Here is a 71,090-nt window from a genome sequence, read left to right as displayed (position 1 = left end):
CAAAATAGCAATCCCAATTTTAGATTTGATAAATGAAAATAGCACATAGCAGAGGATGGTTTCGATCCAACGACCTCTGGGTTATGGGCCCAGCACACTTCCGCTGCGCCACTCTGCTGCTCATGGAAGTGCATAGAACTCAAGAAGGGTTGATTCATCACAAGAACATGGCAATGTGTTCCTTTTAATTAGCGAAAAATCCTAAAATAACTGTCCAGATTAGAGACTTTATAAACTTTGGTAAGGAAACTTTCCAGATCAATGTTTCTTAGCTGTTGTTTGTTTATGTCTCATATAGGGTCTCTGTGGCACAATTGGTTTGCACGTTCGGCTGTTAATTGGAATATTGGTTGTTCAATCCCACCCAGGGATGAAAATCTTCTATTAGTCAAATTTTGGGGATTTTTAGGTAGAGAAGTCAACATGTCAAACTACCTATTTTATGGTAGGGTTCAAGACTTTCTCTGAAACAATTATCTCTAAAGTGAGTTTAATTTGATTTAAGCCAATTTATTCAACAATTAGAAAATTCCTGAAGGTTATTGCTGTTCCTGGTGATATCTAATCAGCAGAATGGAACCTAGCAGCATTTTTAAGTGAAAGCCTGTGTTATGTTATAACCAGGTGTTATCTTATCAGTACAAAGGTAAGGAATTAAGAAAAACTTTTTGAAGTGTGAAGATTTTTCTTACAAAATCATTGTCTTATTGCATCACCAAAGTGTAAGCTGGAAAGATGATTTTGATAAATTACTTGTTAGATCACCTGATTTGCTCTTCTGGAGTCAATGTAGTTTGTTTTTCTCAATAACCATAGAAGTAATAGGGTAAAGTAAAGACATTATGTGGATTTTTTGCTACAGCACTTCTGTCAAAATACGAATTAAATGAGTTAAGATGATAATGGATTTTCTACTATAAGCAAAGACCAAAAAAGTCAAAATAGCAATCCCAATTTTAGATTTGCTAAATGAAAATAGCACATAGCAGAGGATGGTTTCGATCCAACGACCTCTGGGTTATGGGCCCAGCACACTTCCGCTGCGCCACTCTGCTGCTCATGGAAGTGCTTAGAACTCAAGAAGGGTTGATTCATCACAAGAACATGGCAATGTGTTCCTTTTAATTAATGAAAAATACTAAAATAACTGTCCAGATTAGAGACTTTATTAACTTTGGTAAGGAAACTTTCCAGATCAATGTTTCTTAGCTGTTGTTTGTTTATGTCTCATATAGGGTCTCTGTGGCACAATTGGTTTGCACGGTCGGCTGTTAATTGGAATATTGGTGGTTCAATCCCAACCAGGGATGAAAATCTTCTATTAGTCAAATTTTGGGGATTTTTAGGTAGAGAAGTCAACATGTCAAACTACCTATTTTATGGTAGGGTTCAAGACTTTCTCTGAAACAATTATCTCTAAAGTGAGTTTAATTTGATTTAAGCCAATTTATTCAACATTTAGAAAATACCTGAAGGTAAATGTTGTTCCTGGTTATATCTAATCAGCAGAATGCAACCTAGCAGCATTTTTAAGTGGAAGCCTGTGTTATGTTATAACCAGGTGTTATCTTATCAGTACAAAGGTAAGGAATTAAGAAAAACTTTTTGAAGTGTGAAGATTTTTCTTACAAAATCATTGTCTTATTGCATCACCAAAGTGTAAGCTGGAAAGATGATTTTGATAAATTACTTGATAGAACACCTGATTTGCTCTTCTGGTGTCAATGTAGTTTGTTTTTCTCAATAACCATAGAAGTAATAGGGTAAAGTAAAGACATTATGTGGATTTTTTGCTACAGCACTTCTGTCAAAATACGATTTAAATGAGTTAAGATGATAATGGATTTTCTACTATAAGCAAAGACCAAAAAAGTCAAAATAGCAATCCCAATTTTAGATTTGATAAATGAAAATAGCACATAGCAGAGGATGGTTTCGATCCAACGACCTCTGGGTTATGGGCCCAGCACACTTCCGCTGCGCCACTCTGCTGCTCATGGAAGTGCATAGAACTCAAGAAGGGTTGATTCATCACAAGAACATGGCAATGTGTTCCTTTTAATTAGCGAAAAATCCTAAAATAACTGTCCAGATTAGAGACTTTATAAACTTTGGTAAGGAAACTTTCCAGATCAATGTTTCTTAGCTGTTGTTTGTTTATGTCTCATATAGGGTCTCTGTGGCACAATTGGTTTGCACGTTCGGCTGTTAATTGGAATATTGGTTGTTCAATCCCACCCAGGGATGAAAATCTTCTATTAGTCAAATTTTGGGGATTTTTAGGTAGAGAAGTCAACATGTCAAACTACCTATTTTATGGTAGGGTTCAAGACTTTCTCTGAAACAATTATCTCTAAAGTGAGTTTAATTTGATTTAAGCCAATTTATTCAACAATTAGAAAATTCCTGAAGGTTATTGCTGTTCCTGGTGATATCTAATCAGCAGAATGGAACCTAGCAGCATTTTTAAGTGAAAGCCTGTGTTATGTTATAACCAGGTGTTATCTTATCAGTACAAAGGTAAGGAATTAAGAAAAACTTTTTGAAGTGTGAAGATTTTTCTTACAAAATCATTGTCTTATTGCATCACCAAAGTGTAAGCTGGAAAGATGATTTTGATAAATTACTTGTTAGATCACCTGATTTGCTCTTCTGGAGTCAATGTAGTTTGTTTTTCTCAATAACCATAGAAGTAATAGGGTAAAGTAAAGACATTATGTGGATTTTTTGCTACAGCACTTCTGTCAAAATACGAATTAAATGAGTTAAGATGATAATGGATTTTCTACTATAAGCAAAGACCAAAAAAGTCAAAATAGCAATCCCAATTTTAGATTTGCTAAATGAAAATAGCACATAGCAGAGGATGGTTTCGATCCAACGACCTCTGGGTTATGGGCCCAGCACACTTCCGCTGCGCCACTCTGCTGCTCATGGAAGTGCTTAGAACTCAAGAAGGGTTGATTCATCACAAGAACATGGCAATGTGTTCCTTTTAATTAATGAAAAATACTAAAATAACTGTCCAGATTAGAGACTTTATTAACTTTGGTAAGGAAACTTTCCAGATCAATGTTTCTTAGCTGTTGTTTGTTTATGTCGCATATAGGGTCTCTGTGGCACAATTGGTTAGCACGTTCGGCTGTTAATTGGAATATTGGTGGTTCAATCCCACCCAGGGACGAAAATCTTCTATTAGTCAAATTTTGGAGATTTTTAGGTAGAGAAGTCAACATGTCAAACTACCTATTTAATGGTAGGGTTCAAGACTTTCTCTGAAACAATTATCTCTAAAGTGAGTTTAATTTGATTTAAGCCAATTTATTCAACAATTAGAAAATACCTGAAGGTTAATGTTGTTCCTGGTGATATCTAATCAGCAGAATGCAACCTAGCAGCATTTTTAAGTGAAAGCCTGTGTTATGTTATAACCAGGTGTTATCTTATCAGTACAAAGGTAAGGAATTAAGAAAAACTTTTTGAAGTGTGAAGATTTTTCTTACAAAATCATTGTCTTATTGCATCACCAAAGTGTAAGCTGGAAAGATGATTTTGATAAATTACTTGTTAGATCACCTGATTTGCTCTTCTGGAGTCAATGTAGTTTGTTTTTCTCAATAACTATAGAAGTAATAGGGTAAAGTAAAGACATTATGTGGATTTTTTGCTACAGCACTTCTGTCAAAATACGAATTAAATGAGTTAAGATGATAATGGATTTTCTACTATAAGCAAAGACCAAAAAAGTCAAAATAGCAATCCCAATTTTAGATTTGATAAATGAAAATAGCACATAGCAGAGGATGGTTTCGATCCAACGACCTCTGGATTATGGGCCCAGCACACTTCCGCTGCGCCACTCTGCTGCTCATGGAAGTGCTTAGAACTCAAGAAGGGTTGATTCATCACAAGAACATGGCAATGTGTTCCTTTTAATTAGCGAAAAATCCTAAAATAACTGTCCAGATTAGAGACTTTATAAACTTTGGTAAGGAAACTTTCCAGATCAATGTTTCTTAGCTGTTGTTTGTGTATGTCTCATATAGGGTCTCTGTGGCACAATTGGTTTGCACGTTCGGCTGTTAATTGGAATATTGGTGGTTCAATCCCACCCAGGGACGAAAATCTTCTATTAGTCAAATTTTGGGGATTTTTAGGTAGAGAAGTCAACATGTCAAACTACCTATATAATGGTAGGGTTCAAGACTTTCTCTGAAACAATTATCTCTAAAGTGAGTTTAATTTGATTTAAGCCAATTTATTCAACAATTAGAAAATACCTGAAGGTTAATGTTGTTCCTGGTGATATCTAATCAGCAGAATGCAACCTAGCAGCATTTTTAAGTGAAAGCCTGTGTTATGTTATAACCAGGTGTTATCTTATCAGTACAAAGGTAAGGAATTAAGAAAAACTTTTTGAAGTGTGAAGATTTTTCTTACAAAATCATTGTCTTATTGCATCACCAAAGTGTAAGCTGGAAAGATGATTTTGATAAATTACTTGTTAGATCACCTGATTTGCTCTTCTGGAGTCAATGTAGTTTGTTTTTCTCAATAACCATAGAAGTAATAGGGTAAAGTAAAGACATTATGTGGATTTTTTGCTACAGCACTTCTGTCAAAATACGAATTAAATGAGTTAAGATGATAATGGATTTTCTACTATAAGCAAAGACCAAAAAAGTCAAAATAGCAATCCCAATTTTAGATTTGATAAATGAAAATAGCACATAGCAGAGGATGGTTTCGATCCATTGACCTCTGGGTTATGGGCCCAGCACGCTTCCGCTGCGCCACTCTGCTGCTCATGGAAATGCTTAGAACTCAAGAAGGGTTGATTCATCACAAGAACATGGCAATGTGTTCCTTTTAATTAGCGAAAAATCCTAAAATAACTGTCCAGATTAGAGACTTTATAAACTTTGGCAAGGAAACTTTCCAGATCAATGTTTCTTAGCTGTTGTTAATTTATGTCTCACATAGAGTCTCTGTGGCGCAATTGGTTAGCGCGTTCGGCTGTTAACCGGAAGGTTGGTGGTTCAATCCCACCCAGGGACGAGAATCTTCTATTAGTCAAATTTTGGGGAATTTTAGGTAGAGAAGTCAACATGTCAAACTACCTATTTTATGGTAGGGTTCAAGACTTTCTCTGAAACAATTATCTCTAAAGTGAGTTTAATTTGATTTAAGCCAATTTATTCAACATTTAGAAAATACCTGAAGGTTAATGTTGTTCCTGGTGATATCTAATCAGCAGAATGCAACCTAGCAGCATTTTTAAGTGGAAGCCTGTGTTATGTTAAAACCAGGTGTTATCTTATCAGTACAAAGGTAAGGAATTAAGAAAAACATTTTGAAGTTTGAAGATTTTTCTTACAAAATCATTGTCTTTATGCATCACCAAAGTGTAAGCTGGAAAGATGATTTTGATAAATTACTTGTTTGAACACCTGATTTGCTCTTCTGGAGTCAATATAGTTTGTTTTTCTCAAAAACCATAGAAGTAATAGGGTAAAGTAAAGACATTATGTGGATTTTTTGCTACAGCACTTCTGTCAAAATACGATTTAAATGAGTTAAGATGATAATGGATTTTCTACTATAAGCAAAGACCAAAAAAGTCAAAATAGCAATCCCAATTTTAGATTTGATAAATGAAAATAGCACATAGAAGAGGATGGTTTCGATCCAACGACCTCTGGGTTATGGGCCCAGCACACTTCCGCTGCGCCACTCTGCTGCTCATGGAAGTGCTTAGAACTCAAGAAGGGTTGATTCATCACAAGAACATGGCAATGTGTTCCTTTTAATTAGCGAAAAATCCTAAAATAACTGTCCAGATTAGAGACTTTATAAACTTTGGTAAGGAAACTTTCCAGATCAATGTTTCTTAGCTGTTGTTTGTTTATGTCTCATATAGGGTCTCTGTGGCACAATTGGTTTGCACGTTCGGCTGTTAATTGCAATATTGGTGGTTCAATCCCACCCAGGGATGAAAATCTTCTATTAGTCAAATTTTGGGGATTTTTAGGTAGAGAAGTCAACATGTCAAACTACCTATTTTATGGTAGGGTTCAAGACTTTCTCTGAAACAATTATCTCTAAAGTGAGTTTAATTTGATTTAAGCCAATTTATTCAACAATTAGAAAATACCTGAAGGTTATTGTTGTTCCTGGTGATATCTAATCAGCAGAATGGAACCTAGCAGCATTTTTAAGTGAAAGCCTGTGTTATGTTATAACCAGGTGTTATCTTATCAGTACAAAGGTAAGGAATTAAGAAAAACTTTTTGAAGTGTGAAGATTTTTCTTACAAAATCATTGTCTTATTGCATCACCAAAGTGTAAGCTGGAAAGATGATTTTGATAAATTACTTGTTAGATCACCTGATTTGCTCTTCTGGAGTCAATGTAGTTTGTTTTTCTCAATAACCATAGAAGTAATAGGGTAAAGTAAAGACATTATGTGGATTTTTTGCTACAGCACTTCTGTCAAAATACGAATTAAATGAGTTAAGATGATAATGGATTTTCTACTATAAGCAAAGACCAAAAAAGTCAAAATAGCAATCCCAATTTTAGATTTTGATAAATGAAAATAGCACATAGCAGAGGATGGTTTCGATCCAACGACCTCTGGGTTATGGGCCCAGCACACTTCCGCTGCGCCACTCTGCTGCTCATGGAAGTGCTTAGAACTCAAGAAGGGTTGATTCATCACAAGAACATGGCAATGTGTTCCTTTTAATTAATGAAAAATCCTAAAATAACTGTCCAGATTAGAGACTTTATTAACTTTGGTAAGGAAACTTTCCAGATCAATGTTTCTTAGCTGTTGTTTGTTTATGTCTCATATAGGGTCTCTGTGGCACAATTGGTTTGCACGGTCGGCTGTTAATTGGAATATTGGTGGTTCAATCCCAACCAGGGATGAAAATCTTCTATTAGTCAAATTTTGGGGATTTTTAGGTAGAGAAGTCAACATGTCAAACTACCTATTTTATGGTAGGGTTCAAGACTTTCTCTGAAACAATTATCTCTAAAGTGAGTTTAATTTGATTTAAGCCAATTTATTCAACATTTAGAAAATACCTGAAGGTAAATGTTGTTCCTGGTTATATCTAATCAGCAGAATGCAACCTAGCAGCATTTTTAAGTGGAAGCCTGTGTTATGTTATAACCAGGTGTTATCTTATCAGTACAAAGGTAAGGAATTAAGAAAAACTTTTTGAAGTGTGAAGATTTTTCTTACAAAATCATTGTCTTATTGCATCACCAAAGTGTAAGCTGGAAAGATGATTTTGATAAATTACTTGATAGAACACCTGATTTGCTCTTCTGGTGTCAATGTAGTTTGTTTTTCTCAATAACCATAGAAGTAATAGGGTAAAGTAAAGACATTATGTGGATTTTTTGCTACAGCACTTCTGTCAAAATACGATTTAAATGAGTTAAGATGATAATGGATTTTCTACTATAAGCAAAGACCAAAAAAGTCAAAATAGCAATCCCAATTTTAGATTTGATAAATGAAAATAGCACATAGCAGAGGATGGTTTCGATCCAACGACCTCTGGGTTATGGGCCCAGCACACTTCCGCTGCGCCACTCTGCTGCTCATGGAAGTGCATAGAACTCAAGAAGGGTTGATTCATCACAAGAACATGGCAATGTGTTCCTTTTAATTAGCGAAAAATCCTAAAATAACTGTCCAGATTAGAGACTTTATAAACTTTGGTAAGGAAACTTTCCAGATCAATGTTTCTTAGCTGTTGTTTGTTTATGTCTCATATAGGGTCTCTGTGGCACAATTGGTTTGCACGTTCGGCTGTTAATTGGAATATTGGTTGTTCAATCCCACCCAGGGATGAAAATCTTCTATTAGTCAAATTTTGGGGATTTTTAGGTAGAGAAGTCAACATGTCAAACTACCTATTTTATGGTAGGGTTCAAGACTTTCTCTGAAACAATTATCTCTAAAGTGAGTTTAATTTGATTTAAGCCAATTTATTCAACAATTAGAAAATTCCTGAAGGTTATTGCTGTTCCTGGTGATATCTAATCAGCAGAATGGAACCTAGCAGCATTTTTAAGTGAAAGCCTGTGTTATGTTATAACCAGGTGTTATCTTATCAGTACAAAGGTAAGGAATTAAGAAAAACTTTTTGAAGTGTGAAGATTTTTCTTACAAAATCATTGTCTTATTGCATCACCAAAGTGTAAGCTGGAAAGATGATTTTGATAAATTACTTGTTAGATCACCTGATTTGCTCTTCTGGAGTCAATGTAGTTTGTTTTTCTCAATAACCATAGAAGTAATAGGGTAAAGTAAAGACATTATGTGGATTTTTTGCTACAGCACTTCTGTCAAAATACGAATTAAATGAGTTAAGATGATAATGGATTTTCTACTATAAGCAAAGACCAAAAAAGTCAAAATAGCAATCCCAATTTTAGATTTGCTAAATGAAAATAGCACATAGCAGAGGATGGTTTCGATCCAACGACCTCTGGGTTATGGGCCCAGCACACTTCCGCTGCGCCACTCTGCTGCTCATGGAAGTGCTTAGAACTCAAGAAGGGTTGATTCATCACAAGAACATGGCAATGTGTTCCTTTTAATTAATGAAAAATACTAAAATAACTGTCCAGATTAGAGACTTTATTAACTTTGGTAAGGAAACTTTCCAGATCAATGTTTCTTAGCTGTTGTTTGTTTATGTCGCATATAGGGTCTCTGTGGCACAATTGGTTAGCACGTTCGGCTGTTAATTGGAATATTGGTGGTTCAATCCCACCCAGGGACGAAAATCTTCTATTAGTCAAATTTTGGAGATTTTTAGGTAGAGAAGTCAACATGTCAAACTACCTATTTAATGGTAGGGTTCAAGACTTTCTCTGAAACAATTATCTCTAAAGTGAGTTTAATTTGATTTAAGCCAATTTATTCAACAATTAGAAAATACCTGAAGGTTAATGTTGTTCCTGGTGATATCTAATCAGCAGAATGCAACCTAGCAGCATTTTTAAGTGAAAGCCTGTGTTATGTTATAACCAGGTGTTATCTTATCAGTACAAAGGTAAGGAATTAAGAAAAACTTTTTGAAGTGTGAAGATTTTTCTTACAAAATCATTGTCTTATTGCATCACCAAAGTGTAAGCTGGAAAGATGATTTTGATAAATTACTTGTTAGATCACCTGATTTGCTCTTCTGGAGTCAATGTAGTTTGTTTTTCTCAATAACTATAGAAGTAATAGGGTAAAGTAAAGACATTATGTGGATTTTTTGCTACAGCACTTCTGTCAAAATACGAATTAAATGAGTTAAGATGATAATGGATTTTCTACTATAAGCAAAGACCAAAAAAGTCAAAATAGCAATCCCAATTTTAGATTTGATAAATGAAAATAGCACATAGCAGAGGATGGTTTCGATCCAACGACCTCTGGATTATGGGCCCAGCACACTTCCGCTGCGCCACTCTGCTGCTCATGGAAGTGCTTAGAACTCAAGAAGGGTTGATTCATCACAAGAACATGGCAATGTGTTCCTTTTAATTAGCGAAAAATCCTAAAATAACTGTCCAGATTAGAGACTTTATAAACTTTGGTAAGGAAACTTTCCAGATCAATGTTTCTTAGCTGTTGTTTGTGTATGTCTCATATAGGGTCTATGTGGCACAATTGGTTTGCACGTTCGGCTGTTAATTGGAATATTGGTGGTTCAATCCCACCCAGGGACGAAAATCTTCTATTAGTCAAATTTTGGGGATTTTTAGGTAGAGAAGTCAACATGTCAAACTACCTATATAATGGTAGGGTTCAAGACTTTCTCTGAAACAATTATCTCTAAAGTGAGTTTAATTTGATTTAAGCCAATTTATTCAACAATTAGAAAATACCTGAAGGTTAATGTTGTTCCTGGTGATATCTAATCAGCAGAATGCAACCTAGCAGCATTTTTAAGTGAAAGCCTGTGTTATGTTATAACCAGGTGTTATCTTATCAGTACAAAGGTAAGGAATTAAGAAAAACTTTTTGAAGTGTGAAGATTTTTCTTACAAAATCATTGTCTTATTGCATCACCAAAGTGTAAGCTGGAAAGATGATTTTGATAAATTACTTGTTAGATCACCTGATTTGCTCTTCTGGAGTCAATGTAGTTTGTTTTTCTCAATAACCATAGAAGTAATAGGGTAAAGTAAAGACATTATGTGGATTTTTTGCTACAGCACTTCTGTCAAAATACGAATTAAATGAGTTAAGATGATAATGGATTTTCTACTATAAGCAAAGACCAAAAAAGTCAAAATAGCAATCCCAATTTTAGATTTGATAAATGAAAATAGCACATAGCAGAGGATGGTTTCGATCCATTGACCTCTGGGTTATGGGCCCAGCACGCTTCCGCTGCGCCACTCTGCTGCTCATGGAAATGCTTAGAACTCAAGAAGGGTTGATTCATCACAAGAACATGGCAATGTGTTCCTTTTAATTAGCGAAAAATCCTAAAATAACTGTCCAGATTAGAGACTTTATAAACTTTGGCAAGGAAACTTTCCAGATCAATGTTTCTTAGCTGTTGTTAATTTATGTCTCACATAGAGTCTCTGTGGCGCAATTGGTTAGCGCGTTCGGCTGTTAACCGGAAGGTTGGTGGTTCAATCCCACCCAGGGACGAGAATCTTCTATTAGTCAAATTTTGGGGAATTTTAGGTAGAGAAGTCAACATGTCAAACTACCTATTTTATGGTAGGGTTCAAGACTTTCTCTGAAACAATTATCTCTAAAGTGAGTTTAATTTGATTTAAGCCAATTTATTCAACATTTAGAAAATACCTGAAGGTTAATGTTGTTCCTGGTGATATCTAATCAGCAGAATGCAACCTAGCAGCATTTTTAAGTGGAAGCCTGTGTTATGTTAAAACCAGGTGTTATCTTATCAGTACAAAGGTAAGGAATTAAGAAAAACATTTTGAAGTTTGAAGATTTTTCTTACAAAATCATTGTCTTTATGCATCACCAAAGTGTAAGCTGGAAAGATGATTTTGATAAATTACTTGTTTGAACACCTGATTTGCTCTTCTGGAGTCAATATAGTTTGTTTTTCTCAAAAACCATAGAAGTAATAGGGTAAAGTAAAGACATTATGTGGATTTTTTGCTACAGCACTTCTGTCAAAATACGATTTAAATGAGTTAAGATGATAATGGATTTTCTACTATAAGCAAAGACCAAAAAAGTCAAAATAGCAATCCCAATTTTAGATTTGATAAATGAAAATAGCACATAGAAGAGGATGGTTTCGATCCAACGACCTCTGGGTTATGGGCCCAGCACACTTCCGCTGCGCCACTCTGCTGCTCATGGAAGTGCTTAGAACTCAAGAAGGGTTGATTCATCACAAGAACATGGCAATGTGTTCCTTTTAATTAGCGAAAAATCCTAAAATAACTGTCCAGATTAGAGACTTTATAAACTTTGGTAAGGAAACTTTCCAGATCAATGTTTCTTAGCTGTTGTTTGTTTATGTCTCATATAGGGTCTCTGTGGCACAATTGGTTTGCACGTTCGGCTGTTAATTGCAATATTGGTGGTTCAATCCCACCCAGGGATGAAAATCTTCTATTAGTCAAATTTTGGGGATTTTTAGGTAGAGAAGTCAACATGTCAAACTACCTATTTTATGGTAGGGTTCAAGACTTTCTCTGAAACAATTATCTCTAAAGTGAGTTTAATTTGATTTAAGCCAATTTATTCAACAATTAGAAAATACCTGAAGGTTATTGTTGTTCCTGGTGATATCTAATCAGCAGAATGGAACCTAGCAGCATTTTTAAGTGAAAGCCTGTGTTATGTTATAACCAGGTGTTATCTTATCAGTACAAAGGTAAGGAATTAAGAAAAACTTTTTGAAGTGTGAAGATTTTTCTTACAAAATCATTGTCTTATTGCATCACCAAAGTGTAAGCTGGAAAGATGATTTTGATAAATTACTTGTTAGATCACCTGATTTGCTCTTCTGGAGTCAATGTAGTTTGTTTTTCTCAATAACCATAGAAGTAATAGGGTAAAATAAAGACATTATGTGGATTTTTTGCTACAGCACTTCTGTCAAAATACGAATTAAATGAGTTAAGATGATAATGGATTTTCTACTATAAGCAAAGACCAAAAAAGTCAAAATAGCAATCCCAATTTTAGATTTGCTAAATGAAAATAGCACATAGCAGAGGATGGTTTCGATCCAACGACCTCTGGGTTATGGGCCCAGCACGCTTCCGCTGCGCCACTCTGCTGCTCATGGAAGTGCTTAGAACTCAAGAAGGGTTGATTCATCACAAGAACATGGCAATGTGTTCCTTTTAATTAATGAAAAATACTAAAATAACTGTCCAGATTAGAGACTTTATAAACTTTGGTAAGGAAACTTTCCAGATCAATGTTTCTTAGCTGTTGTTTGTTTATGTCGCATATAGGGTCTCTGTGGCACAATTGGTTAGCACGTTCGGCTGTTAATTGGAATATTGGTGGTTCAATCCCACCCAGGGACGAAAATCTTCTATTAGTCAAATTTTGGGGATTTTTAGGTAGAGAAGTCAACATGTCAAACTACCTATATAATGGTAGGGTTCAAGACTTTCTCTGAAACAATTATCTCTAAAGTGAGTTTAATTTGATTTAAGCCAATTTATTCAACATTTAGAAAATACCTGAAGGTTAATGTTGTTCCTGGTGATATCTAATCAGCAGAATGCAACCTAGCAGCATTTTTAAGTGGAAGCCTGTGTTATGTTAAAACCAGGTGTTATCTTATCAGTACAAAGGTAAGGAATTAAGAAAAACATTTTGAAGTTTGAAGATTTTTCGTACAAAATCATTGTCTTTATGAATCACCAAAGTGTAAGCTGGAAAGATGATTTTGATAAATTACTTGTTTGAACACCTGATTTGCTCTTCTGGAGTCAATGTAGTTTGTTTTTCTCAATAACCATAGAAGTAATAGGGTAAAGTAAAGACATTATGTGGATTTTTTGCTACAGCACTTCTGTCAAAATACGATTTAAATGAGTTAAGATGATAATGGATTTTCTACTATAAGCAAAGACCAAAAAAGTCAAAATAGCAATCCCAATTTTAGATTTGATAAATGAAAATAGCACATAGCAGAGGATGGTTTCGATCCAACGACCTCTGGGTTATGGGCCCAGCACGCTTCCGCTGCGCCAGTCTGCTGCTCACGGAAGTGCTTAGAACTCAAGAAGGGTTGATTCATCACAAGAACATGGCAATGTGTTCCTTTTAATTAATGAAAAATCCTAAAATAACTGTACAGATTAGAGACTTTATAAACTTTGGTAAGGAAACTTTCCAGATCAATGTTTCTTAGCTGTTGTTTGTTTATGTCTCATATAGGGTCTCTGTGGCACAATTGGTTAGCACGTTTGGCTGTTAATTGGAATATTGGTGGTTCAATCCCACCCAGGGACGAAAATCTTCTATTAGTCAAATTTTGGGTATTTTTAGGTAGAGAAGTCAACATGTCAAACTACCTATTTTATGGTAGGGTTCAAGACTTTCTCTGAAACAATTATCTCTAAAGTGAGTTTAATTTGATTTAAGCCAATTTATTCAATATTTAGAAAATACCTGAAGGTTAATGTTGTTCCTGGTGATATCTAATCAGCAGAATGCAACCTAGCAGCATTTTTAAGTGGAAGCCTGTGTTATGTTAAAACCAGGTGTTATCTTATCAGTACAAAGGTAAGGAATTAAGAAAAACTTTTTGAAGTGTGAAGATTTTTCTTACAAAATCATTGTCTTATTGCATCACCAAAGTGTAAGCTGGAAAGATAATTTTGATAAATTACTTGTTAGATCACCTGATTTGCTCTTCTGGAGTCAATGTAGTTTGTTTTTCTCAATAACCATAGAAGTAATAGGGTAAAGTAAAGACATTATGTGGATTTTTTGCTACAGCACTTCTGTCAAAATACGATTTAAATGAGTTAAGATGATAATGGATTTTCTACTATAAGCAAAGACCAAAAAAGTCAAAATAGCAATCCCAATTTTAGATTTGATAAATGAAAATAGCACATAGCAGAGGATGGTTTCGATCCAACGACCTCTGGGTTATGGGCCCAGCACACTTCCGCTGCGCCACTCTGCTGCTCATGGAAGTGCTTAGAACTCAAGAAGGGTTGATTCATCACAAGAACATGGCAATGTGTTCCTTTTAATTAGCGAAAAATCCTAAAATAACTGTCCAGATTAGAGACTTTATAAACTTTGGTAAGGAAACTTTCCAGATCAATGTTTCTTAGCTGTTGTTTGTTTATGTCTCATATAGGGTCTCTGTGGCACAATTGGTTTGCACGTTCGGCTGTTAATTGCAATATTGGTGGTTCAATCCCACCCAGGGATGAAAATCTTCTATTAGTCAAATTTTGGGGATTTTTAGGTAGAGAAGTCAACATGTCAAACTACCTATTTTATGGTAGGGTTCAAGACTTTCTCTGAAACAATTATCTCTAAAGTGAGTTTAATTTGATTTAAGCCAATTTATTCAACAATTAGAAAATACCTGAAGGTTATTGTTGTTCCTGGTGATATCTAATCAGCAGAATGGAACCTAGCAGCATTTTTAAGTGAAAGCCTGTGTTATGTTATAACCAGGTGTTATCTTATCAGTACAAAGGTAAGGAATTAAGAAAAACTTTTTGAAGTGTGAAGATTTTTCTTACAAAATCATTGTCTTATTGCATCACCAAAGTGTAAGCTGGAAAGATGATTTTGATAAATTACTTGTTAGATCACCTGATTTGCTCTTCTGGAGTCAATGTAGTTTGTTTTTCTCAATAACCATAGAAGTAATAGGGTAAAGTAAAGACATTATGTGGATTTTTTGCTACAGCACTTCTGTCAAAATACGAATTAAATGAGTTAAGATGATAATGGATTTTCTACTATAAGCAAAGACCAAAAAAGTCAAAATAGCAATCCCAATTTTAGATTTGCTAAATGAAAATAGCACATAGCAGAGGATGGTTTCGATCCAACGACCTCTGGGTTATGGGCCCAGCACGCTTCCGCTGCGCCACTCTGCTGCTCATGGAAGTGCTTAGAACTCAAGAAGGGTTGATTCATCACAAGAACATGGCAATGTGTTCCTTTTAATTAATGAAAAATACTAAAATAACTGTCCAGATTAGAGACTTTATAAACTTTGGTAAGGAAACTTTCCAGATCAATGTTTCTTAGCTGTTGTTTGTTTATGTCGCATATAGGGTCTCTGTGGCACAATTGGTTAGCACGTTCGGCTGTTAATTGGAATATTGGTGGTTCAATCCCACCCAGGGACGAAAATCTTCTATTAGTCAAATTTTGGGGATTTTTAGGTAGAGAAGTCAACATGTCAAACTACCTATATAATGGTAGGGTTCAAGACTTTCTCTGAAACAATTATCTCTAAAGTGAGTTTAATTTGATTTAAGCCAATTTATTCAACATTTAGAAAATACCTGAAGGTTAATGTTGTTCCTGGTGATATCTAATCAGCAGAATGCAACCTAGCAGCATTTTTAAGTGGAAGCCTGTGTTATGTTAAAACCAGGTGTTATCTTATCAGTACAAAGGTAAGGAATTAAGAAAAACATTTTGAAGTTTGAAGATTTTTCGTACAAAATCATTGTCTTTATGCATCACCAAAGTGTAAGCTGGAAAGATGATTTTGATAAATTACTTGTTTGAACACCTGATTTGCTCTTCTGGAGTCAATGTATTTTGTTTTTCTCAATAACCATAGAAGTAATAGGGTAAAGTAAAGACATTATGTGGATTTTTTGCTACAGCACTTCTGTCAAAATACGATTTAAATGAGTTAAGATGATAATGGATTTTCTACTATAAGCAAAGACCAAAAAAGTCAAAATAGCAATCCCAATTTTAGATTTGATAAATGAAAATAGCACATAGCAGAGGATGGTTTCGATCCAACGACCTCTGGGTTATGGGCCCAGCACGCTTCCGCTGCGCCAGTCTGCTGCTCACGGAAGTGCTTAGAACTCAAGAAGGGTTGATTCATCACAAGAACATGGCAATGTGTTCCTTTTAATTAATGAAAAATCCTAAAATAACTGTACAGATTAGAGACTTTATAAACTTTGGTAAGGAAACTTTCCAGATCAATGTTTCTTAGCTGTTGTTTGTTTATGTCTCATATAGGGTCTCTGTGGCACAATTGGTTAGCACGTTTGGCTGTTAATTGGAATATTGGTGGTTCAATCCCACCCAGGGACGAAAATCTTCTATTAGTCAAATTTTGGGTATTTTTAGGTAGAGAAGTCAACATGTCAAACTACCTATTTTATGGTAGGGTTCAAGACTTTCTCTGAAACAATTATCTCTAAAGTGAGTTTAATTTGATTTAAGCCAATTTATTCAATATTTAGAAAATACCTGAAGGTTAATGTTGTTCCTGGTGATATCTAATCAGCAGAATGCAACCTAGCAGCATTTTTAAGTGGAAGCCTGTGTTATGTTAAAACCAGGTGTTATCTTATCAGTACAAAGGTAAGGAATTAAGAAAAACTTTTTGAAGTGTGAAGATTTTTCTTACAAAATCATTGTCTTATTGCATCACCAAAGTGTAAGCTGGAAAGATGATTTTGATAAATTACTTGTTAGATCACCTGATTTGCTCTTCTGGAGTCAATGTAGTTTGTTTTTCTCAATAACCATAGAAGTAATAGGGTAAAGTAAAGACATTATGTGGATTTTTTGCTACAGCACTTCTGTCAAAATACGATTTAAATGAGTTAAGATGATAATGGATTTTCTACTATAAGCAAAGACCAAAAAAGTCAAAATAGCAATCCCAATTTTAGATTTGATAAATGAAAATAGCACATAGCAGAGGATGGTTTCGATCCAACGACCTCTGGGTTATGGGCCCAGCACACTTCCGCTGCGCCACTCTGCTGCTCATGGAAGTGCTTAGAACTCAAGAAGGGTTGATTCATCACAAGAACATGGCAATGTGTTCCTTTTAATTAGCGAAAAATCCTAAAATAACTGTCCAGATTAGAGACTTTATAAACTTTGGTAAGGAAACTTTCCAGATCAATGTTTCTTAGCTGTTGTTTGTTTATGTCTCATATAGGGTCTCTGTGGCACAATTGGTTAGCACGTTCGGCTGTTAATTGGAATATTGGTGGTTCAATCCCACCCAGGGATGAAAATCTTCTATTAGTCAAATTTTGGGGATTTTTAGGTAGAGAAGTCAACATGTCAAACTACCTATTTTATGGTAGGGTTCAAGACTTTCTCTGAAACAATTATCTCTAAAGTGAGTTTAATTTGATTTAAGCCAATTTATTCAACAATTAGAAAATACCTGAAGGTTAATGTTGTTCCTGGTGATATCTAATCAGCAGAATGGAACCTAGCAGCATTTTTAAGTGAAAGCCTGTGTTATGTTATAACCAGGTGTTATCTTATCAGTACAAAGGTAAGGAATTAAGAAAAACTTTTTGAAGTGTGAAGATTTTTCTTACAAAATCATTGTCTTATTGCATCACCAAAGTGTAAGCTGGAAAGATGATTTAAATAAATTACTTGTTAGATCACCTGATTTGCTCTTCTGGAGTCAATGTAGTTTGTTTTTCTCAATAACCATAGAAGTAATAGGGTAAAGTAAAGACATTATGTGGATTTTTTGCTACAGCACTTCTGTCAAAATACCAATTAAATGAGTTAAGATGATAATGGATTTTCTACTATAAGCAAAGACCAAAAAAGTCAAAATAGCAATCCCAATTTTAGATTTGATAAATGAAAATAGCACATAGCAGAGGATGGTTTAGATCCATCAACCTCTGGGTTATGGGCCCAGCACGCTTCCGCTGCGCCACTCTGCTGCTCATGGAAATGCTTAGAACTCAAGAAGGGTTGATTCATCACAAGAACATGGCAATGTGTTCCTTTTAATTAGCGAAAAATCCTAAAATAACTGTCCAGATTAGAGACTTTATAAACTTTGGCAAGGAAACTTTCCAGATCAATGTTTCTTAGCTGTTGTTAGTTTATGTCTCACATAGGGTCTCTGTGGCGCAATTGGTTAGTGCGTTCGGCTGTTAACCGGAAGGTTGGTGGTTCAATCCCACCCAGGGACGAGAATCTTCTATTAGTCAAATTTTGGGGAATTTTAGGTAGAGAAGTCAACATGTCAAACTACCTATTTTATGGTAGGGTTCAAGACTTTCTCTGAAACAATTATCTCTAAAGTGAGTTTAATTTGATTTAAGCCAATTTATTCAACATTTAGAAAATACCTGAAGGTTAATGTTGTTCCTGGTGATATCTAATCAGCAGAATGCAACCTAGCAGCATTTTTAAGTGGAAGCCTGTGTTATGTTAAAACCAGGTGTTATCTTATCAGTACAAAGGTAAGGAATTAAGAAAAACTTTTTGAAGTTTGAAGATTTTTCTTACAAAATCATTGTCTTTTTGCATCACCAAAGTGTAAGCTGGAAAGATGATTTTGATAAATTACTTGTTAGATCACCTGATTTGCTCTTCTTGAGTCAATGTAGTTTGTTTTTCTCAATAACCATAGAAGTAATAGGGTAAAGTAAAGACATTATGTGGATTTTTTGCTACAGCACTTCTGTCAAAATATGAATTAAATGAGTTAAGATGATAATGGATTTTCTACTATAAGCAAAGACCAAAAAAGTCAAAAAAGCAATCCCAATTTTAGATTTGATAAATGAAAATAGCACATAGCAGAGGATGGTTTCGATCCATCGACCTCTGGGTTATGGGCCCAGCATGCTTCCGCTGCGCCACTCTGCTGCTCATGGAAGTGCTTAGAACTCAAGAAGGGTTGATTCATCACAAGAACATGGCAATGTGTTCCTTTTAATTAATGAAAAATCCTAAAATAACTGTCCAGATTAGAGACTTTATAAACTTTGGTAAGGAAACTTTCCAGATCAATGTTTCTTAGCTGTTGTTTGTTTATGTCTCATATAGGGTCTCTGTGGCACAATTGGTTAGCACGTTCGGCTGTTAATTGGAATATTGGTGGTTCAATCCCACCCAGGGATGAAAATCTTCTATTAGTCAAATTTTGGGGATTTTTAGGTAGAGAAGTCAACATGTCAAACTACCTATTTTATGGTAGGGTTCAAGACTTTCTCTGAAACAATTATCTCTAAAGTGAGTTTAATTTGATTTAAGCCAATTTATTCAACAATTAGAAAATACCTGAAGGTTAATGTTGTTCCTGGTGATATCTAATCAGCAGAATAGAACCTAGCAGCATTTTTAAGTGAAAGCCTGTGTTATGTTATAACCAGGTGTTATCTTATCAGTACAAAGGTAAGGAATTAAGAAAAACTTTTTGAAGTGTGAAGATTTTTCTTACAAAATCATTGTCTTATTGCATCACCAAAGTGTAAGCTGGAAAGATGATTTTGATAAATTACTTGTTAGATCACCTGATTTGCTCTTCTGGAGTCAATGTAGTTTGTTTTTCTCAATAACCATAGAAGTAATAGGGTAAAGTAAAGACATTATGTGGATTTTTTGCTACAGCACTTCTGTCAAAATACGAATTAAATGAGTTAAGATGATAATGGATTTTCTACTATAAGCAAAGACCAAAAAAGTCAAAATAGCAATCCCAATTTTAGATTTGATAAATGAAAATAGCACATAGCAGAGGATGGTTTCGATCCATCGACCTCTGGGTTATGGGCCCAGCACGCTTCCGCTGCGCCACTCTGCTGCTCATGGAAATGCTTAGAACTCAAGAAGGGTTGATTCATCACAAGAACATGGCAATGTGTTCCTTTTAATTAGCCAAAAATCCTAAAATAACTGTCCTGATTAGAGACTTTATAAACTTTGGCAAGGAAACTTTCCAGATCAATGTTTCTTAGCTGTTGTTAGTTTATGTCTCACATAGGGTCTCTGTGGCGCAATTGGTTAGTGCGTTCGGCTGTTAACCGGAAGGTTGGTGGTTCAATCCCACCCAGGGACGAGAATCTTCTATTAGTCAAATTTTGGGGAATTTTAGGTAGAGAAGTCAACATGTCAAACTACCTATTTTATGGTAGGGTTCAAGAATTTCTCTGAAACAATTATCTCTAAAGTGAGTTTAATTTGATTTAAGCCAATTTATTCAACATTTAGAAAATACCTGAAGGTTAATGTTGTTCCTGGTGATATCTAATCAGCAGAATGCAACCTAGCATCATTTTTAAGTGGAAGCCTGTGTTATGTTAAAACCAGGTGTTATCTTATCAGTACAAAGGTAAGGAATTAAGAAAAACTTTTTGAAGTTTGAAGATTTTTCTTACAAAATCATTGTCTTTTTGCATCACCAAAGTGTAAGCTGGAAAGATGATTTTGATAAATTACTTGTTAGATCACCTGATTTGCTCTTCTTGAGTCAATGTAGTTTGTTTTTCTCAATAACCATAGAAGTAATAGGGTAAAGTAAAGACATTATGTGGATTTTTTGCTACAGCACTTCTGTCAAAATACGAATTAAATGAGTTAAGATGATAATGGATTTTCTACTATAAGCAAAGACCAAAAAAGTCAAAAAAGCAATCCCAATTTTAGATTTGATAAATGAAAATAGCACATAGCAGAGGATGGTTTTGATCCATCAATCTCTGGGTTATGGGCCCAGCACGCTTCCGCTGCGCCACTCTGCTGCTCATGGAAGTGCTTAGAACTCAAGAAGGGTTGATTCATCACAAGAACATGGCAATGTGTTCCTTTTAATTAGCGAAAAATCCTAAAATAACTGTCCAGATTAGAGACTTTATAAACTTTGGTAAGGAAACTTTCCAGATCAATGTTTCTTAGCTGTTGTTTGTTTATGTCTCATATAGGGTCTCTGTGGCACAATTGGTTAGCACGTTCGGCTGTTAATTGGAATATTGGTGGTTCAATCCCACCCAGGGATGAAAATCTTCTATTAGTCAAATTTTGGGGATTTTTAGGTAGAGAAGTCAACATGTCAAACTACCTATTTTATGGTAGGGTTCAAGACTTTCTCTGAAACAATTATCTCTAAAGTGAGTTTAATTTGATTTAAGCCAATTTATTCAACAATTAGAAAATACCTGAAGGTTAATGTTGTTCCTGGTGATATCTAATCAGCAGAATGGAACCTAGCAGCATTTTTAAGTGAAAGCCTGTGTTATGTTATAACCAGGTGTTATCTTATCAGTACAAAGGTAAGGAATTAAGAAAAACTTTTTGAAGTGTGAAGATTTTTCTTACAAAATCATTGTCTTATTGCATCACCAAAGTGTAAGCTGGAAAGATGATTTAAATAAATTACTTGTTAGATCACCTGATTTGCTCTTCTGGAGTCAATGTAGTTTGTTTTTCTCAATAACCATAGAAGTAATAGGGTAAAGTAAAGACATTATGTGGATTTTTTGCTACAGCACTTCTGTCAAAATACCAATTAAATGAGTTAAGATGATAATGGATTTTCTACTATAAGCAAAGACCAAAAAAGTCAAAATAGCAATCCCAATTTTAGATTTGATAAATGAAAATAGCACATAGCAGAGGATGGTTTAGATCCATCAACCTCTGGGTTATGGGCCCAGCACGCTTCCGCTGCGCCACTCTGCTGCTCATGGAAATGCTTAGAACTCAAGAAGGGTTGATTCATCACAAGAACATGGCAATGTGTTCCTTTTAATTAGCGAAAAATCCTAAAATAACTGTCCAGATTAGAGACTTTATAAACTTTGGCAAGGAAACTTTCCAGATCAATGTTTCTTAGCTGTTGTTAGTTTATGTCTCACATAGGGTCTCTGTGGCGCAATTGGTTAGTGCGTTCGGCTGTTAACCGGAAGGTTGGTGGTTCAATCCCACCCAGGGACGAGAATCTTCTATTAGTCAAATTTTGGGGAATTTTAGGTAGAGAAGTCAACATGTCAAACTACCTATTTTATGGTAGGGTTCAAGACTTTCTCTGAAACAATTATCTCTAAAGTGAGTTTAATTTGATTTAAGCCAATTTATTCAACATTTAGAAAATACCTGAAGGTTAATGTTGTTCCTGGTGATATCTAATCTGCAGAATGCAACCTAGCAGCATTTTTAAGTGGAAGCCTGTGTTATGTTAAAACCAGGTGTTATCTTATCAGTACAAAGGTAAGGAATTAAGAAAAACTTTTTGAAGTTTGAAGATTTTTCTTACAAAATCATTGTCTTTTTGCATCACCAAAGTGTAAGCTGGAAAGATGATTTTGATAAATTACTTGTTAGATCACCTGATTTGCTCTTCTTGAGTCAATGTAGTTTGTTTTTCTCAATAACCATAGAAGTAATAGGGTAAAGTAAAGACATTATGTGGATTTTTTGCTACAGCACTTCTGTCAAAATACGAATTAAATGAGTTAAGATGATAATGGATTTTCTACTATAAGCAAAGACCAAAAAAGTCAAAAAAGCAATCCCAATTTTAGATTTGATAAATGAAAATAGCACATAGCAGAGGATGGTTTTGATCCATCAATCTCTGGGTTATGGGCCCAGCACGCTTCCGCTGCGCCACTCTGCTGCTCATGGAAGTGCTTAGAACTCAAGAAGGGTTGATTCATCACAAGAACATGGCAATGTGTTCCTTTTAATTAATGAAAAATCCTAAAATAACTGTCCAGATTAGAGACTTTATAAACTTTGGTAAGGAAACTTTCCAGATCAATGTTTCTTAGCTGTTGTTTGTTTATGTCTCATATAGGGTCTCTGTGGCACAATTGGTTAGCACGTTCGGCTGTTAATTGGAATATTGGTGGTTCAATCCCACCCAGGGATGAAAATCTTCTATTAGTCAAATTTTGGGGATTTTTAGGTAGAGAAGTCAACATGTCAAACTACCTATTTTATGGTAGGGTTCAAGACTTTCTCTGAAACAATTATCTCTAAAGTGAGTTTAATTTGATTTAAGCCAATTTATTCAACAATTAGAAAATACCTGAAGGTTAATGTTGTTCCTGGTGATATCTAATCAGCAGAATAGAACCTAGCAGCATTTTTAAGTGAAAGCCTGTGTTATGTTATAACCAGGTGTTATCTTATCAGTACAAAGGTAAGGAATTAAGAAAAACTTTTTGAAGTGTGAAGATTTTTCTTACAAAATCATTGTCTTATTGCATCACCAAAGTGTAAGATGGAAAGATGATTTTGATAAATTACTTGTTAGATCACCTGATTTGCTCTTCTGGAGTCAATGTAGTTTGTTTTTCTCAATAACCATAGAAGTAATAGGGTAAAGTAAAGACATTATGTGGATTTTTTGCTACAGCACTTCTGTCAAAATACGAATTAAATGAGTTAAGATGATAATGGATTTTCTACTATAAGCAAAGACCAAAAAAGTCAAAATAGCAATCCCAATTTTAGATTTGATAAATGAAAATAGCACATAGCAGAGGATGGTTTCGATCCATCGACCTCTGGGTTATGGGCCCAGCACGCTTCCGCTGCGCCACTCTGCTGCTCATGGAAATGCTTAGAACTCAAGAAGGGTTGATTCATCACAAGAACATGGCAATGTGTTCCTTTTAATTAGCGAAAAATCCTAAAATAACTGTCCAGATTAGAGACTTTATAAACTTTGGCAAGGAAACTTTCCAGATCAATGTTTCTTAGCTGTTGTTAGTTTATGTCTCACATAGGGTCTCTGTTACGCAATTGGTTAGTGCGTTCAGCTGTTAACTGGAAGGTTGGTGGTTCAATCCCACCCAGGGACGAGAATCTTCTATTAGTCAAATTTTGGGGAATTTTAGGTAGAGAAGTCAACATGTCAAACTACCTATTTTATGGTAGGGTTCAAGACTTTCTCTGAAACAATTATCTCTAAAGTGAGTTTAATTTGATTTAAGCCAATTTATTCAACATTTAGAAAATACCTGAAGGTTAATGTTGTTCCTGGTGATATCTAATCAGCAGAATGCAACCTAGTAGCATTTTTAAGTGGAAGCCTGTGTTATGTTAAAACCAGGTGTTATCTTATCAGTACAAAGGTAAGGAATTAAGAAAAACTTTTTGAAGTTTGAAGATTTTTCTTACAAAATCATTGTCTTTTTGCATCACCAAAGTGTAAGCTGGAAAGATGATTTTGATAAATTACTTGTTAGAACACCTGATTTGCTCTTCTGGAGTCAATGTAGTTTGTTTTTCTCAATAACCATAGAAGTAATAGGGTAAAGTAAAGACATTATGTGGATTTTTTGCTACAGCACTTCTGTCAAAATACGAATTAAATGAGTTAAGATGATAATGGATTTTCTACTATAAGCAAAGACCAAAAAAGTCAAAATAGCAATCCCAATTTTAGATTTGATAAATGAAAATAGCACATAGCAGAGGATGGTTTCGATCCATCGACCTCTGGGTTATGGGCCCAGCACGCTTCCGCTGCGCCACTCTGCTGCTCATGGAAATGCTTAGAACTCAAGAAGGGTTGATTCATCACAAGAACATGGCAATGTGTTCCTTTTAATTAGCCAAAAATCCTAAAATAACTGTCCTGATTAGAGACTTTATAAACTTTGGCAAGGAAACTTTCCAGATCAATGTTTCTTAGCTGTTGTTAGTTTATGTCTCACATAGGGTCTCTGTGGCGCAATTGGTTAGTGCGTTCGGCTGTTAACCGGAAGGTTGGTGGTTCAATCCCACCCAGGGATGAGAATCTTCTATTAGTCAAATTTTGGGGAATTTTAGGTAGAGAAGTCAACATGTCAAACTACCTATTTTATGGTAGGGTTCAAGAATTTCTCTGAAACAATTATCTCTAAAGTGAGTTTAATTTGATTTAAGCCAATTTATTCAACATTTAGAAAATACCTGAAGGTTAATGTTGTTCCTGGTGATATCTAATCAGCAGAATGCAACCTAGCATCATTTTTAAGTGGAAGCCTGTGTTATGTTAAAACCAGGTGTTATCTTATCAGTACAAAGGTAAGGAATTAAGAAAAACTTTTTGAAGTTTGAAGATTTTTCTTACAAAATCATTGTCTTTTTGCATCACCAAAGTGTAAGCTGGAAAGATGATTTTGATAAATTACTTGTTAGATCACCTGATTTGCTCTTCTTGAGTCAATGTAGTTTGTTTTTCTCAATAACCATAGAAGTAATAGGGTAAAGTAAAGACATTATGTGGATTTTTTGCTACAGCACTTCTGTCAAAATACGAATTAAATGAGTTAAGATGATAATGGATTTTCTACTATAAGCAAAGACCAAAAAAGTCAAAAAAGCAATCCCAATTTTAGATTTGATAAATGAAAATAGCACATAGCAGAGGATGGTTTCGATCCAACGACCTCTGGGTTATGGGCCCAGCACACTTCCGCTGCGCCACTCTGCTGCTCATGGAAGTGCTTAGAACTCAAGAAGGGTTGATTCATCACAAGAACATGGCAATGTGTTCCTTTTAATTAATGAAAAATCCTAAAATAACTGTCCAGATTAGAGACTTTATAAACTTTGGTAAGGAAACTTTCCAGATCAATGTTTCTTAGCTGTTGTTTGTTTATGTCTCATATAGGGTCTCTGTGGCACAATTGGTTAGCACGTTCGGCTGTTAATTGGAATATTGGTGGTTCAATCCCACCCAGGGATGAAAATCTTCTATTAGTCAAATTTTGGGGATTTTTAGGTAGAGAAGTCAACATGTCAAACTACCTATTTTATGGTAGGGTTCAAGACTTTCTCTGAAACAATTATCTCTAAAGTGAGTTTAATTTGATTTAAGCCAATTTATTCAACAATTAGAAAATACCTGAAGGTTAATGTTGTTCCTGGTGATATCTAATCAGCAGAATGGAACCTAGCAGCATTTTTAAGTGAAAGCCTGTGTTATGTTATAACCAGGTGTTATCTTATCAGTACAAAGGTAAGGAATTAAGAAAAACTTTTTGAAGTGTGAAGATTTTTCTTACAAAATCATTGTCTTATTGCATCACCAAAGTGTAAGCTGGAAAGATGATTTAAATAAATTACTTGTTAGATCACCTGATTTGCTCTTCTGGAGTCAATGTAGTTTGTTTTTCTCAATAACCATAGAAGTAATAGGGTAAAGTAAAGACATTATGTGGATTTTTTGCTACAGCACTTCTGTCAAAATACGAATTAAATGAGTTAAGATGATAATGGATTTTCTACTATAAGCAAAGACCAAAAAAGTCAAAATAGCAATCCCAATTTTAGATTTGATAAATGAAAATAGCACATAGCAGAGGATGGTTTAGATCCATCAACCTCTGGGTTATGGGCCCAGCACGCTTCCGCTGCGCCACTCTGCTGCTCATGGAAATGCTTAGAACTCAAGAAGGGTTGATTCATCACAAGAACATGGCAATGTGTTCCTTTTAATTAGCGAAAAATCCTAAAATAACTGTCCAGATTAGAGACTTTATAAACTTTGGCAAGGAAACTTTCCAGATCAATGTTTCTTAGCTGTTGTTAGTTTATGTCTCACATAGGGTCTCTGTGGCGCAATTGGTTAGTGCGTTCGGCTGTTAACCGGAAGGTTGGTGGTTCAATCCCACCCAGGGACGAGAATCTTCTATTAGTCAAATTTTGGGGAATTTTAGGTAGAGAAGTCAACATGTCAAACTACCTATTTTATGGTAGGGTTCAAGACTTTCTCTGAAACAATTATCTCTAAAGTGAGTTTAATTTGATTTAAGCCAATTTATTCAACATTTAGAAAATACCTGAAGGTTAATGTTGTTCCTGGTGATATCTAATCAGCAGAATGCAACCTAGCAGCATTTTTAAGTGGAAGCCTGTGTTATGTTAAAACCAGGTGTTATCTTATCAGTACAAAGGTAAGGAATTAAGAAAAACTTTTTGAAGTTTGAAGATTTTTCTTACAAAATCATTGTCTTTTTGCATCACCAAAGTGTAAGCTGGAAAGATGATTTTGATAAATTACTTGTTAGATCACCTGATTTGCTCTTCTTGAGTCAATGTAGTTTGTTTTTCTCAATAACCATAGAAGTAATAGGGTAAAGTAAAGACATTATGTGGATTTTTTGCTACAGCACTTCTGTCAAAATACGAATTAAATGAGTTAAGATGATAATGGATTTTCTACTATAAGCACAGACCAAAAAAGTCAAAAAAGCAATCCCAATTTTAGATTTGATAAATGAAAATAGCACATAGCAGAGGATGGTTTCGATCCATCAATCTCTGGGTTATGGGCCCAGCACGCTTCCGCTGCGCCACTCTGCTGCTCATGGAAGTGCTTAGAACTCAAGAAGGGTTGATTCATCACAAGAACATGGCAATGTGTTCCTTTTAATTAATGAAAAATCCTAAAATAACTGTCCAGATTAGAGACTTTATAAACTTTGGTAAGGAAACTTTCCAGATCAATGTTTCTTAGCTGTTGTTTGTTTATGTCTCATATAGGGTCTCTGTGGCACAATTGGTTAGCACGTTCGGCTGTTAATTGGAATATTGGTGGTTCAATCCCACCCAGGGATGAAAATCTTCTATTAGTCAAATTTTGGGGATTTTTAGGTAGAGAAGTCAACATGTCAAACTACCTATTTTATGGTAGGGTTCAAGACTTTCTCTGAAACAATTATCTCTAAAGTGAGTTTAATTTGATTTAAGCCAATTTATTCAACAATTAGAAAATACCTGAAGGTTAATGTTGTTCCTGGTGATATCTAATCAGCAGAATAGAACCTAGCAGCATTTTTAAGTGAAAGCCTGTGTTATGTTATAACCAGGTGTTATCTTATCAGTACAAAGGTAAGGAATTAAGAAAAACTTTTTGAAGTGTGAAGATTTTTCTTACAAAATCATTGTCTTATTGCATCACCAAAGTGTAAGCTGGAAAGATGATTTTGATAAATTACTTGTTAGATCACCTGATTTGCTCTTCTGGAGTCAATGTAGTTTGTTTTTCTCAATAACCATAGAAGTAATAGGGTAAAGTAAAGACATTATGTGGATTTTTTGCTACAGCACTTCTGTCAAAATACGAATTAAATGAGTTAAGATGATAATGGATTTTCTACTATAAGCAAAGACCAAAAAAGTCAAAATAGCAATCCCAATTTTAGATTTGATAAATGAAAATAGCACATAGCAGAGGATGGTTTCGATCCATCGACCTCTGGGTTATGGGCCCAGCACGCTTCCGCTGCGCCACTCTGCTGCTCATGGAAATGCTTAGAACTCAAGAAGGGTTGATTCATCACAAGAACATGGCAATGTGTTCCTTTTAATTAGCGAAAAATCCTAAAATAACTGTCCAGATTAGAGACTTTATAAACTTTGGCAAGGAAACTTTCCAGATCAATGTTTCTTAGCTGTTGTTAGTTTATGTCTCACATAGGGTCTCTGTTACGCAATTGGTTAGTGCGTTCAGCTGTTAACTGGAAGGTTGGTGGTTCAATCCCACCCAGGGACGAGAATCTTCTATTAGTCAAATTTTGGGGAATTTTAGGTAGAGAAGTCAACATGTCAAACTACCTATTTTATGGTAGGGTTCAAGACTTTCTCTGAAACAATTATCTCTAAAGTGAGTTTAATTTGATTTAAGCCAATTTATTCAACATTTAGAAAATACCTGAAGGTTAATGTTGTTCCTGGTGATATCTAATCAGCAGAATGCAACCTAGTAGCATTTTTAAGTGGAAGCCTGTGTTATGTTAAAACCAGGTGTTATCTTATCAGTACAAAGGTAAGGAATTAAGAAAAACTTTTTGAAGTTTGAAGATTTTTCTTACAAAATCATTGTCTTTTTGCATCACCAAAGTGTAAGCTGGAAAGATGATTTTGATAAATTACTTGTTAGAACACCTGATTTGCTCTTCTGGAGTCAATGTAGTTTGTTTTTCTCAATAACCATAGAAGTAATAGGGTAAAGTAAAGACATTATGTGGATTTTTTGCTACAGCACTTCTGTCAAAATACGAATTAAATGAGTTAAGATGATAATGGATTTTCTACTATAAGCAAAGACCAAAAAAGTCAAAATAGCAATCCCAATTTTAGATTTGATAAATGAAAATAGCACATAGCAGAGGATGGTTTCGATCCAACGACCTCTGGGTTATGGGCCCAGCACGCTTCCGCTGCACCACTCTGCTGCTCATGGAAGTGCTTAGAACTCAAGAAGGGTTGATTCATCACAAGAACATGGCAATGTGTTCCTTTTAATTAATGAAAAATACTAAAATAACTGTCCAGATTAGAGACTTTATAAACTTTGGTAAGGAAACTTTCCAGATCAATGTTTCTTAGCTGTTGTTTGTTTATGTCGCATATAGGGTCTCTGTGGTACAATTGGTTAGCACGTTCGGCTGTTAATTGGAATATTGGTGGTTCAATCCCACCCAGGGACGAAAATCTTCTATTAGTCAAATTTTGGGGAATTTTAGGTAGAGAAGTCAACATGTCAAACTACCTATTTTATGGTAGGGTTCAAGACTTTCTCTGAAACAATTATCTCTAAAGTGAGTTTAATTTGATTTAAGCCAATTTATTCAACATTTAGAAAATACCTGAAGGTTAATGTTGTTCCTGGTGATATCTAATCAGCAGAATGCAACCTAGCAGCATTTTTAAGTGGAAGCCTGTGTTATGTTAAAACCAGGTGTTATCTTATCAGTACAAAGGTAAGGAATTAAGAAAAACTTTTTGAAGTTTGAAGATTTTTTCTTACAAAATCATTGTCTTTTTGCATCACCAAAGTGTAAGCTGGAAAGATGATTTTGATAAATTACTTGTTAGAACACCTGATTTGCTCTTCTGGTGTCAATGTAGTTTGTTTTTCTCAATAACCATAGAAGTAATAGGGTAAAGTAAAGACATTAAGTGGATTTTTTGCTACAGCACTTCTGTCAAAATATGATTAAAATGAGTTAAGATGATAATGGATTTTCTACTAAAAGCAAAGACCAAAAAAGTCAAAATAGCAATCCCAATTTTAGATTTGATAAATCAAAATAGCACATAGCAGAGAATGGTTTCGATCCATCGACCTCTGGGTTATGGGCCCAGCACGCTTCTGCTGCGCCACTCTGCTGCTCATGGAAGTGCTTAGAACTCAAGAAGGGTTGATTCATCACAAGAACATGGCAATGTGTTCCTTTTAATTAACGAAAAATCCTAAAATAACTGTCCAGATTAGAGACTTTATAAACTTTGGCAAGGAAACTTTCCAGATCAATTTTTCTTAGCTGTTGTTTGTTTATGTCTCATGTTCGGTCTCTGTGGCGCAATTGGTTAGCGCTTTCGGCTGTTAACCGGAAGGTTGGTGGTTCAATCCCACCCAGGGACGAGAATCTTCTATTAGTCAAATTTTGGGGATTTTATGAAGAGAAGTCAACATGTCTAACTACCTATTTTATGGTAGGGTTCAAGACTTTCTCTGAAACAATTATCTCTAAAGTGAGTTTAATTTGATTTAAGCCAATTTATTCAACAATTAGAAAATACCTGAAGGTTAATGTTGTTCCTGGTGATATCTAATCAGCAGAATGCAACCTAGCAGCATTTTTAAGTGAAAGCCTGTGTTATGTTATAACCAGGTGTTATCTTACCAGTACAAAAGTAAGGAATTAAGAAAAACTTTTTGAAGTTTGAAGATTTTTCTTACAAAATCATTGTCTTTTTGCATCACCAAAGTGTAAGCTGGAAAGATGATTTTGATAAATTACTTGTTAGAACACCTGATTTGCTCTTCTGGAGTCAATGTAGTTTGTTTTTCTCAATAACCATAGAAGTAATAGGGTAAAGTAAAGACATTAAGTGGATTTTTTGCTACAGCACTTCTGTCAAAATATGATTGAAATGAGTTAAGATGATAATGGATTTTCTACTAAAAGCAAAGACCAAAAAAGTCAAAATAGCAATCCCAATTTTAGATTTGATAAATCAAAATAGCACATAGCAGAGGATGGTTTCGATCCATCGACCTCTGGGTTATGGGCCCAGCACGCTTCTGCTGCGCCACTCTGCTGCTCATGGAAGTGCTTAGAACTCAAGAAGGGTTGATTCATCACAAGAACATGGCAATGTGTTCCTTTTAATTAACGAAAAATCCTAAAATAACTGTCCAGATTAGAGACTTTATAAACTTTGGCAAGGAAACTTTCCAGTTCAATCTTTCTTTGCAGTTGTTTGTTTATGTCTCATATAGGGTCTCTGTGGCGCAATTGGTTAGCGTGTTCGGCTGTTAACCGGAAAGTTGGTGGTTCAATCCCACCCAGGGACGAGAATCTTCTATTAGTCAAATTTTGGGGAATTTTAGGTAGAGAAGTCAACATGTCTAACTACCTATTTTATGGTAGGGTTCAAGACTTTCTCTGAAACAATTATCTCTAAAGTGAGTTTAATTTGATTTAAGCCAATTTATTCAACAATTAGAAAATACCTGAAGGTTAATGTTGTTCCTGGTGATATCTAATCAGCAGAATGCAACCTAGCAGCATTTTTAAGTGAAAGCCTGTGTTATGTTATAACCAGGTGTTATCTTACCAGTACAAAGGTAAGGAATTAAGAAAAACTTTTTGAAGTTTGAAGATTTTTCTTACAAAATCATTGTCTTTTTGCATCACCAAAGTGTAAGCTGGAAAGATGATTTTGATAAATTACTTGTTAGAACACCTGATTTGCTCTTCTGGAGTCAATGTAGTTTGTTTTTCTCAATAACCATAGAAGTAATAGGGTAAAGTAAAGTCATTATGTGGATTTTTTGCTACAGCACTTCTGTCAAAATACGAATTAAATGAGTTAAGATGATAATGGATTTTCTACTATAAGCAAAGACCAAAAAAGTCAAAATAGCAATCCCAATTTTAGATTTGATAAATCAAAATAGCACATAGCAGAGGATGGTTTCAATCCATCGACCTCTGGGTTATGGGCCCAGCACGCTTCCGCTGCGCCACTCTGCTGCTCATGGAAATGCTTAGAACTCAAGAAGGGTTGATTCATCACAAGAACATGGCAATGTGTTCCTTTTAATTAGCGAAAAATCCTACAATAACTGTCCAGATTAGAGACTTTATAAACTTTGGCAAGGAAACTTTCCAGATCAATGTTTCTTAGCTGTTGTTAGTTTATGTCTCACATAGGGTCTCTGTGGCGCAATTGGTTAGCGCGTTCGGCTGTTAACCGGAAGGTTGGTGGTTCAATCCCACCCAGGGATGAGAATCTTCTATTAGTCAAATTTTGGGGATTTTATGAAGAGAAGTCAACATGTTAAATTACCTATTTTATGGTAGGGTTCAAGACTTTCTCTGAAACAATTATCTCTAAAGTGAGTTTAATTTGATTTAAGCCAATTTATTCAACATTTAGAAAATACCTGAAGGTTAATGTTGTTCCAAGTGATATCTAATCAGCACAATGCAGCCGAGTAGAATTCTTTAGTGGAAGCCTGTGTTATTTTAAAACCAGGTGTTATCTTATCAGTACAAAGGTAAGGAATTAAGAAAAACTTTTTGAAGTGTGAAGATTTTTCTTACAAAATCATTACCTTATTGCATCACCAAAGTGTAAGCTGGAAAGATGATTTTGATAAATTACTTGTTAGAACACCTGATTTGCTCTTCTGGAGTCAATGTAGTTTGTTTTTCTCAATAACCATAGAAGTAATATGGTAAAGTAAAGACATTATGTGGATTTTTTGCTACAGCACTTCTGTGAAAATATGAATTAAATGAGTTAAGATGATAATGGATTTTCTACTATAAGCAAAAACCAAAAAAGTCAAAATACCAATCCCAAATTTAGATTTGATAAATGAAAATAGCACATAGCAGAGGATGGTTTCAATCCATAGACCTCTGGGTTATGGGCCCAGCACGCTTCCGCTGCGCCACTCTGCTGCTCATGGAAATGCTTAGAACTCAAGAAGGGTTGATTCATCACAAGAACATGGCAATGTGTTCCTTTTAATTAACGAAAAATCCTAAAATAACTGTCCAGATTAGAGACTTTATAAACTTTGGCAAGGAAACTTTCCAGATCAATTTTTCTTAGCTGTTGTTTGTTTATGTCTCATGTTCGGTCTCTGTGGCGCAATTGGTTAGCGCTTTCGGCTGTTAACCGGAAGGTTGGTGGTTCAATCCCACCCAGGGACGAGAATCTTCTATTAGTCAAATTTTGGGGATTTTATGAAGAGAAGTCAACATGTTAAATTACCTATTTTATGGTAGGGTTCAAGACTTTCTCTGAAACAATTATCTCTAAAGTGAGTTTAATTTGATTTAAGCCAATTTATTCAACATTTAGAAAATACCTGAAGGTTAATGTTGTTCCAGGTGATATCTAATCAGCACAATGCAACCTAGCAGCATTTTTAAGTGGAAGCCTGTGTTATGTTAAAACCAGGTGTTATCTTATCAGTACAAAGGTAAGGAATTAAGAAAAACTTTTTGAAGTGTGAAGATTTTTCTTACAAAATCATTGTCTTATTGCATCACCAAAGTGTAAGCTGGAAAGATGATTTTGATAAATTACTTGTTAGAACACCTGATTTGCTCTTCTGGAGTCTATGTAGTTTGTTTTTCTCAATAACCATAGAAGTAATAGGGTCAAGTAAAGACATTATGTGGATTTTTTGCTACAGCACTTCTGTCAAAATACGATTAAAATGAGTTAAGATGATAATGGATTTTCTACTATAAGCAAAGACCAAAAATTTTAGATTTGATAAATGAAAATAGCACATAGCTGAGGATGGTTTCGATCCAACGACCTCTGGGTTATGGACCCAGCACGCTTCCGCTGTGCCACTCTGCTGCTCATGGAAGAGCTTAGAACTCAAGAAGGGTTGATTCATCACAAGAACATTGCAATGTGTTCCTTTAAATTAATGAAAAATCCTAAAATAACTGTCCAGATTAGAGACTTTATAAACTTTGGCAAGGAAACTTTCCAGATCAATTTTTCTTAGCTGTTGTTTGTTTATGTCTCATGTAGGGTCTCTGTGGCGCAATTGGTTAGCGCTTTTGGCTGTTAACCGGAAGGTTGGTGGTTCAATCCCACCCAGGAATGAGAATCTTCTATTAGTCAAATTTTGGGGATTTTATGAAGAGAAGTCAACATGTTAAATTACCTATTTTATGGTAGGGTTCAAGACTTTCTCTGAAACAATTATCTCTAAAGTGAGTTTAATTTGATTTAAGCCAATTTATTCAACATTTAGAAAATACCTGAAGGTTAACATTGTTCCAGGTGATATCTAATCAGCACAATGCAACCTAGCAGCATTTTTAAGTGGAAGCCTGTGTTATGTTAAAACCAGGTGTTATCTTATCAGTACAAAGGTAAGGAATTAAGAAAAACTTTTTGAAGTGTGAAGATTTTTCTTACAAAATCATTGTCTTATTGCATCACCAAAGTGTAAGCTGGAAAGATGATTTTGATAAATTACTTGTTAGAACACCTGATTTGCTCTTCTGAAGTCAATGTAGTTTGTTTTTCTCAATAACCATAGAAGTAATAGGGTCAAGAAAAGACATTATGTGGATTTTTTGCTACAGCACTTCTGTCAAAATACGATTAAAATGAGTTAAGATGATAATGGATTTTCTACTATAAGCAAAGACCAAAAAAGTCAAAATAGCAATCCCAATTTTAGATTTGATAAATGAAAATAGCACATGGCTGAGGATGGTTTCGATCCAACGACCTCTGGGTTATGGGCCCAGCACGCTTCCGCTGTGCCACTCTGCTGCTCATGGAAGAGCTTAGAACTCAAGAAGGGTTGATTCATCACAAGAACATTGCAATGTGTTCCTTTAAATTAATGAAAAATCCTAAAATAACTGTCCAGATTAGAGACTTTATAAACTTTGGCAAGGAAACTTTCCAGATCAATTATTCTTAGCTGTTGTTTGTTTATGTCTCATGTAGGGTCTCTGTGGCGCAATTGGTTAGCGCTTTCGGCTGTTAACCGGAAGGTTGGTGGTTCAATCCCACCCAGGGACGAGAATCTTCTATTAGTCAAATTTTGGGGATTTTATGAAGAGAAGTCAACATGTTAAATTACCTATTTTATGGTAGGGTTCAAGACTTTCTCTGAAACAATTATCTCTAAAGTGAGTTTAATTTGATTTAAGCCAATTTATTCAACATTTAGAAAATACCTGAAGGTTAACGTTGTTCCAAGTGATATCTAATCAGCACAATGCAGCTGAGTAGAATTCTTAAGTGGAAGCCTGTGTTATTTTAAAACCAGGTGTTATCTTATCAGTACATAGGTAAGGAATTAAGAAAAACTTTTTGAAGTGTGAAGATTTTTCTTACAAAATCATTGTCTTATTGCATCACCAAAGTGTAAGCTGGAAAGATGATTTTGATAAATTACTTGTTAGAACACCTGATTTGCTCTTCTGGAGTCTATGTAGTTTGTTTTTCTCAATAACCATAGAAGTAATAGGGTCAAGTAAAGACATTATGTGGATTTTTTGCTACAGCACTTCTGTCAAAATACGATTAAAATGAGTTAAGATGATAATGGATTTTCTACTATAAGCAAAGACCAAAAATTTTAGATTTGATAAATGAAAATAGCACATAGCTGAGGATGGTTTCGATCCAACGACCTCTGGGTTATGGGCCCAGCACGCTTCCGCTGTGCCACTCTGCTGCTCATGGAAGAGCTTAGAACTCAAGAAGGGTTGATTCATCACAAGAACATTGCAATGTGTTCCTTTAAATTAATGAAAAATCCTAAAATAACTGTCCAGATTAGAGACTTTATAAACTTTGGCAAGGAAACTTTCTAGATCAATTTTTCTTAGCTGTTGTTTGTGTATGTCTCATGTAGGGTCTCTGTGGCGCAATTGGTTAGCGCTTTCGGCTGTTAACCGGAAGGTTGGTGGTTCAATCCCTCCCAGGGACGAGAATCTTCTATTAGTCAAATTTTGGGGATTTTATGAAGAGAAGTCAACATGTTAAATTACCTATTTTATGGTAGGGTTCAAGACTTTCTCTGAAACAATTATCTCTAAAGTGAGTTTAATTTGATTTAAGCCAATTTATTCAACATTTAGAAAATACCTGAAGGTTAATGGTGTTCCAAGTGATATCTAATCAGCACAATGCAGCCGAGTAGAAATCTTAAGTGGAAGCCTGTGTTATGTTAAAATCAGGTGTTATCTTATCAGTACAAAGGTAATGAATTAAGAAAAACTTTTTGAAGTGTGAAGATTTTTCTTACAAAATCATTGTCTTATTGCATCACCAAAGTGTAAGCTGGAAAGATTATATTGATAAATTACTTGTTAGAACACCTGATTTGCTCTTCTGGAATCAATGTAGTTTGTTTTTCTCAATAACCATAGAAGTAATCGGGTAAAGTAAAGACATTATGTGGATTTTTTGCTACAGCACTTCTGTCAAAATACAATTAAAATGAGTTTAGATGATAATGTATTTTCTACTATAAGCAAAGACCAAAAAAGTCAAAAAAGCAATCCCAATTTTAGATTTGATAAATGAAAATAGCACATAGCAGAGAAGGGTTTCGATCCATCGACCTCTGGGTTATGGGCCCAGCATGCTTCCGCTGCGCCACTCTGTTGCTCATGGAAGTGCTTAGAACTCAAGAATGGTTGATTCATCACAAGAACATGGCAATGTGTTCCTTTTAATTAACGAAAAACCCTAAAATAACTGTCCAGATTAGAGACTTTATAAACTTTGGCCAGGAAACTTTCCAGATCAATGTTTCTTAGCTGTTGTTTGTTTATGTCTCATGTAGGGTCTCTGTGGTGCAATTGGTTAGCGCATTCGGCTGTTAACTGGAAGGTTGGTGGTTCAATCCCACCCAGGGACATGAATCTTCTATTAGTCAAATTTTGGGGATTTTTAGGTAGAGAAGTCAACATGTCAAACTACCTATTTTATGGTAGGGTTCAAGACTTTCCCTGAAACAATTATCTCTAAATTGAGTTTAATTTGATTTAAGCCAATTTATTCAACATTTAGAAAATACCTGAAGGTTAATGTTGTTCCAAGTGATATCTAATCAGCACAATGCAGCCGAGTAGAATTCTTAAGTGGAAGCCTGTGTTATGTTAAAATCAGGTGTTATCTTATCAGTACAAAGGTAAGGAATTAAGAAAAACTTTTTGAAGTGTGAAGATTTTTCTTACAAAATCATTGTCTTATTGCATCACCAAAGTGTAAGCTGGAAAGATGATATTGATAAATTACTTGTTAGAACACCTGATTTGCTCTTCTGGAATCAATGTAGTTTGTTTTTCTCAATAACCATAGAAGTAATAGGGTAAAGTAAAGACATTATGTGGATTTTTTGCTACAGCACTTCTGTCAAAATACAATTAAAATGAGTTTAGATGATAATGTATTTTCTACTATAAGCAAAGATCAAAAAAGTCAAAAAAGCAATCCCAATTTTAGATTTGATAAATGATAATAGCACATAGCAGAGGAGGGTTTCGATCCATCGACCTCTGGGTTATGGGCCCAGCATGCTTCCGCTGCGCCACTCTGCTGCTCATGGAAGTGCTTAGAACTCAAGAATGGTTGATTCATCACAAGAACATGGCAATGTGTTCCTTTTAATTACCGAAAAATCCTAAAATAACTGTCCAGATTAGAGACTTTATAAACTTTGGCAAGGAAACTTTCCAGATCAATGTTTCTTAGCTGTTGTTTGTTTATGTCTCATGTAGGGTCTCTGTGGTGCAATTGGTTAGCGCATTTGGCTGTTAACTGGAAGGTTGGTGGTTCAATCCCACCCAGTTATGAGAATCTTCTATTAGTCAAATTTTGGGGATTTTTAGGTAGAGAAGTCAACATGTCAAACTACCTATTTTATGGTAGGGTTCAAGACTTTCCCTGAAACAATTATCTCTAAAGTGAGATTAATTTGATTTAAGCCAATTTATTCAACATTTAGAAAATACCTGAAGGTTAATGTTGTTCCAAGTGATATCTAATCAGCACAATGCAGCCGAGTAGAATTCTTTAGTGGAAGCCTGTGTTATTTAAAAACCAGGTGTTATCATATCAGTACAAAGGTAAGGAATTAAAAAAAACTTTTTGAAGTGTGAAGATTTTTCTTACAAAATCATTACCTTATTGCATCACCAAAGTGTAAGCTGGAAAGATGATTTTGATAAATTACTTGATATAACACCTGATTTGCTCTTCTGGAGTCAATGTAGTTTGTTTTTCTCAATAACCATAGAAGTAATATGGTAAAGTAAAGACATTATGTGGATTTTTTGCTACAGCACTTCTGTGAAAATACGAATTAAATGAGTTAAGATGATAATGGATTTTCTACTATAAGCAAAGACCAAAAAAGTCAAAATACCAATCCCAAATTTAGATTTGATAAATGAAAATAGCACATAGCAGAGGATGGTTTCAATCCATCGACCTCTGGGTTATGGGCCCAGCACACTTCCGCTGCACCACTCTGCTGCTCATGGAAGTGCGTAGAACTCAAGAAGGGTTGAATCATCACAAGAACATGGCAATGTGTTCCTTTTAATTAACGAAAAATCCTAAAATAACTGTCCAGATTAGAGACTTTATAAACTTTGGCAAGGAAACTTTCCAGATCAATGTTTCTTAGCTGTTGTTTATTTATGTCTCATATAGGGTCTCTGTGGTGCAATTGGTTAGCGCATTCAGCTGTTAACCAGAATGTTGGTGGTTCAATCCCACCCAGGGACAAGAATCTTCTATTAGTCAAATTTTGGGGATTTTTAGTTAGAGAAGTCAACATGTCAAACTACCTATTTTATGGAAGGGTTCAAGACTTTCCCTGAAACAATTATCTCTAAAGTGAGATTAATTTGATTTAAGCCAATTTATTCAACATTTAGAAAATATCTGAAGGTTAATGTTGTTCCAAGTGATATCTAATCAGCACAATGCAGCCGAGTAGAATTCTTTAGTGGAAGCCTGTGTTATTTTAAAACCAGGTGTTATCTTATCAGTACAAAGGTAAGGAATTAAGAAAAACTTTTTGAAGTGTGAAGATTTTTCTTACAAAATCATTACCTTATTGCATCACCAAAGTGTAAGCTGGAAAGATGATTTTGATAAATTACTTGTTAGAACACCTGATTTGCTCTTCTGGAGTCAATGTAGTTTGTTTTTCTCAATAACCATAGAAGTAATATGGTAAAGTAAAGACATTATGTGGATTTTTTGCTACAGCACTTCTGTGAAAATACGAATTAAATGAGTTAAGATGATAATGGATTTTCTACTATAAGCAAAGACCAAAAAAGTCAAAATACCAATCCCAAATTTAGATTTGATAAATGAAAATAGCACATAGCAGAGGATGGTTTCAATCCATCGACCTCTGGGTTATGGGCCCAGCACACTTCCGCTGCACCACTCTGCTGCTCATGGAAGTGCTTAGAACTCAAGAAGGGTTGAATCATCACAAGAACATGGCAATGTGTTCCTTTTAATTAACGAAATATCCTAAAATAACTGTCCAGATTAGAGACTTTATAAACTTTGGCAAGGAAACTTTCCAGATCAATTTTTCTTAGCTGTTGTTTGTTTATGTCTCATGTTCGGTCTCTGTGGCGCAATTGGTTAGCGCTTTCGGCTGTTAACCGGAAGGTTGGTGGTTCAATCCCACCCAGGGACGAGAATCTTCTATTAGTCAAATTTTGGGGATTTTATGAAGAGAAGTCAACATGTTAAATTACCTATTTTATGGTAGGGTTCAAGACTTTCTCTGAAACAATTATCTCTAAAGTGAGTTTAATTTGATTTAAGCCAATTTATTCAACATTTAGAAAATACCTGAAGGTTAATGTTGTTCCTGGTGATATCTAATCAGCACAATGCAACCTAGCAGCATTTATAAGTGGAAGCCTGTGTTATGTTAAAACCAGGTGTTATCTTATCAGTACAAAGGTAAGGAATTAAGAAAAACTTTTTGAAGTGTGAAGATTTTTCTTACAAAATCATTGTCTTATTGCATCACCAAAGTGTAAGCTGGAAAGATGATTTTGATAAATTACTTGTTAGAACACCTGATTTGCTCTTCTGGAGTCAATGTAGTTTGTTTTTCTCAATAACCATAGAAGTAATAGGGTAAAGTAAAGACATTATGTGGATTTTTTGCTACAGCACTTCTGTCAAAATACGATTAAAATGAGTTAAGATGATAATGGATTTTCTACTATAAGCAAAGACCAAAAAAGTCAAAATAGCAATCCCAATTTTAGATTTGATAAATGAAAATAGCACATAGCTGAGGATGGTTTCGATCCAACGACCTCTGGGTTATGGGCCCAGCACGCTTCCGCTGTGCCACTCTGCTGCTCATGGAAGAGCTTAGAACTCAAGAAGGGTTGATTCATCACAAGAACATTGCAATGTGTTCCTTTAAATTAATGAAAAATCCTAAAATAACTGTCCAGATTAGAGACTTTATAAACTTTGGCAAGGAAACTTTCCAGATCAATTTTTCTTAGCTGTTGTTTGTTTATGTCTCATGTAGGGTCTCTGTGGTGCAATTGGTTAGCGCTTTCGGCTGTTAACCGGAGGGTTGGTGGTTCAATCCCACCCAGGGACGAGAATCTTCTATTAGTCAAATTTTGGGGATTTTATGAAGAGAAGTCAACATGTTAAATTACCTATTTTATGGTAGGGTTCAAGACTTTCTCTGAAACAATTATCTCTAAAGTGAGTTTAATTTGATTTAAGTAAATTTATTCAACATTTACAAAATACCTGAAGGTTAACGTTGTTCCAAGTGATATCTAATCAGCACAATGCAGCTGAGTAGAATTCTTAAGTGGAAGCCTGTGTTATTTTAAAACCAGGTGTTATCTTATCAGTACAAAGGTAAGGAATTAAGAAAAACTTTTTGAAGTGTGAAGATTTTTCTTACAAAATCATTGTCTTATTGCATCACCAAAGTGTAAGCTGGAAAGATGATTTTGATAAATTACTTGTTAGAACACCTGATTTGCTCTTCTGGAGTCTATGTAGTTTGTTTTTCTCAATAACCATAGAAGTAATAGGGTCAAGTAAAGACATTATGTGGATTTTTTGCTACAGCACTTCTGTCAAAATACGATTAAAATGAGTTAAGATGATAATGGATTTTCTACTATAAGCAAAGACCAAAAATTTTATATTTGATAAATGAAAATAGCACATAGCTGAGGATGGTTTCGATCCAACGACCTCTGGGTTATGGACCCAGCACGCTTCAGCTGTGCCACTCTGCTGCTCATGGGAGAGCTTAGAACTCAAGAAGGGTTGATTCATCACAAGAACATTGCAATGTGTTCCTTTAAATTAATGAAAAATCCTAAAATAACTGTCCAGATTAGAGACTTTATAAACTTTGGCAAGGAAACTTTCCAGATCAATTTTTCTTAGCTGTTGTTTGTTTATGTCTCATGTAGGGTCTCTGTGGCGCAATTGGTTAGCGCTTTCGGCTGTTAACCGGAAGGTTGGTGGTTCAATCCCACCCAGGGATGAGAATCTTCTATTAGTCAAATTTTGGGGATTTTATGAAGAGAAGTCAACATGTTAAATTACCTATTTTATGGTAGGGTTCAAGACTTTCTCTGAAACAATTATCTCTAAAGTGAGTTTAATTTGATTTAAGCCAATTTATTCAACATTTAGAAAATACCTGAAGGTTAACGTTGTTCCAGGTGATATCTAATCAGCACAATACAACCTAGCAGCATTTTTAAGTGGAAGCCTGTGTTATGTTAAAACCAGGTGTTATCTTATCAGTACAAAGGTAAGGAATTAAGAAAAACTTTTTGAAGTGTGAAGATTTTTCTTACAAAATCATTGTCTTATTGCATCACCAAAGTGTAAGCTGGAAAGATGATTTTGATAAATTACTTGTTAGAACACCTGATTTGCTCTTCTGAAGTCAATGTAGTTTGTTTTTCTCAATAACCATAGAAGTAATAGGGTCAAGTAAAGACATTATGTGGATTTTTTGCTACAGCACTTCTGTCAAAATACGATTAAAATGAGTTAAGATGATAATGGATTTTCTACTATAAGCAAAGACCAAAAAAGTCAAAATAGCAATCCCAATTTTAGATTTGATAAATGAAAATAGCACATGGCTGAGGATGGTTTCGATCCAACGACCTCTGGGTTATGGTCCCAGCACGGTTCCGCTGTGCCACTCTGCTGCTCATGGAAGAGCTTAGAACTCAAGAAGGGTTGATTCATCACAAGAACATTGCAATGTGTTCCTTTAAATTAATGAAAAATCCTAAAATAACTGTCCAGATTAGAGACTTTATAAACTTTGGCAAGGAAACTTTCCAGATCAATTATTCTTAGCTGTTGTTTGTTTATGTCTCATGTAGGGTCTCTGTGGCGCAATTGGTTAGCGCTTTCGGCTGTTAACCGGAAGGTTGGTGGTTCAATCCCACCCAGGGACGAGAATCTTCTATTAGTCAAATTTTGGGGATTTTATGAAGAGAAGTCAACATGTTAAATTACCTATTTTATGGTAGGGTTCAAGACTTTCTCTGAAACAATTATCTCTAAAGTGAGTTTAATTTGATTTAAGCCAATTTATTCAACATTTAGAAAATACCTGAAGGTTAACGTTGTTCCAAGTGATATCTAATCAGCACAATGCAGCTGAGTAGAATTCTTAAGTGGAAGCCTGTGTTATTTTAAAACCAGGTTTTATCTTATCAGTACAAAGGTAAGGAATTAAGAAAAACTTTTTGAAGTGTGAAGATTTTTCTTACAAAATCATTGTCTTATTGCATCACCAAAGTGTAAGCTGGAAAGATGATTTTGATAAATTACTTGTTAGAACACCTGATTTGCTCTTCTGGAGTCTATGTAGTTTGTTTTTCTCAATAACCATATAAGTAATAGGGTCAAGTAAAGACATTATGTGGATTTTTTGCTACAGCACTTCTGTCAAAATACGATTAAAATGAGTTAAGATGATAATGGATTTTCTACTATAAGCAAAGACCAAAAATTTTAGATTTGATAAATGAAAATAGCACATAGCTGAGGATGGTTTCGATCCAACGACCTCTGGGTTATGGGCCCAGCACGCTTCCGCTGTGCCACTCTGCTGCTCATGGAAGAGCTTAGAACTCAAGAAGGGTTGATTCATCACAAGAACATTGCAATGTGTTCCTATAATTAATGAAAAATCCTAAAATAACTGTCCAGATTAGAGACTTTATAAACTTTGGCAAGGAAACTTTCTAGATCAATTTTTCTTAGCTGTTGTTTGTTTATGTCTCATGTAGGGTCTCTGTGGCGCAATTGGTTAGCGCTTTCGGCTGTTAACCGGAAGGTTGGTGGTTCAATCCCACCCAGGGACGAGAATCTTCTATTAGTCAAATTTTGGGGATTTTATGAAGAGAAGTCAACATGTTAAATTACCTATTTTATGGTAGGGTTCAAGACTTTCTCTGAAACAATTATCTCTAAAGTGAGTTTAATTTGATTTAAGCCAATTTATTCAACATTTAGAAAATACCTGAAGGTTAATGGTGTTCCAAGTGATATCTAATCAGCACAATGCAGCCGAGTAGAAATCTTAAGTGGAAGCCTGTGTTATGTTAAAATCAGGTGTTATCTTATCAGTACAAAGGTAATGAATTAAGAAAAACTTTTTGAAGTGTGAAGATTTTTCTTACAAAATCATTGTCTTATTGCATCACCAAAGTGTAAGCTGGAAAGATTATATTGATAAATTACTTGTTAGAACACCTGATTTGCTCTTCTGGAATCAATGTAGTTTGTTTTTCTCAATAACCATAGAAGTAATCGGGTAAAGTAAAGACATTATGTGGATTTTTTGCTACAGCACTTCTGTCAAAATACAATTAAAATGAGTTTAGATGATAATGTATTTTCTACTATAAGCAAAGACCAAAAAAGTCATCCCAATTTTAGATTTGATAAATGAAAATAGCACATAGCAGAGAAGGGTTTCGATCCATCGACCTCTGGGTTATGGGCCCAGCATGCTTCCGCTGCGCCACTCTGTTGCTCATGGAAGTGCTTAGAACTCAAGAATGGTTGATTCATCACAAGAACATGGCAATGTGTTCCTTTTAATTAACGAAAAACCCTAAAATAACTGTCCAGATTAGAGACTTTATAAACTTTGGCCAGGAAACTTTCCAGATCAATGTTTCTTAGCTGTTGTTTGTTTATGTCTCATGTAGGGTCTCTGTGGTGCAATTGGTTAGCGCATTCGGCTGTTAACTGGAAGGTTGGTGGTTCAATCCCACCCAGGGACATGAATCTTCTATTAGTCAAATTTTGGGGATTTTTAGGTAGAGAAATCAACATGTCAAACTACCTATTTTATGGTAGGGTTCAAGACTTTCCCTGAAACAATTATCTCTAAATTGAGTTTAATTTGATTTAAGCCAATTTATTCAACATTTAGAAAATACCTGAAGGTTAATGTTGTTCCAAGTGATATCTAATCAGCACAATGCAGCCGAGTAGAATTCTTAAGTGGAAGCCTGTGTTATGTTAAAATCAGGTGTTATCTTATCAGTACAAAGGTAAGGAATTAAGAAAAACTTTTTGAAGTGTGAAGATTTTTCTTACAAAATCATTGTCTTATTGCATCACCAAAGTGTAAGCTGGAAAGATTATATTGATAAATTACTTGTTAGAACACCTGATTTGCTCTTCTGGAATCAATGTAGTTTGTTTTTCTCAATAACCATAGAAGTAATATTGTAAAGTAAAGACATTATGTGGATTTTTTGCTACAGCACTTCTGTCAAAATACAATTAAAATGAGTTTAGATGATAATGTATTTTCTACTATAAGCAAAGATCAAAAAAGTCAAAAAAGCAATCCCAATTTTAGATTTGATAAATGATAATAGCACATAGCAGAGGAGGGTTTCGATCCATCGACCTCTGGGTTATGGGCCCAGCATGCTTCCGCTGCGCCACTCTGCTGCTCATGGAAGTGCTTAGAACTCAAGAATGGTTGATTCATCACAAGAACATGGCAATGTGTTCCTTTTAATTAACGAAAAATCCTAAAATAACTGTCCAGATTAGAGACTTTATAAACTTTGGCAAGGAAACTTTCCAGATCAATGTTTCTTAGCTGTTGTTTGTTTATGTCTCATGTAGGGTCTCTGTGGTGCAATTGGTTAGCGCATTTGGCTGTTAACTGGAAGGTTGGTGGTTCAATCCCACCCAGTTATGAGAATCTTCTATTAGTCAAATTTTGGGGATTTTTAGGTAGAGAAGTCAACATGTCAAACTACCTATTTTATGGTAGGGTTCAAGACTTTCCCTGAAACAATTATCTCTAAAGTGAGTTTAATTTGATTTAAGCCAATTTATTCAACATTTAGAAAATACCTGAAGGTTAATGTTGTTCCAGGTGATATCTAATCAGCACAATGCAACCTAGCAGCATTTTTAAGTGGAAGCCTGTGTTATGTTAAAACCAGGTGTTATCTTATCAGTACAAAGGTAAGGAATTAAGAAAAACTTTTTGAAGTGTGAAGATTTTTCTTACAAAATCATTGTCTTATTGCATCACCAAAGTGTAAGCTGGAAAGATGATTTTGATAAATTACTTGTTAGAACACCTGATTTGCTCTTCTGGAGTCAATGTAGTTTGTTTTTCTCAATAACCATAGAAGTAATAGGGTAAAGTAAAGACATTATGTGGATTTTTTGCTACAGCACTTCTGTCAAAATACGATTAAAATGAGTTAAGATGATAATGGATTTTCTACTATAAGCAAAGACCAAAAAAGTCAAAAAAGCAATCCCAATTTTAGATTTGATAAATGAAAATAGCACATAGCAGAGGATGGTTTCGATCCATCGACCTCTGGGTTATGGGCCCAGCACGCTTCCGCTGCGCCACTCTGCTGCTCATGGAAGTGCTTAGAACTCAAGAAGGGTTGATTCATCACAAGAACATGGCAATGTGTTCCTTTTAATTAATGAAAAATCCTAAAATAACTGTCCAGATTAGAGACTTTATAAACTTTGGTAAGGAAACTTTCCAGATCAATGTTAGAACACCTGATTTGCTCTTCTGGAGTCAATGTAGTTTGTTTTTCTCAATAACCATAGAAGTAATAGGGTAAAGTAAAGACATTATGTGGATTTTTTGCTACAGCACTTCTGTCAAAATACGAATTAAATGAGTTAAGATGATAATGGATTTTCTACTATAAGCAAAGACCAAAAAAGTCATAATAGCAATCCCAATTTTAGATTATGTCCAGATTAGAGACTTTATAAACTTTGGTAAGGAAACTTTCCAGATCAATGTTTCTTAGCTGTTGTTTGTTTATGTCTCATATAGGGTCTCTGTGGCACAATTGGTTAGCACGTTCGGCTGTTAATTGGAATATTGGTGGTTCAATCCCACCCAGGGATGAAAATCTTCTATTAGTCAAATTTTGGGGATTTTTAGGTAGAGAAGTCAACATGTCAAACTACCTATTTTATGGTAGGGTTCAAGACTTTCTCTGAAACAATTATCTCTAAAGTGAGTTTAATTTGATTTAAGCCAATTTATTCAACAATTAGAAAATACCTGAAGGTTAATGTTGTTCCTGGTGATATCTAATCAGCAGAATAGAACCTAGCAGCATTTTTAAGTGAAAGCCTGTGTTATGTTATAACCAGGTGTTATCTTATCAGTACAAAGGTAAGGAATTAAGAAAAACTTTTTGAAGTGTGAAGATTTTTCTTACAAAATCATTGTCTTATTGCATCACCAAAGTGTAAGCTGGAAAGATGATTTTGATAAATTACTTGTTAGATCACCTGATTTGCTCTTCTGGAGTCAATGTAGTTTGTTTTTCTCAATAACCATAGAAGTAATAGGGTAAAGTAAAGACATTATGTGGATTTTTTGCTACAGCACTTCTGTCAAAATACGAATTAAATGAGTTAAGATGATAATGGATTTTCTACTATAAGCAAAGACCAAAAAAGTCAAAATAGCAATCCCAATTTTAGATTTGATAAATGAAAATAGCACATAGCAGAGGATGGTTTCGATCCATCGACCTCTGGGTTATGGGCCCAGCACGCTTCCGCTGCGCCACTCTGCTGCTCATGGAAATGCTTAGAACTCAAGAAGGGTTGATTCATCACAAGAACATGGCAATGTGTTCCTTTAAATTAGCGAAAAATCCTAAAATAACTGTCCAGATTAGAGACTTTATAAACTTTGGCAAGGAAACTTTCCAGATCAATGTTTCTTAGCTGTTGTTAGTTTATGTCTCACATAGGGTCTCTGTGGCGCAATTGGTTAGTGCGTTCAGCTGTTAACTGGAAGGTTGGTGGTTCAATCCCACCCAGGGACGAGAATCTTCTATTAGTCAAATTTTGGGGAATTTTAGGTAGAGAAGTCAACATGTCAAACTACCTATTTTATGGTAGGGTTCAAGACTTTCTCTGAAACAATTATCTCTAAAGTGAGTTTAATTTGATTTAAGCCAATTTATTCAACATTTAGAAAATACCTGAAGGTTAATGTTGTTCCTGGTGATATCTAATCAGCAGAATGCAACCTAGTAGCATTTTTAAGTGGAAGCCTGTGTTATGTTAAAACCAGGTGTTATCTTATCAGTACAAAGGTAAGGAATTAAGAAAAACTTTTTGAAGTTTGAAGATTTTTCTTACAAAATCATTGTCTTTTTGCATCACCAAAGTGTAAGCTGGAAAGATGATTTTGATAAATTACTTGTTAGAACACCTGATTTGCTCTTCTGGAGTCAATGTAGTTTGTTTTTCTCAATAACCATAGAAGTAATAGGGTAAAGTAAAGACATTATGTGGATTTTTTGCTACAGCACTTCTGTCAAAATACGAATTAAATGAGTTAAGATGATAATGGATTTTCTACTATAAGCAAAGACCAAAAAAGTCATAATAGCAATCCCAATTTTAGATTTGATAAATGAAAATAGCACATAGCAGAGGATGGTTTCGATCCAACGACCTCTGGGTTATGGGCCCAGCACGCTTCCGCTGCGCCACTCTGCTGCTCATGGAAGTGCTTAGAACTCAAGAAGGGTTGATTCATCACAAGAACATGGCAATGTGTTACTTTTAATTAATGAAAAATACTAAAATAACTGTCCAGATTAGAGACTTTATAAACTTTGGTAAGGAAACTTTCCAGATCAATGTTTCTTAGCTGTTGTTTGTTTATGTCACATATAGGGTCTCTGTGGCACAATTGGTTAGCACGTTCGGCTGTTAATTGGAATATTGGTGGTTCAATCCCACCCAGGGACGAAAATCTTCTATTAGTCAAATTTTGGGGAATTTTAGGTAGAGAAGTCAACATGTCAAACTACCTATTTTATGGTAGGGTTCAAGACTTTCTCTGAAACAATTATCTCTAAAGTGAGTTTAATTTGATTTAAGCCAATTTATTCAACATTTAGAAAATACCTGAAGGTTAATGTTGTTCCTGGTGATATCTAATCAGCAGAATGCAACCTAGCAGCATTTTTAAGTGGAAGCCTGTGTTATGTTAAAACCAGGTGTTATCTTATCAGTACAAAGGTAAGGAATTAAGAAAAACTTTTTGAAGTTTGAAGATTTTTCTTACAAAATCATTGTCTTTTTGCATCACCAAAGTGTAAGCTGGAAAGATGATTTTGATAAATTACTTGTTAGAACACCTGATTTGCTCTTCTGGTGTCAATGTAGTTTGTTTTTCTCAATAACCATAGAAGTAATAGGGTAAAGTAAAGACATTAAGTGGATTTTTTGCTACAGCACTTCTGTCAAAATATGATTAAAATGAGTTAAGATGATAATGGATTTTCTACTAAATGCAAAGACCAAAAAAGTCAAAATAGCAATCCCAATTTTAGATTTGATAAATCAAAATAGCACATAGCAGAGAATGGTTTCGATCCATCGACCTCTGGGTTATGGGCCCAGCACGCTTCTGCTGCGCCACTCTGCTGCTCATGGAAGTGCTTCGAACTCAAGAAGGGTTGATTCATCACAAGAACATGGCAATGTGTTCCTTTTAATTAACGAAAAATCCTAAAATAACTGTCCAGATTAGAGACTTTATAAACTTTGGCAAGGAAACTTTCCAGATCAATGTTTCTTAGCTGTTGTTAGTTTATGTCTCACATAGGGTCTCTGTGGCGCAATTGGTTAGCGCGTTCGGCTGTTAACCGGAAGGTTGGTGGTTCAATCCCACCCAGGGACGAGAATCTTCTATTAGTCAAATTTTGGGGAATTTTAGGTAGAGAAGTCAACATGTCTAACTACCTATTTAATGGTAGGGTTCAAGACTTTCTCTGAAACAATTATCTCTAAAGTGAGTTTAATTTGATTTAAGCCAATTTATTCAACAATTAGAAAATACCTGAAGGTTAATGTTGTTCCTGGTGATATCTAATCAGGAGAATGCAACCTAGCAGCATTTTTAAGTGAAAGCCTGTGTTATGTTATAACCAGGTGTTATCTTACCAGTACAAAGGTAAGGAATTAAGAAAAACTTTTTGAAGTTTGAAGATTTTTCTTACAAAATCATTGTCTTTTTGCATCACCAAAGTGGAAGCTGGAAAGATGATTTTGATAAATTACTTGTTAGAACACCTGATTTGCTCTTCTGGAGTCAATGTAGTTTGTTTTTCTCAATAACCATTGAAGTAATAGGGTAAAGTAAAGTCTCTGTGGCGCAATTGGTTAGCGCGTTCGGCTGTTAACCGGAAGGTTGGTGGTTCAATCCCACCCAGGGACGAGAATCTTCTATTAGTCAAATTTTGGGGAATTTTAGGTAGAGAAGTCAACATGTCTAACTACCTATTTTATGGTAGGGTTCAAGACTTTCTCTGAAACAATTATCTCTAAAGTGAGTTTAATTTGATTTAAGCCAATTTATTCAACAATTAGAAAATACCTGAAGGTTAATGTTGTTCCTGGTGATATCTAATCAGCAGAATGCAACCTAGCAGCATTTTTAAGTGAAAACCTGTGTTATGTTATAACCAGGTGTTATCTTATCAGTACAAAGGTAAGGAATTAAGAAAAACTTTTTGAAGTTTGAAGATTTTTCTTACAAAATCATTGTCTTTTTGCATCACCAAAGTGTAAGCTGGAAAGATGATTTTGATAAATTACTTGTTAGAACACCTGATTTGCTCTTCTGGAGTCAATGTAGTTTGTTTTTCTCAATAACCATAGAAGTAATAAGGTAAAGTAAAGACATTAAGTGGATTTTTTGCTACAGCACTTCTGTCAAAATATGATTAAAATGAGTTAAGATGATAATGGATTTTCTACTAAAAGCAAAGACCAAAAAAGTCAAAATAGCAATCCCAATTTTAGATTTGATAAATCAAAATAGCACATAGCAGAGGATGGTTTCGATCCATCGACCTCTGGGTTATGGGCCCAGCACGCTTCTGCTGCGCCACTCTGCTGCTCATGGAAGTGCTTAGAACTCAAGAAGGGTTGATTCATCACAAGAACATGGCAATGTGTTCCTTTTAATTAACGAAAAATCCTAAAATAACTGTCCAGATTAGAGACTTTATAAACTTTGGCAAGGAAACTTTCCAGATCAATCTTTCTTTGCAGTTGTTTGTTTATGTCTCATATAGGGTCTCTGTGGCGCAATTGGTTAGTGTGTTCGGCTGTTAACCGGAAAGTTAGTGGTTCAATCCCACCCAGGGACGAGAATCTTCTATTAGTCAAATTTTGGGGAATTTTAGGTAGAGAAGTCAACATGTCTAACTACCTATTTTATGGTAGGGTTCAAGACTTTCTCTGAAACAATTATCTCTAAAGTGAGTTTAATTTGATTTAAGCCAATTTATTCAACAATTAGAAAATACCTGAAGGTTAATGTTGTTCCTGGTGATATCTAATCAGCAGAATGCAACCTAGCAGCATTTTTAAGTGAAAGCCTGTGTTATGTTATAACCAGGTGTTATCTTACCAGTACAAAGGTAAGGAATTAAGAAAAACTTTTTGAAGTTTGAAGATTTTTCTTACAAAATCATTGTCTTTTTGCATCACCAAAGTGTAAGCTGGAAAGATGATTTTGATAAATTACTTGTTAGAACACCTGATTTGCTCTTCTGGAGTCAATGTAGTTTGTTTTTCTCAATAACCATAGAAGTAATAGGGTAAAGTAAAGACATTATGTGGATTTTTTGCTACAGCACTTCTGTCAAAATACGAATTAAATGAGTTAAGATGATAATGGATTTTCTACTATAAGCAAAGACCAAAAAAGTCAAAATAGCAATCCCAATTTTAGATTTGATAAATGAAAATAGCACATAGCAGAGGATGGTTTCGATCCAACGACCTCTGGGTTATGGGCCCAGCACGCTTCCGCTGCGCCACTCTGCTGCTCATGGAAGTGCTTAGAACTCAAGAAGGGTTGATTCATCACAAGAACATGGCAATGTGTTCCTTTTAATTAATGAAAAATACTAAAATAACTGTCCAGATTAGAGACTTTATAAACTTTGGTAAGGAAACTTTCCAGATCAATGTTTCTTAGCTGTTGTTTGTTTATGTCGCATATAGGGTCTCTGTGGCACAATTGGTTAGCACGTTCGGCTGTTAATTGGAATATTGGTGGTTTAATCCCACCCAGGGACGAAAATCTTCTATTAGTCAAATTTTGGGGAATTTTAGGTAGAGAAGTCAACATGTCAAACTACCTATTTTATGGTAGGGTTCAAGACTTTCTCTGAAACAATTATCTCTAAAGTGAGTTTAATTTGATTTAAGCCAATTTATTCAACATTTAGAAAATACCTGAAGGTTAATGTTGTTCCTGGTGATATCTAATCAGCAGAATGCAAACTAGCAGCATTTTTAAGTGTAAGCCTGTGTTATGTTAAAACCAGGTGTTATCTTATCAGTACAAAGGTAAGGAATTAAGAAAAACTTTTTGAAGTTTGAAGATTTTTCTTACAAAATCATTGTCTTTTTGCATCACCAAAGTGTAAGCTAGAAAGATGATTTTGATAAATTACTTGTTAGAACACCTGATTTGCTCTTCTGGAGTCAATGTAGTTTGTTTTTCTCAATAACCATAGAAGTAATAGGGTAAAGTAAAGACATTATGTGGATTTTTTGCTACAGCACTTCTGTCAAAATACGAATTAAATGAGTTAAGATGATAATGGATTTTCTACTATAAGCAAAGACCAAAAAAGTCAAAATAGCAATCCCAATTTTAGATTTGATAAATCAAAATAGCACATAGCAGAGGATGGTTTCAATCCATCGACCTCTGGGTTATGGGCCCAGCACGCTTCCGCTGCGCCACTCTGCTGCTCATGGAAATGCTTAGAACTCAAGAAGGGTTGATTCATCACAAGAACATGGCAATGTGTTCCTTTTAATTAGCGAAAAATCCTAAAATAACTGTCCAGATTAGAGACTTTATAAACTTTGGCAAGGAAACTTTCCAGATCAATGTTTCTTAGCTGTTGTTAGTTTATGTCTCACATAGGGTCTCTGTGGCGCAATTGGTTAGCGCGTTCGGCTGTTAACCGGAAGGTTGGTGGTTCAATCCCACCCAGGGATGAGAATCTTCTATTAGTCAAATTTTGGGGATTTTATGAAGAGAAGTCAACATGTTAAATTACCTATTTTATGGTAGGGTTCAAGACTTTCTCTGAAACAATTATCTCTAAAGTGAGTTTAATTTGATTTAAGCCAATTTATTCAACATTTAGAAAATACCTGAAGGTTAATGTTGTTCCAGGTGATATCTAATCAGCACAATGCAATCTAGCAGCATTTTTAAGTGGAAGCCTGTGTTATGTTAAAACCAGGTGTTATCTTATCAGTACAAAGGTAAGGAATTAAGAAAAACTTTTTGAAGTGTGAAGATTTTTCTTACAAAATCATTGTCTTATTGCATCACCAAAGTGTAAGCTGGAAAGATGATTTTGATAAATTACTTGTTAGAACACCTGATTTGCTCTTCTGGAGTCAATGTAGTTTGTTTTTCTCAATAACCATAGAAGTAATAGGGTAAAGTAAAGACATTATGTGGATTTTTTGCTACAGCACTTCTGTCAAAATATGATTAAAATGAGTTAAGATGATAATGGATTTTCTACTATAAGCAAAGACCAAAAAAGTCAAAATAGCAATCCCAATTTTAGATTTGATAAATGAAAATAGCACATAGCTGAGGATGGTTTCGATCCAACGACCTCTGGGTTATGGGCCCAGCACGCTTCCGCTGTGCCACTCTGCTGCTCATGGAAGAGCTTAGAACTCAAGAAGGGTTGATTCATCACAAGAACATTGCAATGTGTTCCTTTAAATTAATGAAAAATCCTAAAATAACTGTCCAGATTAGAAACTTTATAAACTTTGGCAAGGAAACTTTCCAGATCAATTTTTCTTAGCTGTTGTTTGTTTATGTCTCATGTAGGGTCTCTGTGGCGCAATTGGTTAGCGCTTTCGGCTGTTAACCGGAAGGTTGGTGGTTCAATCCCACCCAGGGACGAGAATCTTCTATTAGTCAAATTTTGGGGATTTTATGAAGAGAAGTCAACATGTTAAATTACCTATTTTATGGTAGGGTTCAAGACTTTCTCTGAAACAATTATCTCTAAAGTGAGTTTAATTTGATTTAAGCCAATTTATTCAACATTTAGAAAATACCTGAAGGTTAACGTTGTTCCAGGTGATATCTAATCAGCACAATGCAACCTAGCAGCATTTTTAAGTGGAAGCCTGTGTTATGTTATAACCAGGTGTTATCTTATCAGTACAAAGGTAAGGAATTAAGAAAAACTTTTTGAAGTTTGAAGATTTTTCTTACAAAATCATTGTCTTTTTGCATCACCAAAGTGTAAGCTGGAAAGATGATTTTGATAAATTACTTGTTAGAACACCTGATTTGCTCTTCTGGAGTCAATGTAGTTTGTTTTTCTCAATAACCATAGAAGTAATAGGGTAAAGTAAAGACATTATGTGGATTTTTTGCTACAGCACTTCTGTCAAAATACGAATTAAATGAGTTAAGATGATAATGGATTTTCTACTATAAGCAAAGACCAAAAAAGTCAAAATAGCAATCCCAATTTTAGATTTGATAAATCAAAATAGCACAGAGCAGAGGATGGTTTCGATCCATCGACCTCTGGGTTATGGGCCCATCACGCTTCCGCTGCGCCACTCTGCTGCTCATGGAAATGCTTAGAACTCAAGAAGGGTTGATTCATCACAAGAACATGGCAATGTGTTCCTTTTAATTAGCGAAAAATCCTAAAATAACTGTCCAGATTAGAGACTTTATAAACTTTGGCAAGGAAACTTTCCAAATCAAAGTTTCTTAGCTGTTGTTTATTTATGTCTCATATAGGGTCTCTGTGGTGCAATTGGTTAGCGCATTCAGCTGTTAACCAGAATGTTGGTGGTTCAATCCCACCCAGGGACGAGAATCTTCTATTAGTCAAATTTTGGGGATTTTTAGTTAGAGAAGTCAACATGTCAAACTTCCTATTTTATGGAAGGGTTCAAGACTTTCCCTGAAACAATTATCTCTAAAGTGAGATTAATTTGATTTAAACCAATTTATTCAACATTTAGAAAATACCTGAAGGTTAATGTTGTTCCAAGTGATATCTAATCAGCACAATGCAGCCGAGTAGAATTCTTAAGTGGAAGCCTGTGTTATGTTAAAATCAGGTGTTATCTTATCAGTACAAAGGTAAGGAATTAAGAAAAACTTTTTGAAGTGTGAAGATTTTTCTTACAAAATCATTGTCTTATTGCATCACCAAAGTGTAAGCTGGAAAGATGATTTTGATAAATTACTTGTTAGAACACCTGATTTGCTCTTCTGGAGTCAATGTAGTTTGTTTTTCTCAATAACCATAGAAGTAATAGGGTAAAGTAAAGACATTATGTGGATTTTTTGCTACAGCACTTCTGTCAAAATACAATTAAAATGAGTTTAGATGATAATGTATTTTCTACTATAAGCAAAGATCAAAAAAGTCAAAAAAGCAATCCCAATTTTAGATTTGATAAATGATAATAGCACATAGCAGAGGAGGGTTTCGATCCATCGACCTCTGGGTTATGGGCCCAGCATGCTTCCGCTGCGCCACTCTGCTGCTCATGGAAGTGCTTAGAACTCAAGAATGGTTGATTCATCACAAGAACATGGCAATGTGTTCCTTTTAATTAACGAAAAATCCTAAAATAACTGTCCAGATTAGAGACTTTATAAACTTTGGCCAGGAAACTTTCCAGATCAATGTTTCTTAGCTGTTGTTTGTTTATGTCTCATGTAGGGTCTCTGTGGTGCAATTGGTTAGCGCATTTGGCTGTTAACTGGAAGGTTGGTGGTTCAATCCCACCCAGTTATGAGAATCTTCTATTAGTCAAATTTTGGGGATTTTTAGGTAGAGAAGTCAACATGTCAAACTACCTATTTTATGGTAGGGTTCAAGACTTTCCCTGAAACAATTATCTCTAAAGTGAGATTAATTTGATTTAAGCCAATTTATTCAACATTTAGAAAATACCTGAAGGTTAATGTTGTTCCAAGTGATATCTAATCAGCACAATGCAGCCGAGTAGAATTCTTTAGTGGAAGCCTGTGTTATTTAAAAACCAGGTGTTATCTTATCAGTACAAAGGTAAGGAATTAAAAAAAACTTTTTGAAGTGTGAAGATTTTTCTTACAAAATCATTACCTTATTGCATCACCAAAGTGTAAGCTGGAAAGATGATTTTGATAAATTACTTGTTAGAACACCTGATTTGCTCTTCTGGAGTCAATGTAGTTTGTTTTTCTCAATAACCATAGAAGTAATAGGGTAAAGTAAAGACATTATGTGGATTTTTAGCTACAGCACTTCTGTCAAAATACGATTAAAATGAGTTAAGATGATAATGGATTTTCTACTATAAGCAAAGACCAAAAAAGTCAAAATAGCAATCCCAATTTTAGATTTGATAAATTAAAATAGTACATAGCTGAGGATGGTTTCGATCCAACGACCTCTGGGTTATGGGCCCAGCACGCTTCCGCTGTGCCACTCTGCTGCTCATGGAAGAGCTTAGAACTCAAGAAGGGTTGATTCATCACAAGAACATTGCAATGTGTTCCTTTAAATTAATGAAAAATCCTAAAATAACTGTCCAGATTAGAGACTTTATAAACTTTGGCAAGGAAACTTTCCAGATCAATTTTTCTTAGCTGTTGTTTGTTTATGTCTCATGTAGGGTCTCTGTGGCGCAATTGGTTAGCGCTTTTGGCTGTTAACCGGAAGGTTGGTGGTTCAATCCCCCCCAGGGACGAGAATCTTCTATTAGTCAAATTTTGGGGATTTTATGAAGAGAAGTCAACATGTTAAATTACCTATTTTATGGTAGGGTTCAAGACTTTCTCTGAAACAATTATCTCTAAATTGAGTTTAATTTGATTTAAGCCAATTTATTCAACATTTAGAAAATACCTGAAGGTTAATGTTGTTCCAAGTGTTATCTAATCAGCACAATGCAGCCAAGTAGAATTCTTAAGTGGAAGCCTGTGTTATGTTAAAACCAGGTGTTATCTTATCAGTACAAAGGTAATGAATTAAGAAAAACTTTTTGAAGTGTGAAGATTTTTCTTACAAAATCATTGTCTTATTGCATCACCAAAGTGTAAGCTGGAAAGATGATATTGATAAATTACTTGTTAGAACACCTGATTTGCTCTTCTGGAATCAATGTAGTTTGTTTTTCTCAACAACCATAGAAGTAATAGTGTAAAGTAAAGACATTATGTGGATTTTTTGCTACAGCACTTCTGTCAATATACGATTAAAATGAGTTAAGATGATAATGGATTTTCTATTATAAGCAAAGACCAAAAAAGTCAAAAAAGCAATCCCAATTTTAGATTTGATAAATGAAAATTGCACATAGCAGAGGATGGTTTCAATCCATCGACCTCTGGGTTTTAGGCCCAGCACGCTTCCGCTGCACCACTCTGCTACTCATGGAAATGCTTAGAACTCAAGAAGGGTTGATTCATCACAAGAACATGGCAATGTGTTCCTTTTAATTAACGAAAAATCCTAAAATAACTGTCCAGATTAGAGACTTTATAAACTTTGGCAAGGAAACTTTCCAGATCAATGTTTCTTAGCTGTTGTTTATTTATGTCTCATATAGGGTCTCTGTGGTGCAATTGGTTAGCGCATTCAGCTGTTAACCAGATTGTTGGTGGTTCAATCCCACCCAGGGACGAGAATCTTCTATTAGTCAAATTTTGGGGATTTTTAGATAGAGAAGTCAACATGTCAAACTACCTATTTTATGGTAGGGTTCAAGACTTTCTCTGAAACCATTATCTCTAAAGTGAGTTTAATTTGATTTAAGCCAATTTATTCAACATTTAGAAAATACCTGAAGGTTAATGTTGTTCCAAGTGATATCTAATCAGCACAATGCAGCCGAGTAGAATTCTTAAGTGGAAGCCTGTGTTATGTTAAAATCAGGTGTTATCTTATCAGTACAAAGGTAAGGAATTAAGAAAAACTTTTTGAAGTGTGAAGATTTTTCTTACAAAATCATTGTCTTATTGCATCACCAAAGTGTAAGCTGGAAAGATGATATTGATAAATTACTTGTTAGAACACCTGATTTGCTCTTCTGGAATCAATGTAGTTTGTTTTTCTCAATAACCATAGAAGTAATAGGGTAAAGTAAAGACATTATGTGGATTTTTTGCTACAGCACTTCTGTCAAAATACAATTAAAATGAGTTTAGATGATAATGTATTTTCTACTATAAGCAAAGACCAAAAAAGTAATCCCAATTTTAGATTTGATAAATGAAAATAGCACATAGCAGAGTAGGGTTTCGATCCATCGACCTCTGGGTTATGGGCCCAGCATGCTTCCGCTGCGCCACTCTGCTGCTCATGGAATTGCTTAGAACTCAAGAATGGTTGATTCATCACAAGAACATGGCAATGTGTTCCTTTTAATTAACGAAAAATCCTAAAATAACTGTCCAGATTAGAGACTTTTTAAACTTTGTCAAGGAAACTTTCCAGATCAATGTTTCTTAGCTGTTGTTTGTTTATGTCTCATATAGGGTCTCTGTGGTGCAATTGGTTAACTCGCTCGGCTGTTAACCAGAATGTTGGTGGTTCAATCCCACCCAGAGATGAGAATCTTCTATTAATCAAATTTTGGGGATTTTTATGTAGAGAAGTCAATATGTTAAACTACCTATTTTATGGTAGGGTTCAAGACTTTCTCTGAAACAATTGTCTCTAAAGTAAGTTTAATCTGATTTAAGCCAATTTTTTCAATATTTAGAAAATACCTGAAGGTTAATGTTGTTCCAGGTGATATCTAATCAGCACAATGCAGCCGAGTAGAATTCTTAAGCCTGTGTTATGTTAAAACCAGGTGTTATCTTATCAGTAGAAAGGTAATGAATTAAGAAAAATATTTTGAAGTGTGAAGATTTTTCTTACAAAATCATTGTCTTATTGCATCACCAAAGTGTAAGCTGGAAAGATGATTTTGATAAATTACTTGTTAGAACACCTGATTTGCTCTTCTGGAGTCAATGTAGTTTGTTTTTCTCAATAACCATAGAAGTAATAGGGTAAAGTAAAGACATTATGTGGATTTATTGCTACAGCACTTCTGTCAAAATACAATTAAAATGAGTTAAGTTGATAATGGTTTTTCTACTATAAGAAAAGACTAAAAAAGTCAAAAAAGCAATCCCAATTTTAGATTTGATAAATGAAAATAGCACATAGCAGAGGATGGTTTCAATCCATCGACCTCTGGGTTTTGGGCCCAGCACGCTTCCACTGCACCACTCTGCTGCTCATGGAAGTGTTTAGAACTCAAGAAAGGTTGATTCATCACAAGAACATGGCAATGTGTTCCTTTTAATTAATGAAAAATCCTAAAATAACTGTCCAGATTAGAGACTTTATAAACTTTGGCAAGGAAACATTCCAGATCAATGTTTCTTAGCTGTTGTTTGTTTATGTCTCATATAGGGTCTCTGTGGTGCAATTGGTTAGTGTGTTTGGCTGTTAACCAGAAGGTTGGTGGTTCAATCCCACCCAGGAACTAGAATCTTCTAATAGTAAAATTATGGGGATTTTTTGGTAGAGATGTCAACATGTCAAACTACGTATTTTATGGTAGGGTTCAAGACTTTCTCTGAAACAATTATCTCTAAATTGAGTTTAATTTGATTTAAGCCAATTTATTCAACATTTAGAAAATACCTGAAGGTTAATGTTGTTCCAAGTGTTATCTAATCAGCACAATGCAGCCAAGTAGAATTCTTAAGTAGAAGCATGTGTTATGTTAAAACCAGGTGTTATCTTATCAGTACAAAGGTAAGGAATTAAGAAAAACTTTTTGAAGTGTGAAGATTTTTCTACAAAATCATTTTCTTATTGCATCACCAAAGTGTAAGCTGGAAAGATGATTTTGATAAATTACTTGTTAGAACACCTGATTTGCTCTTCTGGAGTCAATGTAGTTTGTTTTTCTCAATAACCATAGAAGTAATAGGGTAAAGTAAAGACATTATGTGGATTTTTTGCTACAGCACTTCTGTCAAAATACAATTAAAATGAGTTAAGATGATAATGGATTTTCTACTATAAGCAAAGACCAAAAAAGTCAAAAAAGCAATCCCAATTTTAGATTTAATAAATGAAAATAGCACATAGCAGAGGATGGTTTCGAGGAATCAACCTCTGGGTTATGGGCCCAGCACGCTTCCGCTGCTCCACTCTGCTGCTCATGGAAGTGTTTAGAACTCAAGAAGGGTTGATTCATCACAAGAACATGGCAATGTGTTCCTTTTAATTAACGAAAAATCCTAAATTAACTGTCCAGATTAGAGACTTTTTAAACTTTGGCAAGGAAACTTTCCAGATCAATGTTTCTTAGCTGTTATTTGTTTATGTCTCATATAGAGTCTCTGTGGTGCAATTGGTTAACTCGTTCGGCTGTTAACCAGAATGTTGGTGGTTCAATCCCACCCAGAGATGAGAATCTTCTGTTAATCAAATTTTGGGGATTTTTATGTAGAGAAGTCAACATGTTAAACTGCCTATTTTATGGTAGGGTTCAAGACTTTCTCTGAAACAATTGTCTCTAAAGTAAGTTTAATCTGATTTAAGCCAATATCTGAAGGTTATTGTTGTTCCAGGTGATATCTAATCAGCACAATGCAGCCGAGTAGAATTCTTAAGTGGAAGCCTGTGTTATGTTAAAACCAGGTGTTATCTTATCAGTAGAAAGGTAATGAATTAAGAAAAACGTTTTGAAGTGTGAAGATTTTTCTTACAAATCATTTTCTTATTGCATCACCAAAGTGTAAGCTGGAAAGATGATTTTGATAAATTACTTGTTAGAACACCTGATTTGCTCTTCTGGAGTCAATGTAGTTTGTTTTTCTGAATAACCATAGAAGTAATAGTGTAAAGTAAAGACATTATGTGGATTTTTTGCTACAGCACTTCTGTCAAAATACGATTAAAATGAGTTAAGATGATAATGGATTTTCTATTATAAGCAAAGACCAAAAAAGTCAAAATAGCAAACCCAATTTTAGATTTGATAAATGAAAATAGCACATAGCAGAGGATGGTTTCAATCCATCGACCTCTGGGTTTTGGGCCCAGCACGCTTCCGCTGCACCACTCTGCTACTCAGGGAAATGCTTAGAACTCAAGAAGGTTTGATTCATCACAAGAACATGGCAATGTGTTCCTTTTAATTAATGAAAAATCCTAAAATAACTGTCCAGATTAGAGACTTTATAAACTTTGGCAAGGAAACTTTCCAGATCAATGTTTCTTAGCTGTTGTTTGTTTATGTCTCATATAGGGTCTCTGTGGTGCAATTGGTTAGTGTGTTTGGCTGTTAACCAGAAGGTTGGTGGTTCAATCCCACCCAGAGATGAGAATCTTCTAATAGTAAAATTTTGGGGATTTTTTGGTAGAGAAGTCAACATGTCAAACTACGTATTTTATGGTAGGGTTCAAGACTTTCTCTGAAACAATTATCTCTAAATTGAGTTTAATTTGATTTAAGCCAATTTATTCAACATTTAGAAAATACCTGAAGGTTAATGTTGTTCCAAGTGTTATCTAATCAGCACAATGCAGCCAAGTACAATTCTTAAGTGGAAGCCTGTGTTATGTTAAAACCAGGTGTTATCTTATCAGTACAAAGGTAAGGAATTAAGAAAAACTTTTTGAAGTGTGAAGATTTTTCTACAAAATCATTTTCTTATTGCATCACCAAAGTGTAAGCTGGAAAGATGATTTTGATAAATTACTTGTTAGAACACCTGATTTGCTCTTCTGGAGTCAATGTAGTTTGTTTTTCTCAATAACCATAGAAGTAATAGGGTAAAGTAAAGACATTATGTGGATTTTTTGCTACAGCACTTCTGTCAAAATACAATTAAAATGAGTTAAGATGATAATGGATTTTCTACTATAAGCAAAGACCAAAAAAGTCAAAAAAGCAATCCCAATTTTAGATATAATAAATGAAAATAGCACATAGCAGAGGATGGTATCGAGGCATCAACCTCTGGGTTATGGGCCCAGCACACTTCTGCTGCACCACTCTGCTGCTCATGGAAGTGTTTAGAACTCAAGAAGGGTTGATTCATAACAAGAACATGGCATTGTGTTCCTTTTAATTAACGAAAAATCCTAAAATAACTGTCCAGATTAGAGACTTTTTAAACTTTGGCAAGGAAACTTTCCAGATCAATGTTTCTTAGCTGTTGTTTATTTATGTCTCATATAGAGTCTCTGTGGTGCAATTGGTTAACTCGTTCGGCTGTTAACCAGAATGTTGGTGGTTCAATCCCACCCAGAGATGAGAATCTTCTGTTAATCAAATTTTGGGGATTTTTATGTAGAGAAGTCAACATGTTAAACTACCTATTTTATGGTAGGGTTCAAGACTTTCTCTGAAACAATTGTCTCTAAAGTAAGTTGAATCTGATTTAAGCCAATTTTTTCAATATTTAGAAAATATCTGAAGGTTAATGTTGTTCCAGGTGATATCTAATCAGCACAATGCAGCCGAGTAGAATTCTTAAGTGGAAGCCTGTGTTATGTTAAAACCAGGTGTTATCTTATCAGTAGAAAGGTAATGAATTAAGAAAAATGTTTTGAAGTGTGAAGATTTTTCTTACAAAATCATTGTCTTATTGCATCACCAAAGTGTAAGCTGGAAAGATGATTTTGATAAATTACTTGTTAGAACACCTGATTTGCTCTTCTGGAGTCAATGTAGTTTGTTTTTCTCAATAACCATAGAAGTAATAGGGTAAAGTAAAGACATTATGTGGATTTATTGCTACAGCACTTCTGTCAAAATACAAATAAAATGAGTTAAGATGATAATGGATTTTCTACTATAACCAAAGACCAAAAAAGTCAAAAAAGCAATCCCAATTTTAGATTTGATAAATGAAAAAAACATATAGCAGAGGATGGTTTCGATCCACCGACCTCTGAGTTATGGGCCCAGCATGCTTCCGCTGCGCCACTCTGCTGCTCATGGAAGTGATTAGAACTCAAGAAGGGTTGATTCATCACAAGAACATGGCAATATGTTCCTTTTAATCAATGAAAATACCTAAAATAACTGTCCAGATTAGAGACTTTATAAACTTTGGCATGGAAACTTTCCAGATCAATGTTTCTTAGCTGTTGTTTGATTATGTCTCATATAGGGTCCCTGTGGCACAATTGGTTAGCGAGTTTGGCTGTTAACTGGAAGGTTGGTGGTTCAATCCCACCCAGGGACGAGAATCTTCTATTTGTCAAATTTTGGGGATTTTTAGGTAGAGAAATCAACATGTCAAACTACCTATTTTATGGTAGTGTTCAAGACTTTCTCTGAAACAATTATCTCTAAATTGAGTTTAATTTGATTTAAGGCAATTTATTCAACATTTAGAAAATACCTGAAGGTTAATGTTGTTCCAAGTGTTATCTAATCAGCACAATGCAGCTAAGTAGAATTCTTAAGTGGAAGCCTGTGTTATGTTAAAACCAGGTGTTATCTTATCAGTACAAAGGTAATGAATTAAGAAAAATGTTTTGAAGTGTGAAGATTTTTCTTACAATATCATTGTCTTATTGCATCACCAAAGTGTAAGCTGGAAAGATGATTTTGATAAATTACTTGTTAGAACACCTGATTTGCTCTTCTGGAGTCAATGTAGTTTGTTTTTCTCAATAACCATAGAAGTAATAGGGTAAAGTAAAGACATTATGTAGATTTATTGCTACAGCACTTCTGTCAAAATACAATTAAAATGAGTTAAGTTGATAATGGATTTTTTACTATAAGCAAAGACCAAAAAAGTCAAAAAAGCAATCCCAATTTTAGATTTGATAAATGAAAATAGCACATAGCAGAGGATGGTTTCGATCCATCGACCTCTGGGTTATGGGCCCAGCACGCTTCCGCTGCTCCACTCTGCTGCTCATGGAAGTGCTTAGAACTCAAGAAGGGTTGATTCATCACAAGAACATGACAATGTGTTCCTTTTAATTAACGAAAAATCCTAAAATAACTGTCCAGATTAGAGACTTTTTAAACTTTGGCAAGGAAACTTTCCAGATCAATGTTTCTTAGCTGTTGTTTGTTTATGTCTCATATAGGGTCTCTGTGGTGCAATTGGTTAACTCGTTCGGCTGTTAACCAGAATGTTGGTGGTTCAATCCCACCCAGAGATGAGAATCTTCTATTAATCAAATTTTGGGGATTTTTATGTAGAGAAGTCAATATGTTAAACTACCTATTTTATGGTAGGGTTCAAGACTTTCTCTGAAACAATTGTCTCTAAAGTAAGTTTAATCTGATTTAAGCCAATTTTTTCAATATTTAGAAAATACCTGAAGGTTAATGTTGTTCCAGGTGATATCTAATCTGCACAATGCAGCCGAGTAGAATTCTTAAGTGGAAGCCTGTGTTATGTTAAAACCAGGTGTTATCTTATCAGTAGAAAGGTAAGGAATTAAGAAAAATATTTTGAAGTGTGAAGATTTTTCTTACAAAATCATTGTCTTATTGCATCACCAAAGTGTAAGCTGGAAAGATGATTTTGATAAATTACTTGTTAGAACACCTGATTTGCTCTTCTGGAGTCAATGTAGTTTGTTTTTCTCAATAACCATAGAAGTAATAGGGTAAAGTAAAGACATTATGTGGATTTATTGCTACAGCACTTCTGTCAAAATACAATTAAAATGAGTTAAGTTGATAATGGATTTTCTACTATAAGAAAAGACTAAAAAAGTCAAAAAAGCAATCCCAATTTTAGATTTGATAAATGAAAATAGCACATAGCAGAGGATGGTTTCAATCCATCGACCACAGGGTTTTGGGCCCAGCACGCTTCCACTGCACCACTCTGCTGCTCATGGAAGTGATTAGAACTCAAGAAGGGTTGATTCATCACAAGAACATGGCAATATGTTCCTTTTAATCAATGAAAATACCTAAAATAACTGTCCAGATTAGAGACAGTATAAACTTTGGCAAGGAAACTTTCCAGATCAATGTTTCTTAGCTGTTGTTTGTTTATGTCTCATATAGGGTGTCTGTGGTGCAATTGGTTAGTGTGTTTGGCTGTTAACCAGAAGGTTGGTGGTTCAATCCCACCCAGGAACTAGAATCTTCTAATAGTAAAATTTTGGGGATTTTTTGGTAGAGAAGTCAACATGTCAAACTACCTATTTTATGGTAGGGTTCAAGACTTTCTCTGAAACAATTATCTCTAAATTGAGTTTAATTTGATTTAAGCCAATTTATTCAACATTTAGAAAATACCTGAAGGTTAATGTTGTTCCAAGTGTTATCTAATCAGCACAATGCAGCCAAGAAGAATTCTTAAGTGGAAGCCTGTGTTATGTTAAAACCAGGTGTTATCTTATCAGTACAAAGGTAAGGAATTAAGAAAAACTTTTTGAAGTGTGAAGATTTTTCTACAAAATCATTTTCTTATTGCATCACCAAAGTGTAAGCTGGAAAGATGATTTTGATAAATTACTTGTTAGAACACCTGATTTGCTCTTCTGGAGTCAATGTAGTTTGTTTTTCTGAATAACCATAGAAGTAATAGTGTAAAGTAAAGACATTATGTGGATTTTTTGCTACAGCACTTCTGTCAAAATAGGATTAAAATGAGTTAAGATGATAATGGATTTTCTATTATAAGCAAAGACCAAAAAAGTCAAAATAGCAATCCCAATTTTAGATTTGATAAATGAAAATAGCACATAGCAGAGGATGGTTTCAATCCATCGACCTCTGGGTTTTGGGCCCAGCACACTTCCGCTGCGCCACTCTGCTGCTCATGGAAGTGTTTAGAACTCAAGAAGGGTTGATTCATCACAAGAACATGGCAATGTGTTCCTTTTAATTAATGAAAAATCCTAAAATAACTGTCCAGATTAGAGACTTTATAAACTTTGGCAAGGAAACTTTCCAGATCAAAGTTTCTTAGCTGTTGTTTGTTTATGTCTCATATAGAGTCTCTGTGGTGCAAATGGTTAACTCGTTCGGCTGTTAACCAGAATGTTGGTGGTTCAATCTGACCCAGAGATGAGAATCTTCTGTTAATCAAATTTTGGGGATTTTTATGTAGAGAAGTCAACATGTTAAACTACCTATTTTATGGTAGGTTTCAAGACTTTCTCTGAAACAATTGTCTCTAAAGTTAGTTTAATCTGATTTAAGCCAATTTTTTCAATATTTAGAAAATATCTGAAGGTTAATGTTGTTCCAGGTGATATCTAATCAGCACAATGCAGCCGAGTAGAATTCTTAAGTGGAAGCCTGTGTTATGTTAAAACCAGGTGTTATCTTATCAGTAGAAAGGTAATGAATTAAGAAAAACGTTTTGAAGTGTGAAGATTTTTCTTACAAAATCATTGTCTTATTGCATCACCAAAGTGTAAGCTGGAATGATGATTTTGATAAATTACTTGTTAGAACACCTGATTTGCTCTTCTGGAGTCAATGTAGTTTGTGTTTCTCAATAACCATAGAAGTAATAGGGTAAAGTAAAGACATTATGTGGATTTATTGCTACAGCACTTCTGTCAAAATACAATTAAAATGAGTTAAGATGATAATGGATTTTCTACTATAACCAAAGACCAAAAAAGTCAAAATAGCAATCCCAATTTTAGATTTGATAAATGAAAATATCACATAGCAGAGGATGATTTCAATCCATCGACCTCTGGGTTATGGGCCCAGCACACTTCCGCTGCGCCTCTCTGCTACTCATGGAAATGCTTAGAACTCAAGAAGGGTTGATTCATCACAAGAACATTGCAATGTGTTCCTTTTAATTAATGAAAAATCCTAAAATAACTGTCCAGATTAGAGACTTTATAAACTTTGGCAAGGAATCTTTCCAGATCAATGTTTCTTAGCTGTTGTTTGTTTATGTCTCATATAGGGTCTCTGTGGTGCAATTGGTTAGTGTGTTTGGCTGTTAACCTGAAGGTTGGTGGTTCAATCCCACCTGGGGACGATAATCTTCTCATAGGAAAATTTTGGGGATTTTTTGGTAGAGAAGTCAACATGTCAAACTACCTATTTTATGGTAGTGTTCAAGACTTTCTCTGAAACAATTATCTCTAAATTGAGTTTAATTTCATTTAAGCCAATTTATTCAACATTTAGAAAATACCTGAAGGTTAATGTTGTTCCAAGTGTTATCTAATCAGCACAATGCAGCCAAGTAGAATTCTTAAGTGGAAGCCTGTGTTATGTTAAAACCAGGTGTTATCTTATCAGTACAAATGTAAGGAATTAAGAAAAAATTTTTGAAGTGTGAAGATTTCTCTACAAAATCATTTTCTTATTGCATCACCAAAGTGTAAGCTGGAAAGATGATTTTGATAAATTACTTGTTAGAACACCTGGTTTGCTCTTCTGGAGTCAATGTAGTTTGTTTTTCTCAATAACTATAGAAGTATTGGGTAAAGTAAAGATATTATGTGGATTTTTTCTACAGCACTTCTGTCAAAATACAATTAAAATGAGTTAAGATGATAATGGATTTTCTACTATAAGCAAAGACCAAAAAAGTCAAAATAGCAATCCCAATTTTAGATTTGATAAATGAAAATAGCACATAGCAGAGGATGGTTAAAATCCACCGACCTCTGGGTCATGGGCCCAGCACACTTCCGCTGCGCCACTCTGCTGCTCATGGAAGTGTTTAGAACTCAAGAAGGGTTGATTCATCACAAGAACATGGCAATGTGTTCCTTTTAATTAATGAAAAATCCTAAAATAACTGTCCAGATTAGAGACTTTATAAACTTTGGCAAGGAAACTTTCCAGATCAATGTTTCTTAGCTGTTGTTTGTTTATGTCTCATATAGAGTCTCTGTGGTGCAATTGGTTAACTCGTTCGGCTGTTAACCAGAATGTTGGTGGTTCAATCTGACCCAGAGATGAGAATCTTCTGTTAATCAAATTTTGGGGATTTTTATGTAGAGAAGTCAACATGTTAAACTACCTATCTTATCGTAGGGTTCAAGACTTTCTCTGAAACAATTGTCTCTAAAGTAAGATTAATCTGATTTAAGCCAATTTTTTCAATATTTAGAAAATACCTGAAGGTTAATGTTGTTCCAGGTGATATCTAATCAGCACAGTGCAGCCGAGTAGAATTCTTAAGTGGAAGCCTGTGTTATGTTAAAACCAGGTGTTATCTTATCAGTACAAAGGTAATGAATTAAGAAAAATGTTTTGAAGTGTGAAGATTTTTCTTACAAAATCATTGTCTTATTGCATCACCAAAGTGTAAGCTGGAAAGATGATTTTGATAAATTACTTTTTAGAACACCTGATTTGCTCTTCTGGAGTCAATGTAGTTTGTTTTTCTCAATAACCATAGAAGTAATAGGGTAAAGTAAAGACATTATGTAGATTTATTGCTACAGCACTTCTGTCAAAATACAATTAAAATGAGTTAAGTTGATAATGGATTTTTTACTATAAGCAAAGACCAAAAAAGTCAAAAAAGCAATCCCAATTTTAGATTTGATAAATGAAAATAGCACATAGCAGAGGATGGTTTCGATCCATCGACCTCTGGGTTATGGGCCCAGCACGCTTCCGCTGCTCCACTCTGCTGCTCATGGAAGTGCTTAGAACTCAAGAAGGGTTGATTCATCACAAGTACATGACAATGTGTTCCTTTTAATTAACGAAAAATCCTAAAATAACTGTCCAGATTAGAGACTTTTTAAACTTTGGCAAGGAAACTTTCCAGATCAATGTTTCTTAGCTGTTGTTTGTTTATTGCTCATATAGGGTCTCTGTGGTGCAATTGGTTAGTGTGTTTGGCTGTTAACCAGAAGGTTGGTGGTTCAATCCCACCCAGGAATTAGAATCTTCTATTTGTCAAATTTTGGGGATTTTTTGGTAGAGAAGTCAACATGTCAAACTACCTATTTTATGGTAGGGTTCAAGACTTTCTTTGAAACAATTATCTCTAAATTGAGTTTAATTTGATTTAAGCCAATTTATTCAACATTTAGAAAATACCTGAAGGTTAATGTTGTTCCAAGTGATCTAATCAGCACAATGCAGCCAAGTAGAATTCTTAAGTGGAAGCCTGTGTTATGTTAAAACCAGGTGTTATCTTATCAGTACAAAGGTAAGGAATTAAGAAAAACTTTTTGAAGTGTGAAGATATTTCTACAAAATCATTTTCTTATTGCATCACCAAAGTGTAAGCTGGAAAGATGATTTTGATAAATTACTTAGTAGAACACCTGATTTGCTCTTCTGGAGTCAATGTAGTTTGTTTTTCTCAATAACCATAGAAGTAATAGGGTAAAGTAAAGACATTATGTGGATTTTTTCTACAGCACTTCTGTCAAAATACAATTAAAATGAGTTAAGATGATAATGGATTTTCTACTATAAACAAAGACCAAAAAAGTCAAAAAAGCAATCCCAATTTTAGATTTAATAAATAAAAATAGCACATAGCAGAGGATGGTTTCGAGGCATCAACCTCTGGGTTATGGGCCCAGCACACTTCCGCTGCGCCACTCTGCTGCTCATGGAAGTGTTTAGAACTCAAGAAGGGTTGATTCATCACAAGAACATGGCATTGTGTTCCTTTTAATTAATGAAAAATCCTAAAATAACTGTCCAGATTAGAGACTTTTTAAACTTTGGCAAGGAAACTTTCCAGATCAATGTTTCTTAGCTGTTGTTTGTTTATGTTTCATATAGAGTCTCTGTGGTGCAATTGGTTAACTCGTTCGGCTGTTAACCAGAATGTTGGTGGTTCAATCTGACCCAGAGATGAGAATCTTCTGTTAATCAAATTTTGGGGATTTTTATGTAGAGAAGTCAACATGTTAAACTACCTATCTTATCGTAGGGTTCAAGACTTTCTCTGAAACAATTGTCTCTAAAGTAAGATTAATCTGATTTAAGCCAATTTTTTCAATATTTAGAAAATACCTGAAGGTTAATGTTGTTCCAGGTGATATCTAATCAGCACAGTGCAGCCGAGTAGAATTCTTAAGTGGAAGCCTGTGTTATGTTAAAACCAGGTGTTATCTTATCAGTACAAAGGTAATGAATTAAGAAAAATGTTTTGAAGTCTGAAGATTTTTCTTACAAAATCATTGTCTTATTGCATCACCAAAGTGTAAGCTGGAAAGATGATTTTGATAAATTACTTTTTAGAACACCTGATTTGCTCTTCTGGAGTCAATGTAGTTTGTTTTTCTCAATAACCATAGAAGTAATAGGGTAAAGTAAAGACATTATGTAGATTTATTGCTACAGCACTTCTGTCAAAATACAATTAAAATGAGTTAAGTTGATAATGGATTTTTTACTATAAGCAAAGACCAAAAAAGTCAAAAAAGCAATCCCAATTTTAGATTTGATAAATGAAAATAGCACATAGCAGAGGATGGTTTCGATCCATCGACCTCTGGGTTATGGGCCCAGCACGCTTCCGCTGCTCCACTCTGCTGCTCATGGAAGTGCTTAGAACTCAAGAAGGGTTGATTCATCACAAGTACATGACAATGTGTTCCTTTTAATTAACGAAAAATCCTAAAATAACTGTCCAGATTAGAGACTTTTTAAACTTTGGCAAGGAAACTTTCCAGATCAATGTTTCTTAGCTGTTGTTTGTTTATTGCTCATATAGGGTCTCTGTGGTGCAATTGGTTAGTGTGTTTGGCTGTTAACCAGAAGGTTGGTGGTTCAATCCCACCCAGGAATTAGAATCTTCTATTTGTCAAATTTTGGGGATTTTTTGGTAGAGAAGTCAACATGTCAAACTACCTATTTTATGGTAGGGTTCAAGACTTTCTTTGAAACAATTATCTCTAAATTGAGTTTAATTTGATTTAAGCCAATTTATTCAACATTTAGAAAATACCTGAAGGTTAATGTTGTTCCAAGTGATCTAATCAGCACAATGCAGCCAAGTAGAATTCTTAAGTGGAAGCCTGTGTTATGTTAAAACCAGGTGTTATCTTATCAGTACAAAGGTAAGGAATTAAGAAAAACTTTTTGAAGTGTGAAGATATTTCTACAAAATCATTTTCTTATTGCATCACCAAAGTGTAAGCTGGAAAGATGATTTTGATAAATTACTTAGTAGAACACCTGATTTGCTCTTCTGGAGTCAATGTAGTTTGTTTTTCTCAATAACCATAGAAGTAATAGGGTAAAGTAAAGACATTATGTGGATTTTTTCTACAGCACTTCTGTCAAAATACAATTAAAATGAGTTAAGATGATAATGGATTTTCTACTATAAACAAAGACCAAAAAAGTCAAAAAAGCAATCCCAATTTTAGATTTAATAAATAAAAATAGCACATAGCAGAGGATGGTTTCGAGGCATCAACCTCTGGGTTATGGGCCCAGCACACTTCCGCTGCGCCACTCTGCTGCTCATGGAAGTGTTTAGAACTCAAGAAGGGTTGATTCATCACAAGAACAT

The 71,090-nt window shown here is 34.8% G+C and overlaps 20 non-coding genes across 20 annotated transcripts; all 20 read left to right on the top strand.

Moving 5' to 3' along the window:
- Window positions 1–4,984: 4,984 nt before the first annotated feature.
- TRNAN-GUU (transfer RNA asparagine (anticodon GUU)) lies at window positions 4,985–5,058 on the top strand. Its single transcript has one exon. It is a non-coding gene; the product is annotated as a tRNA-Asn (tRNA).
- A 5,549-nt stretch (window positions 5,059–10,607) lies between these two features.
- Window positions 10,608–10,681, top strand: TRNAN-GUU (transfer RNA asparagine (anticodon GUU)). The gene has a single exon. It is a non-coding gene; the product is annotated as a tRNA-Asn (tRNA).
- A 7,422-nt stretch (window positions 10,682–18,103) lies between these two features.
- Window positions 18,104–18,177, top strand: TRNAN-GUU (transfer RNA asparagine (anticodon GUU)). The gene has a single exon. It is a non-coding gene; the product is annotated as a tRNA-Asn (tRNA).
- Window positions 18,178–19,977: 1,800 nt separating this feature from the next.
- TRNAN-GUU (transfer RNA asparagine (anticodon GUU)) lies at window positions 19,978–20,051 on the top strand. The gene has a single exon. It is a non-coding gene; the product is annotated as a tRNA-Asn (tRNA).
- Window positions 20,052–21,851: 1,800 nt separating this feature from the next.
- Window positions 21,852–21,925, top strand: TRNAN-GUU (transfer RNA asparagine (anticodon GUU)). Its single transcript has one exon. It is a non-coding gene; the product is annotated as a tRNA-Asn (tRNA).
- Window positions 21,926–26,536: 4,611 nt separating this feature from the next.
- On the top strand, window positions 26,537–26,610 carry TRNAN-GUU (transfer RNA asparagine (anticodon GUU)). The gene has a single exon. It is a non-coding gene; the product is annotated as a tRNA-Asn (tRNA).
- A 3,675-nt stretch (window positions 26,611–30,285) lies between these two features.
- Window positions 30,286–30,359, top strand: TRNAN-GUU (transfer RNA asparagine (anticodon GUU)). The gene has a single exon. It is a non-coding gene; the product is annotated as a tRNA-Asn (tRNA).
- An 862-nt stretch (window positions 30,360–31,221) lies between these two features.
- On the top strand, window positions 31,222–31,295 carry TRNAN-GUU (transfer RNA asparagine (anticodon GUU)). Its single transcript has one exon. It is a non-coding gene; the product is annotated as a tRNA-Asn (tRNA).
- An 863-nt stretch (window positions 31,296–32,158) lies between these two features.
- Window positions 32,159–32,232, top strand: TRNAN-GUU (transfer RNA asparagine (anticodon GUU)). The gene has a single exon. It is a non-coding gene; the product is annotated as a tRNA-Asn (tRNA).
- Window positions 32,233–33,094: 862 nt separating this feature from the next.
- TRNAN-GUU (transfer RNA asparagine (anticodon GUU)) lies at window positions 33,095–33,168 on the top strand. The gene has a single exon. It is a non-coding gene; the product is annotated as a tRNA-Asn (tRNA).
- Window positions 33,169–34,946: 1,778 nt separating this feature from the next.
- On the top strand, window positions 34,947–35,020 carry TRNAN-GUU (transfer RNA asparagine (anticodon GUU)). The gene has a single exon. It is a non-coding gene; the product is annotated as a tRNA-Asn (tRNA).
- Window positions 35,021–35,862: 842 nt separating this feature from the next.
- TRNAN-GUU (transfer RNA asparagine (anticodon GUU)) lies at window positions 35,863–35,936 on the top strand. The gene has a single exon. It is a non-coding gene; the product is annotated as a tRNA-Asn (tRNA).
- Window positions 35,937–39,609: 3,673 nt separating this feature from the next.
- TRNAN-GUU (transfer RNA asparagine (anticodon GUU)) lies at window positions 39,610–39,683 on the top strand. Its single transcript has one exon. It is a non-coding gene; the product is annotated as a tRNA-Asn (tRNA).
- Window positions 39,684–41,461: 1,778 nt separating this feature from the next.
- TRNAN-GUU (transfer RNA asparagine (anticodon GUU)) lies at window positions 41,462–41,535 on the top strand. The gene has a single exon. It is a non-coding gene; the product is annotated as a tRNA-Asn (tRNA).
- Window positions 41,536–42,397: 862 nt separating this feature from the next.
- Window positions 42,398–42,471, top strand: TRNAN-GUU (transfer RNA asparagine (anticodon GUU)). The gene has a single exon. It is a non-coding gene; the product is annotated as a tRNA-Asn (tRNA).
- Window positions 42,472–43,312: 841 nt separating this feature from the next.
- TRNAN-GUU (transfer RNA asparagine (anticodon GUU)) lies at window positions 43,313–43,386 on the top strand. Its single transcript has one exon. It is a non-coding gene; the product is annotated as a tRNA-Asn (tRNA).
- Window positions 43,387–49,185: 5,799 nt separating this feature from the next.
- Window positions 49,186–49,259, top strand: TRNAN-GUU (transfer RNA asparagine (anticodon GUU)). The gene has a single exon. It is a non-coding gene; the product is annotated as a tRNA-Asn (tRNA).
- Window positions 49,260–49,722: 463 nt separating this feature from the next.
- Window positions 49,723–49,796, top strand: TRNAN-GUU (transfer RNA asparagine (anticodon GUU)). The gene has a single exon. It is a non-coding gene; the product is annotated as a tRNA-Asn (tRNA).
- A 2,737-nt stretch (window positions 49,797–52,533) lies between these two features.
- On the top strand, window positions 52,534–52,607 carry TRNAN-GUU (transfer RNA asparagine (anticodon GUU)). The gene has a single exon. It is a non-coding gene; the product is annotated as a tRNA-Asn (tRNA).
- An 862-nt stretch (window positions 52,608–53,469) lies between these two features.
- Window positions 53,470–53,543, top strand: TRNAN-GUU (transfer RNA asparagine (anticodon GUU)). The gene has a single exon. It is a non-coding gene; the product is annotated as a tRNA-Asn (tRNA).
- Window positions 53,544–71,090: the final 17,547 nt, after the last annotated feature.

This window comes from Taudactylus pleione, unplaced genomic scaffold (assembly GCF_031769625.1).
Source record: "Taudactylus pleione unplaced genomic scaffold, aTauple2 ptg000134l, whole genome shotgun sequence".
Classification (NCBI taxonomy): Eukaryota; Metazoa; Chordata; class Amphibia; order Anura; family Myobatrachidae; genus Taudactylus; species Taudactylus pleione.
This window is presented reverse-complemented; position numbering and strand designations above follow the sequence as displayed.